The 72089-nt window shown below is 45.4% G+C and overlaps 1 protein-coding gene across 2 annotated transcripts; it reads right to left on the bottom strand.

Moving 5' to 3' along the window:
- Positions 1–18839: 18839 nt before the first annotated feature.
- Positions 18840–53847, bottom strand: TMEM260 (transmembrane protein 260). 2 transcript variants are annotated; one of them, XM_074821052.1, is made up of 16 exons: positions 53644–53847; positions 48130–48161; positions 47241–47392; positions 33871–34048; positions 31411–31524; positions 28899–29078; positions 26386–26426; positions 25930–26013; positions 25458–25575; positions 25106–25278; positions 23783–23954; positions 22648–22796; positions 21576–21752; positions 20961–21014; positions 20444–20534; positions 18840–19364 (listed from the first exon to the last, which is right to left on the bottom strand). In XM_074821052.1, the coding sequence occupies exons 1-16, from the start codon at positions 53795–53797 to the stop codon at positions 19092–19094; spliced, it is 2142 nt and encodes a 713-aa protein (XP_074677153.1). In that variant the 5' UTR covers positions 53798–53847; the 3' UTR covers positions 18840–19091. The 2 variants fall into 2 exon arrangements, 1 of the variants encoding a protein (XP_074677153.1); XR_012622875.1 differs by having other exon boundaries at positions 19317–19364; positions 21576–21729; positions 22659–22796.
- Between the last annotated feature and the right edge of the window lie 18242 nt (positions 53848–72089).

Here is a 72089-nt window from a genome sequence, read left to right on the forward strand (position 1 = left end):
CAAACGGGGCATCAGTTTCCCTCAGGGAAAGGCTTTCCAAGCCCTTTCCTTCCCCTCTGCCCTGCTTGGATGGGAGTGAGCCTTCTGCTGAGCAACCTGGATATCAGCTTCTGTCCCTCCACTCTCCACTCAACTTTCTTTCCCCCTTCCATTACACATATGTGCTCCCTTGCAGCCTGGCAACATGTGCAGGCTCTGTCAGGCCATGAGCAATGACAAGGTGGTCAGGCTGGCTTCCAGAACTCCTCTGTTAGCAGAGCAGTGACAGAAGTGTTCCTTGGAAGGAAAGCACCAGCAGGAGCTCCTCAGATTCTTTTCTGAGAAATGCTTGTGAGTCGTGATGTCTTTCCTGTGCTACAAACCACCCTTTCAAAACAGCAGAGCAGGGAAGAAAAGGAGGGCAGTATCTGCCACAAAGCTGCTGGCTGTGCTGGAGAACAAGTTCCAGTTGCAGGCTGAAGGGAGTGAAAGACTTCCTTTGCTGGAAATGAGGTGGCAAAATGGATCCCCTGCAATGAAATGGGTTTGCTGTCATCACTTAGGGAAGTGAATCACTTGGTGCTGCTGCTGGTTTTCCCTGACGGCTGGCTGCATTTGCCGTCAGTAACACATGGAAGATTGGTCCTAAGGACACTCTTTGCTTTGGGGTGCAGAGGGGTCCCTGGCACAGAGCAAAGCTGATGCTGGATGCAAAGTGGGGCAGAGGCTGTTTCATCCTGCAATAGCTGCCAACAATGCATCCCTTGGCTGAACTGTGTGCTTGGGGTGTGAAGCATCCTTTTTGTTCCCAAGAGCATACTTATTTGTTAATATGCTAGGGAAAAATACCTTTCTACGGGTTCTCAGAGAGGGTTACACCATTTCAGAGATGCTTTCAACCTCAAGTTTTCATTGTACACAGACAGCAGCGCCATTTCAAAGGTCAGTTACACTTTGTTCAAGTCTTCAGTGTGCTGCAACTGCATCTACTTGAGCATCTGCTGGTTTTACAGGTATGCTGAGAACTGCTCAAACCAAACCCATGGGTACAGAGGAGTTCCTCTTGAGTCCTCCTCTTTGACAAAGCTACTAGCAACCAAGCAGCGTCTGGAAACTGAATGCTTACACAGTGCTCACTGGGCCAGGTAGTAGTAGTATAATGTGTGATTTAAGTGCCCAGCATTGATTGATGCATTATTTCTTCTACTGATGGCTGTGTGCACAACGCACTGATTTTACAGATATCTAAAGAATGGGGAAATCAGTTCAGAAAGAAATCTTTCAGACTCAGGGTATGTATGTGTCTGTATATAGTACACTGTACGATATAAGCCTCTGGGAACACCCAGAGTCTTTTGGAAGCAAAAGATCTGCAAGATCCCACAGGTGAGTGGCTTAGGAGGAGCTGAGAAGGTGACAGGCATAGGAAAAAAGAACTAGTATCTTCCCACAAGCCTGCAGCAGAAAATGAGCATCAGGCAGGGGGGCAAACTTTTGAGTTATCAAATCCAAAATCCTGTTTGCAGTCACGTCATACGGTCCCTTACTCAAACCAAATGCCAAGATGCCAGTTTGTATTACAGAAAGTAGAACAGGCAGCCATTGGACTGGCTATTCAAAGACAAAAATTGAAATGCTGGAAGTCCTAAAAATGGCCTTTTACAATGTATGTGATGTTACATTAGAGACCACTGTTCAAGGAAGGGGCTCAAATGAATGGTTGCCAGTTTTGTGTCTGTCAAGGATAAGAAAGCAGTGCAGACCACCAAGAGGTCAAGACAGAACATTTGATTATACTAAAACCACAGCCTTTCATCTCACAAGGAGAGTATGACAACACTTCAGGGCATGCACTTCAACCAGGGCACAGACACTTCATCCGTGTTTGCCAAAATATGCCAAAAGCCTGAAAAATGGTGCAAATTGCCATGGTCATCAAAACATGACAGCAGCTCCAGGACTTTCTTGGAAGCACCAAACAGGAAACTAAAACATCCTAAAACCCATTTGAAGACAAGAAGGGTCCCCTTTAATCACCAAGTCCTTCCTGTCACATTCCCCGGCAACCAAGTCATACAATCCCATTTCACAGGCTGAACAAGCATCAGCTTCAAATGAGCTGGAGCATTTGCCCCAAGGCCATTCCCAAATCTCTGTTGTCTGAGAGTCTCAAACTCTCTTCTGATATCCAGCCTGAATATATTCTTCATCAGTTCATGTCTCTCTGTATTTGCAGCAGCACAGTCCATTAAAGCTCACCCTCTCGCAATCAGTCTACGTACAACCAGCAGCCACATCCCCTTCAGCATGCATCAAGTCAGAATAAATCATCCTGGCTCTGCCCATCTCCTCTCTTCATTCCTGCCCTAAGTTCAAAACAAACCCCTGTTTCTGTTCCCATCTGATGTCCCCAGTCTCAAACCCGGACAGTGCACCAAAGGAGCTCATGCAAAGATCTTTATCAAAAAGCAGAGCGCGCTGCAAAAAGGAGATGAAGTTGGGGTGGACAGATACCCACAAAACCTCCAGATGTTGGGATGGTTATACCAGCCGAATGCAACCTTGAAGATGTTCATCCTTTGCAGAATGTTTCTGCTTCACACAGTGCTGATAATTTTGGGAAACTCTCTTAAGCTGGTCCCAGTGATTGCTGCTCTCATTGCAAATGTTTTGGAAATGAGTTTCACGAGCTCTCTGGATCTGGGTTGCTCATGTGGTAATTGGGGCACATATTTTTTTTCCACTTGGTACAAAGCCCCAAATAAGCCAGCTGTGCAGGCCAGCAGGAATTTGTTTTGGTTTTGGTTTTTTTCTCGTCTTTTGTTGTTGTATTGGAGGCACTGGTTAAAAATAACTATGTAAACCCACTTTGAGAAGTGAATGTCCCTCGCTCAGCACTTCCAGGCAAGCCTCTAGCATGCTCTATCCAAAAGTGCTCCCCAAGGCTGCGTGCACTTTGGGGTCAGACTGCCGGCATCGTTGCACACAGGCTGGCAGAGCAGTGCTGTGCACCCCTCGGTGGCTTAGGAGCGAGGCACCCCTGGCACTACGGGACTCAAGCTGGGAACCTGCCATCAGGACCCATGTCTCTCCCCCCAAACAATCCCATTTCTCACTGTCCTTTGTATAACAGCAGCCTTAGGATAATTAGTCTCCTTAGGTAGATGCTAACTCTGGTGAACACCCTGAGTGCCCCAGATGAGTTCCCAACTTTGGAGAGGAATTTGGGATAGAGTGTAGAAGTCAAGATGGGCTTTCCAAGACCTAGAAGACTACCCTAAGCACCTTCCTCCTCTGTGACAGATGTGCCAATGGTCAATTAGCCAAACCACCCACCAGGAGGGGGCTTGTCCTCAGGGCTTCATCCTTGGGACAATTCACACAGGAGGAAAACAGGACTCCTAGGAATATGGGGCTTCAAATTAAGAGGGTGACCAAGAATCACCAAATTCCTTCCTAGCCACTGACTTTATTCCACTGCTGCTTGAAGTACCTTTTGGTGGAATTTCAAACCCATTTCAGTATTCATGCCAGTTTGATCACACTCATTGCAATCAGTATTTATTTGAATTTGAACAAAGATTGTTGTGAATGATGGTAAGGAAAGATCACGTCTACAGGTTGTCATCTTGCTCACAGAAAAATAAGTTTAAAAAAAACTGCAATCAGGAGTGAGTGGACTGCTTAGGAAATAATTTTTGTTCCAAAGTGCAATCATCTATATTGGATATGACGTTTATTTGTTAAAAAGAAAATAAAAATGGAGTTCTGGAGCTCTCATGTCTATAAAAAGACTACTCTTCCTGGCATTTATAAATATTAATATGGAACACTAGTGAAGAACAATACATAACAATAATGAGAATCACCAAATCCCATCATTTTTGACATTGTCATATCAACAGCTTAAGGATTAGCAGGTGAACTTTAAACATATTGCTTCCAAATAATAATAATAATAACAGTAATGATAATAACATCAGAATGAAAAAAACCCCTTACTGCATTATATATTCTTGATGGCTTTCTTCTTCTAATAGCGTTTACAGGATCATTGCTTTGAGCGTTTGGATGACATGCTTAAAAAATTAACCTGAAGAAGGGGGAGGTCTTCTTATCTCTTTCCATTCTTGCAAAGCTTTGCTTAGCCTCGTCTTTGTTTCCCACTAACCCCTGACATTGACGGAGTCAAAGGCCTATCAACTAATACCCTAACTTCAGGAGGATTTTATATATACATATATCTATGCACGTCTGCAAATGTTTTGTGCACGCGCGTACGTATATGCATAAAATAAAGCAGTGTTTTAAAAGATAAAGTTGCACCAGGTGTCAATTTTCACACCTCTCACTGAATACACATGGTAAAAAACGATGCCACAATTTCATTGAAAATCCAAGCTATTGAGATCTAATCGCTGCTTAAGCTGTGGCTTTATTCAAATCTGGATCACCAATAGGGCTCAGGATGTAAATGAAGTGCAAAAAGAAATAAAGCAAAGGAAAAAAAAAAATCTATGATAGCCCTTTCCTTCAGCCATTTGATTCCCAAGTCCTTATCAGTCAATTAATGCATACTAAAACTTTAATGGCAGCCTCAGTTTAACAGACCTAATAGCTACACCAAGTCCCAAGCATTAGCCAAACAAAACACACTTTCAGCAGCCTTAATATGAGACTGAAAAAAGGTCAAAATAGACAGGCTTTACAGAATAAATCCTGAAGATCCATTCTAATTTCCACTCAAGGATCTTTTAAGCAGTTCTTGGATGCTCTTTATGGTACTTTGATCCAAGCATAGTTTCATTAAAACTTTGTGGCTTGGTATTTTTAAACCTGATAGCTTCACTAAACTAGTTCTCAAAATGTTAGCTAAGCCGCTATGCATAAAACTACTTTACTGTCATGGTGTCTTCTAATATCACCTAAGTACAGGCTGTTGCAATTTTGAAAATGAACCTTTTCTACATTCACTAGATCTCAGCTTGGGAATTTTTGCTTTCGCACTTGAAGGCTGTCTCACAGTATAAAGGGAAGGTGCTGCCTTTCCCCCTTCCTCTCCCCCTCCTTGAAACCTAAAACTAAAATTAGCTGCTGTACCTTATTTGTTCTGGAAGCAAGTTACACAGTACTTTTATCCACTGTGGTTTCCAATTGCAGGATTAACACTGGATGCTAAAAAAACACCCTAGAAAAATAACAAAACATTAAATGGTGGTTTAAAATCCAGTTTAATGATGGCAGGATAAATTCCCTAAAGACCCAGGAAAACAAATGTTACTTCCCACCTTCATAATGTGGCATGTTAATAAATCTGATTTAACTGCCACAGATAAAAAACCCTGTGTCTCCAGAGATTGTCCTTTGCTCCCCTGAAAATGAGGATGGCTGAAAGGTTAGGCGACAATTTTCTTCCTTTCACCTGGTGTTCACAAAAGCCTTGATTTCTTTCAGCTTTTGTGGTGAGTTTGCATTACAGTAGGTAAGAGAATTACAGAAAGATGGCTTCAGAAGAGGCTGGGATGAGTTTTCGAGAGAAAATATAAACAAAGGATTATTTTAAAAAATAATAATAAAACCAAGGAGATGGGATTCTCACGGGCACCCTGTCCAGACCTGCTCCAATCTGAGCCAAGGGCCAAACTCCCGCTAACTTTCATGGGAGCAATTTGGCCAGTGCTGGTAAAAAAACAGCAAAACTTGCAAGAAAGCCCAAAAAACTTCTCTGGGATGTAGGGTAGGAGACTACTTCCATGCATGGTGGATGTTTAAGGCCAAGGTGGACATTTAAGGCCAAAACAGAGTTTACTTGTATAATCATACACGGAAATGCAACACCCGTTTTCTGCATAGACACATGGATACAAAACATCACGCTGAAATGGGCCTGATGCTGGTTTTAACCACAACCCGATGGCTCTCTAGGACTGTCCCACCCTGGGTCTGAGCCCAGAATCCCATCCTCCAACCTCACCTCTGGCCCCAACATCACCAACAAAGGAGGCAGAAGTGAGCATGAAGCCCTTTTGCATCCAAAAACTCATGGGATATTCATGGATTTGGTGAAAAAAATGTCCCATTGACCACTTCTTGGTAAGAGTTGCTTTTGACTGTGTTATGGGAAAGGCCACTAAATATTTGCTCTATAATTCCCTCAGATGCTCTCTTAAAAAAACCTGTGAATTACTGATTTTGCGAGCAGCTGCTGCCTGGTGGGTTGGGATGAGACTGTCCCACTTCTCCCTGAGTCCCAATCACCTGGTAGAAACGGTTTGGTTGTTTTCACTGCTTCACACACCTCCGACGGGTCAGCAGAAAATCCTGTCAACTGAATGTCTGACAAAAGCATCCTGATGTCAGGTATAAAGAATGCCACCTACAGCTTAATGTCTGCAAAAAAACCCTCCGACTTCGGGCAAACAATGAGCGTTTTTGTCTTCTTAATGCCCAGTATGCAATCGAGTGGAAATGCTACTTCCATCCTTAATCTACAAATGAAATTAAAGTTGTTGAAAGACACATGATAAACCAGGATCCTTTGTTTCTTACAGAAGAGGGGAAAAAATTGAAACCACTAAATATTTTAGCAGATTTACTAAATTTCCAATTAAATCTGGAATTATGGCAGAGCCTGTATCTCCCTCTCACTCCATCACACACATTTTCTATTTGAATAAAGTAGGTTAGACGCGACGCTCCCTCCACCCACCCACCAGAGCAGGAATATTAATGAAGCAGATCCGTGGCTGGCGCGCTGGGCCAGCGGGGATGCTCGGGCATCCCTGGGCCCGAGCATGTGGGAAGGGCTGGTTTATAGGGGAACAGCCTCGGCTATCCGGAGGGAGCGGGATATGCTAGGCAAGAGCACCCTCTGCCCGCTGGCAGGAGGGTCTGGCTCTATTAACATGCCCCCCATCCCTCCCCCTTCTTCCATTTGCTGAGGAAAGGTCACGGGAAGCAGCTTACACAAGCCAGATGAGGTGGAGACCAAATCGGGACCAAGATTATATGTCAGGGACTTAAAGCTAGGAGCGGAAGAAGAGTGTGCAGTGATGGTGCATGCTTTCTGCCCATTTCCAGCCCTCCTCTCATCCCGCAGAGCACTGGTGATGTCAAAGTAAGGATAATGAGAATCCCCTCGCTCCAGGGTGTCCAGTGCATGTGGCCAAGTTGGCTTGGACTTGGCCAAAAAGGTTTGAGAGACATGGATGTGCTTACTGCTCTTCCAATCTGGTCCAGTTCCTCTGAAATCAAAGGGAAAAGGGATGCGGCGGTTGGCCCTTGTGGGGGATACAACTTCACTGTCCCCTTATCTGCTGGGAGGAAGGGTGGGGATTTCTCCCCTGCCCCAGGTCAAATGACAAGGGACAGGCAGACCCGCAGGGAATCACTGACCCTGAAGTCTAGACCACAAAAAGGTAACACCAGCTGTAAGAACAGCATCAGGTCTGTACTGAGTCAGGTCTTGGGTCCAGCTAATGTGTTGTCCCACCTCCAACAGCAGCCATACTTTGGAAATGAGGTGAGAGAAGCACAGAGCAATCTTTCCCAGCCACACCCCTCAGTTTCCAGCAACTAGTGCTTTGGAGATGCCTTGAGCCAGGCTTTTGCATTTAAGACCGCCACCTCTATGTTTTCTATGTTTTGGCTCCATGTAATTTCTGATCTCTGTGGGGATGTCAACTGTGGGGATGTCCAAACACCGAACAGGCCAGGGAGACTCTCACCATGAGCCAGCTGAGCTCCAGAGGAGACCAGAGGAGCATTTATGCACCCACTCCTGAGTTTCTCCTCTGTTTCTTGGCCACCAGAATGAGTCAGAACACGCCACTCACTTCTCCCAGGTATTCTGAGCTGGGTTGTGCAGCTGCCTGCTCAGCAAACACCTTCACCATACCCCTGGGCAGCTCTCAGCACACCAAGCCCTCCCCAGAGGGACCAGGAGGGAGTCGTGTGGGACAAGAGAGAATCACAGAAATTGTCTTTGCCTCATGACTGACCACAAATCACCCACTTTTCTCAGGCATTAGCTAAGACTTTCCCTCCCCGGACTCTCTGTGCATCGCTCCCTCCTGCTCAGTCTCTGCCGGGGCTGCTCGTCGCAGAGCTCAGGGCAGGCACCCTCCTCTTTCTTCTAGTCCTGGGCACCATCTTGCACAGGAGAAGGTAGTTTCTTGGTGCCACTAAAACAAAATAACAGAGAGGAAGATTTTTTTTTGCCTTGCAGAACAGCTAAGCCCATGCAAAGTTAGTACAAGGTTTTGCCATGGCACAGAGCAGTGAGGCCGAAGAAATCAGCAATTGCACTTATTTTCTCCTCTTAAAACAGCTCAATTGGTCCATTGCAACTTATTCCTGCTGTCTCTATTCATATCTTTTCTTCTAGGCAGCTGCCAATTGATGCTGCACGTTTGCTTTGAGTGGAATATACCAGCAAGCCTGAGCTCTAAAATGTTGCTTCTGCCATATTTCAATATTTAGCTTATACACGTCTGTTTTATACACATAAAACCTGGTTTTTCACAACCTTGTATGCCAGAGAGCTAAACAGTGTTATTTGCTTGTGGTCAGAAAATGCAAATTGCAGCTGCAGAAGGGTTTGCCACCTTGTGTGGGATTTCCTACACTGCAGATGCCCGCGCCCGAGCTGGCAACCTGGGCTCTCTGCAGCACCGACCGAGAGAAGGGGACCCCTGACCACACGATCCCCCCGATCTCCCCGGGATCGCTGCTCTGGGATGGGATGAATCACCCCGCGCTGTGCCGGCTGGGAGGCAGCCTGGTCCCCTCCAGGAGAGGCTTCCCTGGGCTGTTGGGAAGAAAGAAGGCTGAGCTGCAAAGCGGATCCTGCGAGGGGGCGCTTTGGAGAGGTGCTTTCATGCCCTGTTGCTCTCAATCTGGAGACCCAGCCAGGAGGCAGGTCAGGATATGTCCCATTTTCCACGAGACATCATTAAAGCTGAGCAAACAGAGGCAACTGCAGGAAATTCAAGGGAAACCTGGAGAGATGTGGAGTTATTATTGCAGGGATGTTCCGGCCCTCCAGAGTCACCTTCCAACCCGAGCTGGGCATGACTGGAAATCATGGAAGGGTTTCCATCCTATACCTCAGGGTCAGGGCAGGAGTGGGGGGAGAGCAGTGACATGGGGGGGTTCCCAGCAGACAGGAGCAATAAGGCAGTTTGGGGGAGTGTGGGCCAGCAATGACAGCTCGGGGACAAGCTGCGTTAGCAAAATCCTCATCCTCTCCACTATCTCCCAGCGTGATGTTCGTGACCCTGGAGAAGACCACGAGGCAAAGAAACTAATTTTTATTCTTCCTGCATTTTTGTATTTCTCTGCTCTAGTAATAAAGGACTGGTAAATATATCTACCTGCCCTCACACAGACCTGAAATCTTGTTTGCTGTGGTAGGTAAAGGTACATAAGACATTTTAAATAGCCACTAGCTAAATCAAAAATAGTCCTGAGACACCAAAACCATTGCTGTATTCAGATTGATTCCAGGACATTTCAGTCACAAGAAATGCATTAGAAATGTACCAAAAAAAAAAAAAAAAGAGCAAGCAAACATAATTATTACAATTTTATATTTTCAGAATTTAGGTCTGAAAATGCAGGAGTGGGGTTTTTTTAAACAAAATATACGACTTCTCATTTTGAACATGGGCAGTTTCCATTTTAAACGAGACCTATAAGGAAGAAGGCTGTGAAATCAAAAGGCTCAAATACTTCTCCAAATGAGGCAAACCATTTCACTGCTGGCTGAATGGAGCATCACAAGGAAATGTTTCAACAACAGAAAAAACGACCTAGTCTAATCAAAACTGACTGCCCTCCAAACCCAGTAATTTCCAGAATTCCCAGTGGGAATTCCTCCTTGCCATTGGCATGTGAGTGGTAGAAATGCCCACTACCATCAACCTGACCTGGATACCTCGGTGGGAGAGAGACAGCCCCAGGCACTGGGACGCTCACCTTGGCTAATGCTGGAGGAAGAGCTGCAGACAGAAGGTCTCGGATGAAGGACGTGGACAAGCTAATGAGAGTGCTTTGCCAGAGCAAGGGCCACGGTGCCCTGAGCTTGTAGAGGGCAAACAGCCTCTTCTCACCAAGGGAAGCGGACACAAAAACTCCTTGTAATGGGTTCAGTCAATCTCCACAGCTTTTACTCGCTCTAAGGGTAAAGGAACTACCTGCCAGTGGGCTTACAGGGAAGGCAGTGCTGCAAATTTCCGACATACTGGATGAAACTCCACCAAATGGAAGAGCAAGAGCAGTTTTCCCTCCTGCTCAGACCCTGTACCTCCAATTTTGGGGGTCTTGGGTCGGTCACAACAGAATAGCAGCACCCACTGCTTTCCTGCCTCGTTAGAGCTGTGGGTTTCCACTTCTCACCAGTCTCAAGCTTGGTAGAAGGTGTGGGAGGCATTTGGGGTCTGGGGGACAACCTTGCCAACCTAACAACGATTGCGGAATGGCTTGGGATTGCAAGAGTTCTTGGCTGCTTTCTCCTTGTAGATATCTACAAGTAGATCTCGGACCCTCCCAGCCTGGACTGGGGGACTTGGTGATCTCTGTCCCTAAAAACAGAGTTAACAAAGGTCTGGGACAACTTGCTCCTGCAGGTCTTGTAGGCACTACCATGGGTTATGTGATTAAACAGCAGCACTGAGTTTGCAAAGCTGTCAATCCCATACCTTTCATCAGCACTTAATTCACAAAAAAAAAAAAAAAAAGCACCATACCAGCCCTTAAAAGCTTTGGAGCTGCACTTTGCATGGCTGCAATAATACTTACTTACAATATGGACTCTAGTTGCTTTTATGTAACTGCTGCTCTTAATCAGCTCAGTATTAGCAGCTCTAACCTGCTCTTGCTTGATTTATTTTATTTTATTTCTAAAACAAACATAGATTTACAATCTCTCTGATTTCCCAGCTTTTATGCCACTCCACTGAGGCGCTTTAAACATCTCATTTATCTCCCATACGTTGGGAAATTACAACCCCCTCCTCTCCAAAACAAACAAGCAAAGAAACCTCCAGCTAAAATCTACACAGTTGGAAAGTGTTGATTTAAACAATAACCCTGAAACAAGATAGGGAGAGACTAGAACATGAAAACAGACATTTTTTTTTATTGCATAGATTGAGCTCTGAGGTTGCTTGCATCAAATGTTGACTTGTTCCAAGGCAGCATCTATTTATATGTTGTGAAGCTGGAAGGAAGCAGCGTGAAATATGTTTTTCAGTCGTTTGAGAAAGACTGCGCTGTTGCATTTGTTCTAGCACACGTTTCCCTCTCCTTCCCTTCCTGCCCACTTCAGCTGTACTTGAGCAAAGGGGACTGGAAGCAGTGGGAATAATTTGAAGTATCGGGCTTTCTGAACGAGGTTTGGGTGGGAAGCACATGTTAACATTTTTTTCTGACCTGTATCATTTATGAAAAAAATTCTTCCCTAATCAGACAGATGATTTAAGGGTTATGCTTGTTCCTCAGTGATGTGTTTGCTGAATACAAAGGACTGTACTTAAGAATATCTACCCATTTTGCACTAGCGAAAGCAATGCTGTGCCCCAACGTCCTAGTCCGTTTTGCTAATTGCATAATTCATTGAATGCAAATAATAGCAATTTTTTTAAACTGTTGTTTTAGACTTGTCTTACATCTTTTCCCCCATCTATCTCCTGCCTAACACAATCATAGATTCTTTATGCTATAGTATGTGAAACTAATTGGAAACTTTCTCTTCCCAATTACTATTTTGTTATATACAAACAAGAAACTCACATTTTTCCATAAATAATTCAATAATCCCCTCCTTATAATTACATTCAACCTTTTTTTTTTTTTCACTCTGTAATGACATTTTGATTTACCCACAAAAACTCAGGTAAAAATACTGCTGGAAGAACACAATACCACGAGATGCATTGTCTCCCTGTTAGCAGTCAAGGTTTGAATTTCTAATTCAAGATATCACCCAAACACTGAACCAGTTCACTGTACTTTAACGAGCAAACCCAGCAATTTAACAAAACATAAAGCGGGCAAAACATGAAAGTCTCCTATGTATTGATGGGGGGGAGGAATAGTTATAAATCTAAACCCTCCATTCCAGACCACATCCCCAAATGTAAATAAGCACACAAGCATGTTGCTACATATTTTTACCGAAATAATTACAAACAGCCTTATCAGCGGTGGCGAATTCGACAACGCACACATCATTTATCCTTGTGCCCTCTGCTGGATAGAGCACACAAGGCAAGCAATATTATTTCCAATTAATTTTTGGCATCATCACTTGGCATCTGCTTTAGGAATGCAAAGCGTGAAATTTGTAGTAGCAGGTTTAATATTTGATCCAGCCAAAAATATTTTTGCTACAAGGACTTACCTTTGGTAGTGTTTTCCTCCCCGCTCCCCCCTCCTCCGCTCCGTGTTGTTTCGTTGCCACCGAGCCTTGTTTACGGTCCAAACGAAAAAATCTGCCACCAAACGCCATACGTGGCAGGAATAATTTCATGCTGTGCAAAATTTGTTTCATTTCACATCCTGTAAGAATAATTACTTAGCATAATGCCACTTAAGCTGCATTTCTAGCTGCAAACATTAAGGAAATGGTAAAAAGCTAGATCCCGGTTGGGAGAAAAAAAGGGTATTTAGGGGTCCCCGGGGTTTCTTAAAACTAGTCGCTTTTAACACCAGGGACAACAAGAAGAATTAAAATGTTGTAAATGATGTCACTGAATTTAAAAACACAATAAACCCCAATATTTTCAATGATATTTGAGGTCACTCATGTGCTGGGGATCTCGATACGACACTGCCTTCCAAAAAACAGGACAAAACACCTGACCCATATTGCCCACATTTCTTATGTTTTCTGTAATTAAGTTTATTTGCAGGTGACAGTTACCCAAAGGGTCCTAAATAAAACAGCAACTGAAGAAGCTGGTTCCTCCTCATGTCATGTCATCAACTCCAATTTTTCAATGACGGAAAATAGGACTCAGTAGATTTGGAGGAGAGTTGAGATGGATGAGCAGGGTGTATTGGCCAAATATCAGCATAAGTTGTGCAAAAAATAGCACTTCGGGGCAGTGTGATACACTGTGCCAAAGGAGGCTCTGACCTCCCTCCTAGGCCCCCGCAAGAGAGAAAAATCCTCTTTCATACCTAGTCAGAATTATTCATGGTTCACTCTTACCTTCTAGCAAAACCAAACTGCAGTCTTCAATCAAATGCAAGACTGGCATGGTCTAATTGAATTAGTTCAATTAAGTTTAAGGATCAAAATTATGATTGTGGATTTTTAAAAAAATCCAGTTTTCTCAATGCCAAACCACAGCTTGCAATCAAGTAGCAAATTCTTACTTTTTCTTTCCCAAATGTTGGCAGGAAATAATCACTTACAGAGAACTTCTCTTGAGAAGTACCTCACTCCCCTCGTTTTTTAACCAGCAACGATAACGCTCGCGTACACCAAATACCCAGGCTGACCTTCATATTCCTCGAGGCCGTTGTGTCTCTTCCTCACTCACCAGCAAAACCCACTTTTCCTGTTTGACCAACAAGGATTTACTGATAAAATTCACTGATAACCAGTATGTTTGCACTGGGTTTGTTCAACCCAACAAAAGGCAAAATCTCAGATTTGTTAGAAGCAGGCCGTGAAGGATCGCTGGATGGATGGAGGCTGTCAATCACAGTGCACCATCTCCAACCAGCCATTCACCGGCACAAATTCCCTCAGTTCCACACATCTGAATAAAGTTATTCCAATTTATACTCATTCTTTGTTTTCACTCTGTTTTGAAAAAGCCTTTATTGAAATGTAAAGTTTGAATATAACAGGAGTGTCAAGAGGCAGTAAAGGAGAAATAATAAATTTTAGGAATAAAAATGGGAACAATTTGGGTGCGCAAGTTCTTCTGGCCTGAAACAGGCAGCAGACTGTCCCTGGGGAAGCTTTATGAGCAGCGGAGTTTTTCAGACACCATTTTTTAAAGTGTCTTTACTGCTAAATCAAAGGACATGACAAAAAAGGCCCCCCAAACCATCCAAAACTATGCTCCTCTTACGTGTTTTTTTCGCCAAAGTTCAGCAAGCTGCTGCTGTATCTGACCAGCAGCGATGTGTTACACCTCCAAAATACCCAAGAGCACTCAAACACCCCCATGGAAGGGACAACACGCAGAGGACGCGGTGCCACCAGTGTCCTCCATCCTCACTGCGTGGCCCTTCGTGGCCATGGAGCCAGCAGCATCTCGCAGCCACCTGGCAGGGGCAATTCCACGAGCACTCGCTCCGGCTTCGTCGGGCAGATCCAAACCAAACAGCCTTTTGGAGGGTACTGACAACAATGTCTTCATTCCCTACGGCGACCGGTGCGGGAGCTTTATTCGCCCGTTTGCTCACGTAGCACCGTGCCAAGCTCCCAGTCCTGGAAGTCCCCTGAAAGTCGGAGAGGGCTCTGGCATGGGTGGGCTTCCTGGGGTACACACATGCCTTAATGTGGGCACCTTGTTTCATGAATTCCCCAAATGCAGAGGCTGGGGAACACAACAATAGGATTTCGTGCTCTAAAATCCCCAGCTCGATGTCTTCCAGGCTGAGGAGGCCCATGACATTGTCACTTATCACGTATAAGACGCTTTCAAGACCTGGCAAAAGTTTTGTTCTTTATTTAAAATATGCAATGGGGGACATGGGGAGAGAGGGTTCTAAGTACGTTCAAATTAACGTAGCATTTACAAAATCAACATTAAAAAATAATTCACGTGAGAACATCCAAGTGCCTCCACACTGAAATATTTCCCATCTATCAATTCCATCACCAAGCCCAGGGATGACTCGAAGGCAGCTGGAATTGTCCCTGGGCATACAGAACCTCAGCAAACTGTCAAGAATGATGGTGCCACCTTACAGATCATCTCCCAGGCTGGTTTTGGGAAGCCTGGCCCGTGAGCAGGTTTTGGTAACGCAGGTGTACACATGTAAGACACGTGCTTTTCAACTGTGTTTCAGGATGGATCACCCTGTGCCCCATCTGGCTCCGTGACTCTCTTTTAAAGGGCAAATATAAGTTGCCAACATCCTCACGAAGGACAAGCCCAACAATTTAGCAGTTGCCTTTTTTTTTTTTCCTCCCTAATTTTTTTTAAACACCGCACTGAATCCCAACGGGATTTGGGGGTTTTGTTTTAATGGCGAGGCAAGAATTTGCTGATCCTCCCCATGGTGAAGTTACTTTCAAGTCAGTGAAAGTTCTTGGCCTGCGATGAAAAGTCTTTGCCAATTAGCGCTCAACAACTTCAATTCATCCCTCCCGGTTCAAGATGAGTAGGAACCTAATAAGGCTGCGATAAAAGGGCAAAAGGCACCGAGTACCCAAAGGGGATTAATGGGCTCTTCCATTTATTTGTCTTCCTAACAGCTGAACTGTTACAAGTATTGACGGTCTTCAAACGGCCCGGGCGCCGGGGTCTCCAATGGCCATCTCCAGCTCCCTGGCCCCGAGGGGCGAGGGCTTCCCCCTGGGCGATGCCAAAACCAACAAAGCCCCGGGGATCAGGTAATGAAACTTCAGCTTTTCCCCCCCCTTCTTTAAGATTTATTTACTGGCAGCTGACAAGGGGCAAATTCAGCTGGAATTGTGTAGTCAAGGCCCTGTCAAGCCTTCAGAGGCACCCTTATGTCGAATCACCTTCCTGACTGGCATGTCGCTGAAAAGCCCTCGGCGCTGGTCCTTAACAGCTCCCGACAGCACAAAGGACACTCCAGACAGATGCCTACATGGCATCCTGCAGCATTTTAAAAGAGAATTAGTGGTTTTAATTATGGTCGTCGTATGAAAGGAAACCATGCAAGCTCGGCAGGAGACCTTTGATCAAACCCTTTTGCTAGCACAATGCCGCGGAACTGTGACTATTCCTAGCAAGGGGCCTTTTCTCGCTGAATGACTCACCAGTGATCTTTGAATGCAGACAAGTTCCTCGCCCTCCCTCTTCATTAGCGAGCATTTCTATACAGGCCCTATATAGTGCGCGGAGTCTCGGAGCTATACAATGGGGGGGAAAAAAGAATCCCTACAGATTCTGGCCTCTACTTAGGAAGTGCTGAAGGACTCTGAGTGACTTTATTCATTAAAACAGGTTGCTATTAATTAACTGTCATAATAAAATAAAGAACTATTATTTGCATTTCTTAGTGCGCTCCCTTTAGTAATATGTATAAAAGATGCTTGTAACAAAAATGAATTTATAAGGGAGAAAAAACCCTCAGAAGTCTTTCCCCCCCCCCCCCCCCCTTATTTTTTTTTTTCAGGTCTAGGCAGCAGGAGCCTGCCTAATTATTAGGACCAGTTTTGCAAGAGAACAAATAGAGGTAAAACACAAATATGAAAGTAATTAGGAAAATGCAAAATCCTGTTTACTTGGCAACCGATTCATGCAACTGAGACGAACGAAGAGCAAATCAGCTTTGCTTGTTTGATAAACTTAAGGGTGCCACCTAAGAGGAGCTGATAAAAATTAAACTTCTGCCAGCATCCCTCAGCACCCCCTTTTAGCGAACAGGCTCAGAAACATCCACCCAACTGCTTTGTCTACAAGCACCAGCAAATCTCATCTGAACAGATTCAGGGGGCGGAATTTTTTAACTTCTATCGCTGTTAAATATTTTCCCCTTTGCGATCGGCCAGCGCAAAGAGGGATATCTTCGAGCTGAATGCTCAGCACGGACACCTGTATCACACGTGCACGCGATTCGTACGGACACGGCGCACGTGAACGGCAGGGTTGCAACCAGTTCTGCTTTGCTCCCTAAAAAAGCATCACTTTTCCACTGCTCTTCACACCTGGGAAGGCTTTTGCCGGTGGGAAAGTTCTCCTTGTAGTTGCATCACTGCTTATTACAATACACGACGTTACTCGACGCGGGCTGCAGGCTGGGATACCTTTGTCCAGCCCCTCTTTTCTCCCGAGTAGATAGTGGAATCCACAAAAGCTTCCAATTATTTCAAGACTATGCAGCTAAGGAGGGGCATCTAATCAAGATAAAGAAAACCCTCGGCTCAGTATATTTGCTTGAATGGATTTTCAATAATGCAGGTAACAAAAGCATTCAAAAATTGGATTCCTAATGCTTTTCTGCTAGGCTGAAGGACTGATTTTGAGAAGGGAGAAGAAAGCCAGCCCTGAGAAAGCTGCACAGAGGAATGTATGATATTCCCCTGCTCTGTACAAACACTTCTGCGGGGATTGAGAAAAAGGAAGAGATTTAAGTGAGGCACGGTTGACCTGAAATGTAGTCAATTACAACACAAAGAGTTAAAATGACACCCCTGAACCGCTCCTCTTCCTTCTCTTCACTCTGCTTTGTGGCTTTGCAACCCAGAAGCTGTAGTTTTCTTTCTTTTTATTGCTCATTTCTCATCTGCTGTTTGTACAGGAATCGTTTATAGAAGTAACAGGGGGAATTGCTATGGAAATCATACTATGAAAATAAATAAGAACGAGAGGGAAAAAACTGAAGGATGTTATTTTGCAACTGGAGTTAAGAGATTCTTAGATGTCAGCTTGATTTTTATACAGGCAGCGTTCAAGGAAAGACAATCTGGGAAGATCGGCACTTGGAGAGAACCACAAAAATAGTTTTTTAAAAGGACCTTAGTAGCCACCCGAGCCTAAATCTGCACCTACACGCACCTCAAACTACAGACCAACAGAACATCCATGTGCATCACCCCTCGCTCCTGCACACATCCTGATCTGCTCTGCCAAGCCTCCTGGGAAGCTTCCAGAGGTGCCACTCCATAACATGGCCTTTACAGAAGTACTTCTTTCTTCTCTGAAAAATTTACTAGTCCAAATGAAATCCTGGCCTAGCAGCAATTTGTCTCCTATAAAACACTGGGCTGAGATCTCACAGAACCAAGTTTAAAAATTTAGATGAACACAACTTTCCAGTAACAACAGCAGAGTTTTGGGTCTGTTTTAAGCATTTGAAGTACATCTTAATCGACAACATTTTGAAAAACATGCTATTTTGTGTCCACCTTTTTTTTAAAAAACAAGTAGCTGAGCTCGTTAACCAAGTTGCTTGACTTTTGGGGTAGATTGAAAATGGATTCATACTCTGCTCTTTTGCTTAAAGCCCCTGCCATCTCTAAATCTTCAGTTCTGGCATCCCCAGTACCTGCGAGGACACGGCAGAGTAGACGAGTGTTACAGACTTGCACAGGAAGATGCCACAGCACAGATGCCATGAGGCCAGGGGAGAGCAGTGTCCCACGGGAGCTCTCTCGTGTCTCCGCGCAGGGTCTCAGCACCACGGTCCCTCTGCCCCAGGCAGGAGATGCCACGCTGCTGCCTACAGTCACGGCGCTCTGCAAGGGAAAATACACAAGTTGCTCATTACTGGAAAACTAGAGCAATAAAGTCTATCCCAACATAAAATCCCAGTGTAATGGAAATAACCACCCCTGCAAAGCAAGGGAGGCAGAAAGAGATGGGTTGGTCTCTACCCACCATCCTGTGCTGGGAGAACATCGTGTCTGCAGCACCCCTGGGCACAGAGCACACCCCAAACAGCGAATGATCAGGCTCCCGTGAAGGGCATCGTCCCACATCCTTGTCCTGATGGAAACCTACCCAACCGTGCTGCCCCCTCACCACAAAATCACAGACGCAGCACAGCTAAAGCAAAATGGCTGTAGAAAACCTCTTGGCTCAGTAAGAGAAGAAACTTTTAAAGGCTAAATACATTTTTTGCACCTATAAAGGATGCTGCACTCATTAAAAGATCTTCACAGTAAAACAGATTCACAGGTTTCTTTTAAAAGAAAACTCTCCTTTTCAAAACCCAGTATTTTATTTAGTGATGAGCTTTTTTCCCCCCGCACACAAAACAACACAAACAATTCATTTGGCAACAGCAATCAAAGACCAAACAACAGTACATTCCTGCAGAGGCAATCACACTTGATTTCCTCTCCGCTGCCATTTCTATTGCCTTTTAAAACCATTCTCACGTTGTCAAAGACTAATTCAGATTTTAAGTCCTGACTTCAAACTTTCAGCATGCAGGTTGAGGACCGGGCACTACCCAGCTCGCTGCCTCAGGTCTTCTTTCATTTTCCTCAGCCCCTGCAGCTCTTTCTTCAGGTGCTTCACAGCCTGCAGAATATCCTGCCGCTGGGGATCATCTTCCGCCTTCTCAGTGTACAGAAGGAAATGTTTCACAGTTTCGGAGAGCAACGCTTCGGGATCCACATCCACCCGATGGAGACGCAACATCCTCTCACAGGCGATGGCGTAGTTCTTGTGCCAGTTCACTGGGTGATTTGGATGAGAGTTGACAATTTCTTTGTATGACTGTTAAAGGGACAAAAAAAAAAAAATAATATGGGGACAAATTAATTGAATGACAGGGACCAACAACTCTTAACAGTGCTTCAAAACTGCCTGTAAAGGAACAGATGCTATTTATTTAGATGTCCAAGTCCAGAGTTGGAGCATTTCTGTAACTCACTCCATGTTTGCCATGCGATGTACAACAGCATGAATTAGAAATCCAAGGGGGCCTGAAATGTTCCCCTTCCTACAGCAGCTTTTTGTTTAGAAACATTACAGATTATTGTGAAAACCCCACCACATATTATGCGTTTCCCCGAGAGCGGTGTTACACCAGGCTGGGGAAAAAGAGATTTAACTGCCACGCCTGAAAAGACATTTACTCAATATTTTAGGAGATCAGGACGTCTTCCACAGGACTTAATCAGTCTGTTGACTCGAGTGGGAATATTCATAAGCTCAACTGTAGGCACGTGCCCCAGAACTTTGCAGATCAACAAAAGTCACAGCAAAATGGGCAAGAGTTGAAAGGAAAGTATTTGTTGACTCTTTGCTGGGGTATGAAACACTCCTCTCTGCTGACACACACCGATTGCTTTATGCATTTGTTCACATCTCCGGCAGTCCAGTATTTCCAGAGATACCCACACCAGCTTATGGGTGTTATTCTTTGTTATGAAATGCAGCAGAATTAATTTGCAGCGAGAAGACTGTCGGATTTTACACTTGCTGGCTCAGATGCATGACTGTGTAATGACAGAGAGGACAAGTGCATAGAGGGGACTTCAGGACAAGCAATCTCTTGGCATGGGTTTGGAGCACCAGCACAGACAACATAATTAGAGCAAAAGCAGGGTGTCGACTGGTTAGGTTCTGGCATCCTCCGTGACCGAGGGGGCAAGTAGGAATGGATAAAATCCCTGAACAAATCTCTTTGAATCTGCTATGCTCCCAGTTCGGATGAACAAAGGAGAATGCAGGCTACAGGACTGCCAACCTACATGGGAAGACTATATTTCTGTGGAATCAAGAAATTAAAAAAAAAAAAAACCAAGGATGGAGACTAGAGGGATCATTCATAACCCAAATATATGACTTACAGTGTACGCAAATGTGTAAAGTTGTGATTTCATTTCTGCAGTCACGCTGGCAGTTTCTGCAAGGTCAAATATAAAGAAAGCTGTTTTCATCCTAGAAAAACAAGAAAAAGTTCCATATAATAGCTGCTTAATATAACCAGATCACATCACATGGTTATATACACATCTTCAACATGTCCATGTATGGGACAGTACACCAGCAGCTCCATCTAAGTCATCAGTGACACAAATTTTAATTCATGATTTATTTTCTCACCCTATGTCCCAACTACCCTCTGCTCCTTCAAGACACTTTGAGCAGAACAACCTTTTGGTGAACAAAATGATCGCTTCCCTGAAGGATTTGCTGGAGGCCATGCATGCTTCATCTCATTCTGCCAACCTTTTCCTTCCAAAGCTTGGCACATTTAGATCCAATAAGGCCATGCACCATCAAGCTGCCCGCTTTGGTGTGTATTTCCACACCAGTGAGCTGGCATCACCCACTGGTTGTTGGAAGGGAGCAAAGGAGCATCACCTGGCTTGCCACATCTCCTCATTGGCGACAGCTTCCCAGGAAGAGGGCTTGAAACTAAACAGGAATGAGAATAAAATTCAGCCATCAGATCCATGCCACTGTGTTTCAGTCCCTGCACAATCAACCCTTCTAACCCAGGCAGCTACAGACCTCCCAGGCAGATGAAAACCTGTGCTGAAGCCTATGGCTCTGACAGCAGGGAATTCAGATGATCCTCAGTCATTCATAGAACTTTATTCCTCTCCTTCCATAGAAGGAGCCTCTGGTATATCAGGTGTTTCACAGCATCCTACCTATCCTCAAAGTGAAAGATGCTTTTTACCCCCCACCTCAGTTCGGTCTATGACATTTAAAGCTTTGTATGTCCCAAGTCCTCAATGTTTTTTGGCTCCTGATCAAGTTTTAAGATTAGAATTGGACCTGATATTTGACTAGAAACGTCCTCTCTATTTTTAACACTAATACAAATATCACATGTGGATTTATTATATGTTCCAGAACACAAAACATTACGATTACAGCTCATGTTTAATTTCTCTAACACTGCAGTGGACGTGGTTATGATGCTGGCAGACGAATGATGAGCAGGATGGAGCAGTCACCTCTGCCTCATACCTGCCATAGTCTTCAGTCCAGTTGTAGAGATTTCTTGTAAGATGAATCCACTCTCCTGGGTCAAAAACAACATCGGAAGGAACCAACTTTTCACAGGTACCCCACGGCCAGAGCGAATAGCTCCTTCTCCAGGTCGAGTCACCTTCATGAAGACCTATGCAGACAAACACTTCCTTACTGCCAACAAAAAACAGAGAGAGCAATCTTGAAGCCATGCCAGAGACCATGGGCCACACCACGTGCTTGAGCAAACCACACACACCACACCAGTGCAGCAGACAGGTCTTAACCAGCACAACATTTTCTGCAGCACGGATCCCCATCCATCCAGAGCACTTCACATCAGAAAGGGCACATCTTTGGGTCAGTATGTGAAAGAGCTCACCCGCCACAAGCGAATACCCCATTTGGCATCGCACGTCTTCTGCAGCCAGCACAGGAGAGACATCCTTTCCCCTATGTTGGACCTCACAAACACGCCAAACGCCGTAGGAGAAGCCCATTTCTTCCCGACAGCACCTGGCAAGGCTCTTCTGCCTACCCACACTCGCAAGGCTCACCCTGGCTGGTCTAAATGCAGATGCTATTCTTATTCATGTGAGTATCTAATCCTTTCTCCACTCTTACTAAGCTATTTTTATATGATGATTATTCCTGGAATACATTCATTCTATGCTAATCAGTTGGCCACAATGTTCACGAAGGAGAAGCAGCAGCAATTTGCTCTCCAACCATCATCATTTTGAGTAGACGGGAATGTTCCTTTTTTTCTGATGAATTGTATCAACAACAACAAAAAACATAATCAGCAAATACTCTCTGCCGATCACCTTCTTATTTTTCCTTCCTAAAAACCAAACCAACCCCAAAACAACAAGCAACATTATATCCGGATGGAGTTACTTCTGCATAGATATTTGCTTTAATTGCAAAAATAATCTTGCCACCGGGGAGCAAGTCAGTGGAGAAAATTGGTCTTTTGGATGCAGTACCAAGCTGTTCCATAAACAATTTCAAGAAAAAAAAGGTCGAAGATTTTAGGAAAGCTGTTACATATGAAAGAAATGCTTACTGTTTATTTACTTTGAGGAAACGATGGAGATTAAAAGCAAGTGTCCCATCGGGTAATACTCCTTCCACAGGATTCCACCGGTTCCCAGGAAAATAAACGCCAGGTAAATGCTTTGCCAGCTTGGGTAAATACCATTCGTAAGTCATCATCTATCACCAAAAATATTATCATAATTAAAACAAGAAGCAAAGTTTTCATCCATTTTACATCCAGAAGACATGGTTTCTGCAGGAGTAATGACTCTATTTGTTCAGTAAAGTCACCTCCCATTTCAGCAATGACCCGGGACCCCACCACCAGACCAGATCACCAGTGGTTTCTGATCAGAGGCACGTGGTTCTCACTGCTGAGCAGGAAAACCTCTAAGGAAACACAAAACAGCTACTGGTAAGAGACACAACAGGGCTTTGGTTTGGTTAAATGTGAGGGGTGGGTTTTGGGCTTTCCAACAAGTCACAAATTCTTGTTGCAAAGGCAAGTGCAAGGACTGATGTGGCAGTGGAAGTGTAGGTGTCCCTTTCTGTAGGGGCTTTTTTCCTTCTATTTCTCAGGAAAAAATGGAAAGAATTCAAACACCACCCAGGGACACACAGCACCTCTGTTTTAATGTAAAAAATAGATGCAGAAGTCCGCAAAACCAACTTTGGGGGAACCAAGATAACAGAGGGGATGCAAGGAATAAGCCTCAGCATGGTAAAGCCCTTAAGAGAAACCCCAAAGCCACATTGTCCATGGGGCAACTGCTGACCTGCTGCCCTCCAGGCTGCTCCCAGAAGTCTTCTGCTGCCCCAACATCGGTATTTCAGGGCAACTGCAGAAAAGAACAGGGACGAAGCTTCCTCAGCAAGGCAAACATCAGCCCTGGGCCACATCTGGATATGTGCCATGATGAAGGACTTCTGCTTCCCCTTCTCTCTATCTGCTATTGCCTCCCTGTTGGCTTTTTGGGCTTGAATGGGACTTACAAACCATGCTGCATCCCAGACCTACCCACAAATCAATTTTATTTATTTCTGCATCATGAGTTTTATTCGAACAAAAAGTCCCCATTGAGGAGAGAAAGGAACAATTGAACTTTTGCCTCCTGTTCTTAAATCTGCCTGTTGCCTCTTTTAATATTAATTTCTGAACCTACCTCCTGGTCCACTAAGGTGATATCTGGCCTCATCCCTTCGCAATAATGAACGTAACGAAGAGCATTCCCGGGTAAGTCTCCTCTTAGCAAGATCACTGCACCCGTCGGCATAGAGGACAGCAAATTCCTTGCGAACTTATCAACAACATAGTTGTTGCTCTGATCACAAATGCTTAAGAGAACAGATAAAAATCAGTATCTTAAAAACAGGTATTAGCATGGCTTTGCATATCTTCAGAACAAATTTATGCAATAGGCATCCACAGGGGAAGTCCACCCTGGTCAGATCTTGCTGGAAAACATCATCTCCATTTGCAGGGAAACAGAGATGCAGAAACGAAGCCTTTAGACTACAGTCCCCCAGAAACCAGCACCAGAGACATGAGCCACTACAGTTTTGCCAAAATTCACACTTATTGCATGCCTTCACCTTAATTCTGATTTTTTCTTGGGCTAAACCTCAAGACTTACTAGTTGGTTCTGGAAGAGCCAGTATAATGATGGTTCTGTAAAGCATCTGAAACCCTCCTCATCTTTTTAATGCTTTTAATTAAGCATTAAAAAGCCAAGTTTTTTAGCATCAGGCAGAAATAGATTTACATGACCTGAGATTAGACCCTTTTCGTTAGACAGTTGTGTGTGCACTCACTCCAGGTATGAACTCAAGAAGAGGACACTCCATGACTGGCTCAGGACATAAGCTATGACTGGCTCACCTGTGGACCAGCCTTTGGAAAAAGCTGTGTGCAAAGGCAGGATTCCTGAGTATAAAGTCTATGCTTCGTTGGTCAACCTCTACCTGAGCATCCCTACTACTACACTGATTCCTACCCAAGCCACTGAAGAGCCTTCAGCACAGTTATGGGATAAGGAAGCCCTACACTACAGATTTCACCCTTCAAAAAGGAAAAAACTAAGAAAAACCTCAGGGCACAAGGTTTCATGAAGCAAAGCAAGGGAAGGAGGTGACTATTCAGGTTAAATGAATTCTGTAGACTTTCTCAGGAAATAAAACACAGATTTAAGAGTTTCTTTCATAAGAAGTTTATGTATCTACACAGTGTTCCTCTTTCAACCTACATAATACCCCCATTTACAGCCTGGCACTGGTGCTTGGTGATTCTGAGGGAAATCAAACAAGGGAATCCCGCAGGCTGTGACCACACAAGCTTAGGTGGGATGTGAAAAGTGCCTTTCCCACTCCAAGTCAAGGACAGAAACCCCAGCAGCAGGGGGGGTGGGATTTACAGCAGCACCCCAACTGCATGCCACCCCGCAGCCCTGCAAGGCTGTGCCACGACATGTGCCTGGGGGATTTGTTACCTGTAATTTGCCCATATTTGAGAAGCAACAAGAGCAAGAGCAGAAAGCCACTCCAGCCATGGCAGCGCCCGGCTGCCCTCCAGCACGGCGCTTCCGACCGAGGCGAGCGCGGCCAGCCCCAGCCCCGCCAGCACAGCCACCACGGCACTGCTCTGCAGCCAGAATCGCTCCACCTAGGAAACAAAATCCCACAGACCCTATTTCCATTTCCCCAGCTATAAGGAAACAGAATAAGTCGCTGTATTTTTGCACGTTACGTAGCTTCAAAACAACCACCTCCTCCTGATTAGGTGGTTTTAAGGCTTCTTCCTAAAATTTACCATGCCAGAGCAATTTTTGGAGTGCAACTTACCACGCCCAGAAACAGAGGTTTTGTAATATCCAAATTTGCTCTCCAAGCAAAGAAAAGGGAATAAAGACAGAGCATTCCAGTGAAGAGCCAGATCACGGGTGATTTCTGTTGCTTTGTCCTATAAAAAAAATAACGTAGCACTCTAGTGACATGACAAAAAAGGGGACGAAAGTTATATGTGCTTGAGAACCACCATCTCTCTGCATACCTAAACGCATTTAATACAAGGAGCTGATGAGCCTTTACCTTTGCAATTTATGAAACTTCTGTTTTCAAAGCACAAAACCATCAGGATTTCAAGATTCTTAAGCTTGCCACAGGGTTACCAGGAATAGGGATATTTTGCTCTTAATTAATAGATGGCCCCAGCCAGTTGCTGAAATTTTCTCCCCAGCAAGCAGAAGGCAAAGACAGCTGCCCATGCAGCCAGTAAGAAAGTGCACATCAGAGCAAATATTCTCTTCCAACTTACGGCAGTGCTGTGCTCACACAGGCCATGAGCGCCAGGACGAGGACGGGAAGGGAGAGCTCTGACTTCATCTGCGCCAGCTGAAAACTGCAAAGAAATTAGTGCATGGATGCGTCATCCCCAGATTGCCCCTTGCACTCAATTAAACTGTCAAGAGAAGCAGGGAATAAGCACAACATAACGCATTCCCGCTCTGCTGTGATTAAGTCAACCAGAAATGGGAACAAGCTCGGTTTACACGTCAGGATTTTGAATGAAAAATCACTGGGGAAGGGGATCCAGTATTTTTCCTTCAATGAGGAAGACAGACAGACATGTGTGCTGTCCCTGCACTGGACACACACCACCCCAGCTCTGGACCAAGCCAAGGAAAGGCAGGACAGGAGCTACTTTGGCCCAAATGACAGCAGCAGCAAGAGGTTTCTCTCCACTAAAAGGCACAGTCAAGATTTTACTTACACGAGCATTTCTCTCATACTGGATCCTGTCTCGGACTTGGCCTAGATTTAAAAGAAAGAAAATCTGTGAGAAACCCACACACTGATTGCTGTATCACTGGCGTAAGGAAAAGACTTTCTGTTTTCTGTTTGCAGAGCCCTGAGCACACAGGGCTCCTCAAAACCCCTTCAGGTGGTACCCCAAGGTGGGCACCGGGAACAGGAATTGCTTAAACAACAAAAAGACAGCAAAATTCTACTCAAACCTTCATTTCAAGATTTTCTCCCATGTTCTTGCTCTACATTATGCCACTGTGCAGGGTTTACCACCTGGATAAGCATTTTTTTAAGATGCTACCAACCCATTACTGTGTGACTCGAGCACATCATATGGCTTAGCTGTGATGTCCGCTATATCACACAATCACAGAATCATTTAGGTTGGAAAAAACCTTTAAGATCGAGTCCAAGAGTTAACCTAACACTGCCAAGGTCACCACTAAACCACATCCCTCAGTGCCACGTCTAGACATCCTTTAAATACCTCCAGGGATGGTGACTCCACCAGTTTCCTGGGCAGCCTGTTCCAGTGCTTGACAACCCCTTCAGTGAAGAAATTTTTCCCAATATCCAATCTAAACCTTCCCTGGCACAACTTGAGGCCTTTTCCTCTCATCCTATATCTGCACGATGCAATTATTTTCTAGGACATCTCCCCACAGCCTAAGACAACCTGCTTGCTTACCAGACTTGCCCCTGTCCCCTCTGCCCTGACAAAGGAGGAGCTGTGTGAGATTTATATGAGATTCACAAGAATTTGTACTGCAGATATTTGCAATCCATGGCACAAGTCTGGGAAAGAAGACAGGCTCGGTGGAGGTGAGGAGTTACCTTCTTAGGTGCTTGTTGGAAAAGTGGGGGCTACCAGATAAAAGATAAGGTAAATGGATCCAGGAGGTCTGGAAGGGATATTTAATCGCAATGAAAATGGAAGAGTTATTTGCATTCAAGTTTTAATAAAAAAATAAAAGTGTTAGAGGATGGAGAGCCAGCCCACAGCTCCTGAAGCACCACTGCTACCTCTCTGTTTCTTGCAAAGCCCCACCTTGCTGGCAGCTGATGGTTTCTGGCCTCAGACACATCCCTCGCAGGAGATGACATCTCTGATCCTAGGTTTACACGTGAAACCCTCTCCTGAGTCTTTTCTCTGTTTTTATTTGACCCTGCCTGCCCTTAAAATGGAGCTGTGGGACACAAGGCTTGTCTGTCCATCCAGGCAGGGCTCTGGCATTAGCCCAACTGACGGCAGGACCAAATGCTTGGATTTTGCTGCATATATTGTTCCTTCTTCAGACAAAGTCATCGCAAATGTGATTTGTGGTGTAGGATTACACGCAGTCCATCCCTAAGCCTCCTGAACATCAACTTGAATTCATCACATTTGATGGAGAAAGGAGTTAAGGGATTTGCATGCCTTGGTATTGCTCTGCCCAATGGAGTCTCATTCTCAGGAGATGGCTGGGAATAGGACAACAGGGGAAATCTCAGAAGTCCTTCAGAGGGTGGATCTTATCTCTGTAGGAGTTTTGGAAAGATTAAGAGGCAGCAGTAGGAATTATCAAGTCTTTTGCCTCACAGCCTACAGCCACCCGGCTCTCTGAGAAGGCTGTAATGGAACGGCAACGGTGCTCACTGCGTCACATTGGCTGGATGCAGGGGCTTAATTTCTGAGGATGTGGGGCTTTAGGACCCCAAGGAGCAACAAAATATGTAAACCATACCTTCTTCTCTTTTTTCCCCCCAGTGGTCCGATTTCCCAGCCCTCTGCACTGAAACCTCAGAAGCAGGAAGGACAGAAGGGGTTCTGGGTGCTTGCTTTCCTTGGGTGGCCAGAGCCAAACATCTAAGTCAGGGCTGGAGGAGGCAGATGCAAACCCTACGCTCATCAAGCAACTGCGAAATACCTCCCTCCCTTGGGCAAGAGCACAGACCTGTCAACAACTCCAGGCAGAGGTTTCTGCGATCCCTCAAACCTCCCATTCATTTAAATTCAATATTAGTAAGAAGTAAGTTAAGAGGAATCTTTTTTAAAGGTACAGCAATGAAAACGGCTTGCAACCTCTTCAAATAGCTGAATTTAAAATAAAAAATAAGTCAACTTTTTGTTGTCAAATAAAATAATAAGTCAAAAAAAATAATAAGTCAACTATCTGTCTTAAAGCAAGGAAAACACAAAACTGATGTCACCATCTCCCTCCAGGTTGCTCTTTGGGCTCTTACAAATACAAGACACCTGTGCAGCTCCCAGTAAATAATACGGCTCACCCCATAAAGGCAAAGAAATATTTCTTTGCTTTCCCAGTGATGTAATCTATTCCCAGAAAACCTGACAGATCAGAAGGTCAAAATCAGAAATACTTTTTAAAAAAAGAAAACATTATTTCTTCCCCTGCAAGACATTAATGAGCACAAACAGAAAAGTTCTGCTATTTCATAAGTTAAAAGAAAGTAATTTAGAAAATGACCCTTATTTACCAGATTGAATGTCCCATATTCTTCCCTGAGAAAATGGGTCAAAAATCCTTGCAAAGTCGTCTGGTCTCCCCATGTCCAACGGGCTCGATTGAGGTAGGATGACACCGGCAGATAGAGATAAGGCAGCAAACCAGCCAAGAAGCATAAACCCAACTTCAGCAAATGGCCTAGGGACAATTCCTGCACCAAAATATGTCATATTGCATAACAATGTTTATTTTAGTTTAATCACGCTGGAACTTCAAGAACAGATAAAGAAAAAACATCAAATATATTTACACAGAGCTGATCTCTCAATTTATAGTAAGTCCCTACAAAATGCTATGTTAAACCTTACGATTTTGTGGATTACTAGGAAACTGCATCAAACTGATCTCCTTTGCATGGCAGGGTGAAATTTAAGTGAAGCAAATAATATTAGCTAGGACTCATGAGTATCATACTCATTGCATCTTTCACATTTAAATCATGGCATGACATGCATAGATGGCTGAAGCACTGCAAGGCTGAGATAACCCACTTTGCAGCGATTAAGAGTTGGCTGGTATTCCATCTGGCAAAAAAAAAATAAAAATATGCTGCTCTAGTACAACTACACACATCATCACCATCATCAGGAGTCAGTTTTGCCATTTACTTTATCGTGATTACACTGGCTAAATTGGATAGGCCAACTTTTGGGGTGGGATTTTCAAGACTGCCTAAGGGGTCAGGAAGACAAGACTTTCAAAGGGACTTCTGTGCCTAACTCCTTTAAGTGCTTTGGAAAATCCCACCCTAGAATACTGCACGCTTGCTTTATCGTTAGCCACTGCCCTGTCAATCAAAGCACTTCTTCAGCAGTTGGGGTTATGGGGAAGAGGCACCACTCAGAGTAAGGATCTACAGAGCAGAAAAAGTAGCTTGATAATGGTGGTGGCCAGAGTTCCTTCAGAAGAATGCTGGCTCTTTTTTACTTAAAAAGGCACTGATTTCCATCAAATATGCTTCTTATTAGGTGGTTTTCTGCAGCAGGCACAGCTGGGTTGTCTAAAGTATTTCCCAGGAATATTATATTGGAACAAGATTGTCCTTGCTGGAAATCACAGAGGTCTCTCTGGACCTCCCCAGTTAAAAAAAATCCAACACGTCTGTTTAAAGAACACAAATATATTGTAGAAGTGAGTCTGCATTGTGTTAAAAGGAAATACATAGTCAGAAAGAGGTTTGCTGGAGATGCTGAACAGATTTTGGATCAAGCTTGTCTGAGTTACATCTTATCTCTTGCAGCTCACATGCCTCGCTCCAGACTTAGTTCTACCCTGTGCCATAACTCAGAACCACACCTGATTTATGAGGCTGAGCGTGAAAAAACACAGGCAGGACCAGCCCAGCAGAAACCTGCCCACTGTCAGCTTCAGGGGGGCAAGAGAGAGAAAGGGGGCGAGTAGGTGGAGGCTTCTCAAGGCCACTCGCAAAGCGATCAGAGCACCTGCATTATTGTGATGTGCAGCTGTTTTCAGGGCAAAGGAGAATTTCTACAACGCGACTACATCCAGCCTGATGCACTGACTCACAGAAGATCACCTACAGGAGACAAGAGCATTTCAGGGCCCCTGAACGTCACCCGGGAGCCTTGTCCAGACGGATGCACATCACCTTCATAAGCCAGGCATGCTAAAAGGTGTTTTCACCTTCCTCCACAACTAGCAAGCTTAACAGAAGAGGGACATCTTGAGAATGGGATCTCTGGCAGGAGATGAAAGGCACATATTTGACCAGATCAGGGCCTTGCTGTTTCCCTGAAGGTCAGCCTTCCTTTGGTCTTTTCCACCTGAGAGCTGATCTCTTGTAGGACTCACAAGTCCTTGCTGCGTCAGACCTGGAGGCACGTCTCAAGGAGATGCTGAAGAGGACTTTCCCCTAGAGACAAGCAGCTGCACCCTTATTTCTGTGCTGCTTATTGTTGCTGTGCCTTCAGCTATCAGTCAGAAGTTGCAAGATGCTCTGCAATGAGCAGACACAGCTTTTGTTTGCTACCACCAGGGAATCAACACACAGAAACTCATCTCCAGATTTGCTGACAGCATGAGAAAGCCAGTGCCACCAGCCAGGAGAACCAGTGCACAAAGACTGCTTATGCCTGTGACTTTTCACCAACAGATATTCATCTGCTTTCCTGCTTGGTAGGTCTTGAACATGTTCTTATTTCCTACACACCGAGCAGTTTTTAGCTCTCAGTATCGGTCTCGTGGCTGCTCACAGGGTATTTGCAAGCAGCTGGGGCAGAGCGCTCCTGTGCCAGGAGACAGGGGCAGGTCACAGATTGCTGATGTGAGTAAAGCCCCTAAATTGTGATCAGTGGTTCTGGGGTCAGACTGATGGACTGTGACTTCAGTGGGTTATGACTGACTAGTTCAGACAAACCACTGACTGTCCCTGTTTGTACATCAACATGAAAATGTCACAAGTGCTTGAAAAGAATTACTCACTGCCTTACAAAAACAGAGGCACAGGTCAGGAAAATACGTACCGTCTTTCTGAAAAGCCGACAGAGAACCCAAGGCACAATACATGCGATATAAAGCACTATGGTGTGCTGATTGCACAAACTGAGGCCACAGCAAAAGGCACCAAGTTTAGAGATCTGAAAGGGGAAAAAATCCAAACATATTCACAATTACTCTTTACAGTTTGCAAATCAGCCAGAGACCAAAAGAGCTTCAGTGTAGCCCACAGCACGCTTACAGGAGAAAGGCAAATACATCGGTGAGCACCGGTCAAATGTAACATGGATAACACAGGCTATTTTTGATTATTTACAGGGAGATTTCATTTGTTTAATGGAAAACATTATTTAAGGAGCGTCCAGCACAAGAGCTATGTCTCCATGTATACAAATACCATCTGTAGCATCATCATGTCATAACGATGCAGCGGGGTCCAATTCTTGAACCCCTGCTGCACAGGGGAGACTGCCTGGCAGTTAACTCCAAATGATGCAAAGTTTTCAGAAGCCATACCCTAAAATAATGCCATTATGTACAGAGATCTCATTTTATATAACAGCAATGATTTTTTCCTCTTCTTCAGGCACAGAGGGCTAAAGTCACGGCTACACAAACTTCCTAAGCAAAGAGAATTAAATGTGGTATCCCTCATTAGTCTAAAAGTTCATCTTCAAGCATCTTTAAAAGAGTTTTCTGATAAAACAGGTAACGTATGCAGCACGGTGCAGCGTATTTCTGGTACTCGCTGAGGTTTATTCACGGGTTCATTATTGGCGCCATGGCCATCCCCGGCTGATGCTAAGGAAAGCCTCTCTTTGCCTCACGCTGCCATATGCTCTGCTCTGCCCCAACACCATCAGACCAGTGCTGAGTTCAATTCGTTCAGTGGGGGAGGACAAGGCTACAAGAGCAACTCCACACAGAAACCCTGTGTCAGTGCCACGTGCACCACTGGCCACTGCTCCTCCTCTGAATTTGCCTCCTCCTTCACCATCACTGCCCACATGGTCCATGTTACAACCTGAAGCCATGCCCCAGGGCAGCTCCTCGGTGGGCAAAAAGCACCAGAATCCCACAGACATTGTTGGACAGGAGCTGACAACCCATCCTCACCTGCCCAGCACTTCCATTTCTCATCAGAGCTTCGCCCTCCTTATTTCAGTCACCGGTGAGGATGGTGTGTGAGATGCAAACACTTGCCTTGGCGTGGTGATGGCATCACCCGGTAATTTTTAATTCGCTGCCCAGCGTTCACTGTTGAATGCTGCCTTGCCATGGAAACACCTGCCATAACTTCTGAAAAACATCTGTGGGCTTCAGAGCTGCCCTGCAGGACTCAGACCAACCTCAGTAATTTTTCAAGTATATTGATGAACTCCAAGGACACCCTGAAGATGTTTGCACGACTGATTTATGAAAAGGACTGTGAGCTTGCTATTGGCAGCCTGGCTTCTTCAAGGCATGGGATGCCAGACACCCAAAAAACATTGAAAGAAGCTCCTTAGCTGCTTCTGAAAACCTCATCTGAAAATCGCATTGGAAATTGGGCACGTGAAATGTGGAAGCAGGTTGGAAAATGCCCAACCCCATCTTTGTGGAGTTCAGGCTGTAGGGATCTTGGGACAGTACTCATCAGAAAAGAAAAAAAAAAAAATCCAATGGTGAAAAAAGGTCTCTATAACCACTGATAAAACATGTTATTTGAGAACTCACGAAGCTGAGTAAACTACCACTGCAGACTCCTGAAATTCTAGCCTAGCCCGACAAAAATCCTTTTATTCACACAATTTACAGGAGTCACAGCAGGCAAGTCTGTGAGAGGAGAAGAGATCAGATGTTCAGGCAAACAGAAGTAGAAGACTGCTGAGTAAAAATATCATTTGGCTGCTTAGTCTGTTTATAAAGTAGAGAATATAGCATGAAATTTAAAGTCTCTGCATTTCGCAATGCCATTATTTTAGGGGTACATTTAATTTCAAAAGAAGAACTGATTGAAAATTTGGTTGTTTCTGGTTTTCAGTAGAAACCTGGGTTTCTGACTAGATGAAGTTTTCTGTAAAATATATTTATTTGCCCCAAAGAAAAATATCAGTTCTGAAAACAAGAACTTGAACACCCACAGCCTAGTTTAAGTCTTTGATGCAGGAAACCAAACTTTGCACTAAAACATTTAGATGAAAATGATTTTGCTTTTCCTGTTTCCGCCCTGTGTGTATTAAACAAACCAACCCCAAACCCATCCAACAGGTCCCAACTCAACCCTTAAGCAAAGTGGACAGGTTTTTCAATGTTTGGCACTTTTCAACATCCAGGTAGGTCAGGGATGGACACCACCCAGCACACATGCTGAAGACGTCCCAAAATTTGGCCTTCTTTATTTAAACAAAACTAAATCAGCACTAAATGAATAGGAAATTAAACAGACGCGTGATAACTAATTGAAAAAAATTAAAGAACTATTCACTTTCCTTGAGATGTTTTACCTTTGATCTCTCTTTTGCAGTGGATGCCTCCTCAAAATGCGCGGTGAGAGCCATCAGCAGCCCCACAAACAGATTGTTTAAGCTAAAAACCTCCGCCGTGATGGACCACTGCCATGTTAGACGAGAAAATGAAAACACCCCCGCAGCAAGGATTCCTCCAGCATATGAGCCAGAAAGCCTGCAAACACAGATAACATGAAATCTTCTTTTCCAACAAAAAAGCCTACTTTATTGTCCTTATTTTTTTTTTTATAAACATACTGTAGCAGCAGAAATGATGACTGCCACCCAGCACCCTGCCAAAACATTATATGGTTAATATCTTCCTAATAATTTCTTTGCTAAGAATTGCAATTAGGAAGAGCAGGCGTTAGCCAGCCCATCTATCTGCAAGCCACCCAACACCAAAGAGTCCGCTTCTTCTTGCAAGCACCATGAAAACTTCCAGTATGGAATTTGGTTCAGAAACCCCGCTGAGTGATGGGCCAGCGGGTCGTGGTACACCGAGCCAGGGAGTCATGCCTCTACTGGGATGCTCTCCAGTGCAGCCTTAAATTCATCAAGGCGCTCAATAAAGAGCAGATTAGAGCTATTCATGATGGACAGCATTAGCAGAGCTTTCCTGGGAGGGTGAGGATTGTGGTCCCAGCAGGGAGAGGTGCCCACCGGGATCAGGAGTGGGGAAGATGGGTGTCAGCTCCAGCCAGCAACGGGAGGGAGCGGAGGATGCACCCACCGTTGGGATGGCTGCGAGCCCAAAAGCTGGGCAGGTCTGCGACTCCCGGATGGGATTATGGCACAAGCTCCCCACAGAGCCACTTGCCCAAACTCGGCTGAATGCTGCAGCCAGCATGGGGAGCCCATGAGGTGGGATTTAGCCCAGGAAACCTATTCTACCCATTCTGCAATAGCAGCTCTTCCCACTCAGTCACGTCAGGGGCAGCTCTGGCTCTGCCTGTCTGGAAGGTCTCCCCTTTGGGAAGTCGCCCTGAAAAGATGCCACATAGGGCACCACAACCAACTCAATTAAGCCTTATCCGAAGACAGAAATAGCTGCAGCCATGATCAAAGCTCCTCTCCAGAAATTCACCATCCCACTGTGAGACTAAGCCAGGCTCTACCACAAATTGGGTATTTTTCTAGTTCCACCCCAGGTACGCACACTTCCATTTAGTCCCAATGTTTCCAGAAGGTTTAAAGCAAAACAATGATAACCTAGCCAACTTCTTCATTAATCTACTTGCGTAATTTGCTCCTAAATACTGGCCATATGCTCTAGCACAGCCAAAATCCCCAGGTGGCTTGTTCGGCCCATCAGGGATTGGAGAGTGGATGTCCATGTAGAACTTGCTTATGGGGTTCCTCACGTAACTCTGAGATAAATGGAGACCAAGGAATCAAAACCTACAGCCCCTATGAACAGAGACGAGGGAGCTGCTGGCAGAATACTCTCTAGCAAGGGCTCCTCTCCTTGGTTATCCTTTCTTTCCACTTTCCTGAAATGACCTCAGTACAGCCAATCTATTTCTGTAAATGTCAAAGAAGGACTTGTGCAGTCAGAATTTGTAATCCATTAAAAATAAGAAGCAGAGTTCCTGGGGAGGAGAAGACTGGGATGAGGGCTCGGGAAGACCAGGTCTCTATTTCTCCTCCTGCCACTGACATTGGACATCCTGGGTGGCCTGGGACAAGCCACTCTGCTCCTGTTGCCCCAGGTATCTGCAAAATAGGACTAATGATTTTTATCTCCTTTGTAAAGCATTTTGAGATCTGCAGCTGCAGGAGGTAGCCGGAGGGCAAGAAGGCAGTTCAGTTAACACTGGGGACAAAGAAACCAACTCTCAGGTGTCTGAGGCCGGAGCAAGACAAGCTCAGGATGACACAGAGCTTCAGCATCAAGATTGTAGGAAAGGGTCTTGAAAAATCAATGGAAGTCTGAAAATTCCCAACTGACAGCAGGTGGGACTGTTTGACCAAATCTTTACCTGCAAAGTACCCTATAAGCTTTTGAAGAAAGGTGACATGGAACCTCTTCTGTAGGAAATCAGGCAAACTACTAGTATCTACTGTTGTGTTCACTAATGCATGCCACCATGGCGGACTTTTCCAACGTCTGAACTTCACTGTGGTTCAACACAGGGCCAGGTTATTGGCATAAAATTCTCCAAGGCAATACCTGTCACTCACTGCATTAATATAATGTTTCAAAATCACACAATTGCACATAGAAAAGGTGTTCACAGGCATGGATGCTGCCCCGTCGGTTTTGCTACCAAGCCGGCCCAGTAGCCCTGAGCCTATCTCCTCCAAGGGAGAGGTGGGACACACACAATCTGTCTGGCAAGGTTCTCAGCCTCAAGGGCTCTGGCTGTGCTCTCCTCCTCCCTGTGACTAGAAAGATGTGGCACCTGAATAGAAAAAGAAGAGATGTGATGAAGCTTGAAGGAATCAAGTTAGGAGTGGTTTCTGCTCCTGAAGAAAAATACCAGGAAAAGGCAGCAGGGCCATGTGTAGTAAAAAAATGAGAGATCCCCTGATACACAAATGCCACTACACAACATCCCTAAGTTTTGACTAAACCCTTTAAATAGCACAAACTTCTAGTTACAACAAAATAACTTTGTAAATCCCTTCGAAATTCTTGCAGGAAAATAAAGTAAAAAAAGGTAAAACAACCTTCCCAAAAACCTTTGGATGAAAAGCAGCATTTTAGGCAAACGTCCCAATCATTTACCAGTTCTCCTTGTCCTTCCCAGAAAAGACTCGAGTGTATCATTAGAGTTCGAGTGAGATGAAAGAAATCCCGTTCTCTTGATAAAAAGTCTCAAACCTGCAATTCAAGTTTTATGAAATAAGGCTTAAGCAAAAGCTACTCAACCCAAAGCTTGAAGACTTATCCCAGCTATGTGGGGCAGAGGACACCTCTGCTCACCGAGCAGTGAAGGGTCAGGATCCAGCACTAAGCACAGTCCACAGATCTGTTTGTCAACAGAGCAAACATTGCCTTTAGTTTCCTGTGAAACTCATGAGAAAGCCAGGCTGCTAAATTTACTTTGTGAAAGCATGTTGTATGCATGGAGCAATAAGTTCCTACAAGCATACTAGACTCTAAAAAAACAAACAGAAACACGTCGCATTCTCGAAGAACATCAAGACAGCAGCTTTGGGAAACGCAAGCTGGAGACCAAGAGGTTTTTTTGCAGATTCTGTTACCAGCAATGGAAATGATGGATTTACAAGTTTGCTGATTCAGAAAGAAACACTCTTGGAAGTGGAAGTGACCAGAGCAGGTATTTCCACATGAGGATGAAGACCATCTGGCAGAAGAAAAACCATAACCCAGCAGGTCCACCCAATGCAACAGGTCACAGTGCAAATTAGCACCAGTACGACAAGCAGCAATGAATCCCATGCAACTATGTCAGCATGACGTCGGGGCCAAATTATATCAACCCTGCCTTGCAGCTGGGCTAGCATGGTTATACTGCTCATTTTGATCGACGTCAGGATCTCCATGCACCCCTGCATTCTGCCCTCTGGCAGCCTCTTGGACTTCTCCAGCACAGAGCGACACTGTGCCGTGTCTCTCTTGCCTTAGCACCAAGAGGGCCCCCCCAAACCCACACACTGTCCGAGGAGGTGACAAAGAAACTCAGACACGGGCAGCACAGGTCAGGCACTTACAACACTTTAGACCAAAGAACAATTTCAAGGTGGGAAAGACACGGGTGGGTGTTTAATCAGGTAAAACACAAAGAGATGAAAGAATGGAAAAGGCACAAAGATGACAGTAAAACAGACAGGAAGAACTGAAAGAGCACAGGGATGGAGCAGAGCTCTGGACCTGAGGTCAAGAAGCCTGAAGCCAAGAGAGGATGAAAAGATTTGCAAAGGAGGACAGTGCAATCTACAACTGAAGATGCTGCTGATGACACATTGCATAATGAAGTAGGGCATTAGGAAGCCAAAAGATAATGGCTCTTTTAATTACAGGCATAGACAGCATTTTTGTGGTTAAGACAGAGTATGCTGTGGAAGAAAGTTAACACAAGAGGTAAAGGAAGGAGACTTCCCCTAACTGCAGCAAAAGCTCAACAATCCAGTTGCCAGTGTCGAGACAAAGAGGGAACAAGGCCAAGAAGCCATTTGTTCCATGGAAGGTAAGAAGGGGTTTTCTTATCGTATGTAGACACATGCCTCACCAAAATCAAACATCTGGTCTGACAGACATTGCAAATAATTCATGCAGTAAAGACTTGCTGGACAAGAAGCAAGCACACAGCCTTCTGTCTCTGCCACCCAGCCTGGAGTCCACTTCCATCTGCATTGGCTGGAGGCTTGCAGGTAGGCCGTGGTCAGGAGAAGGAAACAGTTGGGTTTTTTTCTGAAAACACCTTTTAGTTGCTTAACACTGTCCCTCCTTTTGACAGCACATCAGGGCTCCAGAGCAGAGAGCCGCGAGATTTATCCGCACTTGACTTCTACTCATGCTTCTGTCTTTGAATACGTTTTTGAAATATAGTTGAGATGCTACAAAAACCATGACAAAGACCCATGACAGCTGAATTCTCAACTGGCCTCATGTAAAAGCAACATCTAGGTGGGCTTTATTCCATTACTTCTGGGGAGCAGGAAGGGCAGCTTCCGGCTCCCCCAAAGCCAGCATGTTTCCCCCAGCCTTTGAAACCGGTATGAGAAAGAACAGATGACTGGAACAACTGGATCAAGAGGTTGTCAACAATGAAGGCATGGCAATGGTAATAACCATCCGGTGTTCATCTGTCAACGCAGTGTAGGCATAAAGTTACCTTGCAGTGACTCCCTCAAGAAGAGAGGCTTTACAAAGAGCAAAAGGTGGGCATAACCCTGCTATAAGGCTCTGTCTAGTGGAGGAGGGATTCTAGGCTTGGGCTGGGTAGGGACTATCTCTTGGAGAAGGCAGCTGGGTCACCTAGAAGAAAGCATTCAGAGTAGTCACACCCTGCTGTTGGAACAGCCTCAGCACACAGAAATCAGCTCATGAAAGAAGAAAAGATTTGCAGCCAACGCAACAGTGGGAAAGTCTTCATAACCTCTCCTAGGGGTATTACAGCTATCACCGCCAGGCCCACTTCGAGAAGGATTGAAGCACCGAGCTTGAACAAAAGCTGCCTTCCAGGCTTCTTTATCTTACATGGAGGAAAAGTCAAGGGAACAGCTTGCATTTTTGGTTTTGCAGAATAACTAGTTTGGGACAAGACCTGCTCAAACCAAATGGAGCCCTTTATCAAGACAAAACAAGTGGGAAGAAGGCCCTTTCCTATCAGTCAACCAACTACAATCTTCTGAACATGGGCAGAAATTCTCATCATCTGAAAATGCACTCAGAAGGGACAGAAACAGTCAGCAAAGGAGAGGTCACACAGTCCTTTGTGAGAAATATTTTCCCATGGCATCCCTAAATGCAAAAGGAGAAGACTAAAACAAAAAATTATTATTTTGTTTCCTTTTTCAGGCACCCAAGTGAAAGAATGTGTGGCTGGGCCTCAGTTCCAAGGACATGGGCAGTAGAAACTTGCTTTAATCAGGAATTTTTTAGCTGCAGGTTTTTATTAAGAGTTTGCAGGAACAATTGGGAAAACTGAAATTAGGCATTTTAATCTGCTTTTGCAATCATAGCTTTTAGCTTCTCATTTCTGGCAATCACTAAAACATGTTAGTTTGTGATTTAAAATTTAGCCTCTCCTCTAAGTTTGGTAATACTTTCAGTCAGTCAAGACCACAGGTTACATCTATATGCATTTAACAAAGAACTCGATCAGCATTTTTACTTTTTATTTAGAAAATAATGGCAGACATTTATATTTAATAATTTGCAAGAACTTATTAAATGATTGGTATAAAGCTATATATGGATAGGAATTCGTATTTAATTAAAATGTTTTTGTTAAATGCAATCTTCAGTGCACTGGATTCATAAAGAAGTAAGATAATCGGAACATTTTATATTTGAAGCTGATGTATTAAACAGTGGAAACACCTATCTGTACATAGTGAAATAAGCTGATTATTTCTGCCTTCTGTTCCCTCCAAAACTTTACAGGTAGCAGATCTGAGCCGTGCATCTTTTACTTTTTAGTCAGTAGAATGAGAAAAAACTCTCCCGCTTTTTAAAATCTCCACTAATAAACTACTTAACAGATTTTTTTTTAATTTCAGTCTCTGCAGATGATGACCCTGATGTCGGTGGTTCCCTGTACGCTTGCACAGGCTCCAGGTACATCACCAGCAACTTCTGCCTCTGCAATGCTGTGACTTCACTTTGCTGTAGCAAAGATATATCCCTTCATGTATTTTTATTTCATGGTATAACAGACTAGTGCATTAAAGATTTAACATTTTAAATTTAACTTAAGAGGTTTTGATTGTTTGATTTATAGAAAAAGCAAATTTTTTTGATGTAGGCTAAAAAAAATGGGACTTAGACAACACAACAACCAAGCTTTCCACAGATAAATTTTAAGTGTGTTTGTGCATTGATGCTGAAAAACTATTTAAAAATAAAACACAAATAAAAATCCAAACATGAGTTTAGGACCTAAGTCATAATAATTATCCCCAAAACCCCCAATCCCTCTGGGTTTGTCTGCCTCTTAGTCACAAACACTCAATGGACAAAAGGCGGTTTCTCTTGCTCTCAATGCTGAAGAGCCAGCGCAGGTACTACAGGGAATAGCAAACCAGATTTTATTCTTCCTCAAGGACCTGGAGCTGAATAGCCACTTAAGCCTTGCCCGCAGCCTCCGCTCCCGGCACTGGAGGAGGAGGTAGGAGAGCACAGCTTAGCTCGCCTGTCCTGGTTGAGTCTTCATGGCCAGACGGAGAGAATAGAACCCAAGCAAATGGGCAGGACCACCATAAAAAAACCCAACAAAAGGGGCACTTTGGTTATAACTGACTGCTGTCCTTTGTATCAAATGGCTTTCAGCATCACACGACCTCAGCGTTCCCGCGGACCCATGATGTCTTGGGGTGGGGGTGAGCAGGCAGCATCCTCACCACCCACCACATGCATTGAACTTCTGCTCGATGCACCCTCACAGCCAGCTAGGGACTGCCACCACTTGACCCTTTTTTAAACTCCTTTTTTTGAAACACCACAAGTTGAAAAGGGGATGCCCCAGCTTGGACACTGAACTAGTGAGGATTTTGGCTAAGGGGAGCTGGTCCTTGCACCCTGTTGCATACATCCTCCTGGGCTGGATGTGTCCAGTAAGGACATCACATCTATAGAATAATATTAAGTCTCTGCCTGACCCATGGTAGATATGGGCCAGTGAATGTTACCAGCACATGCACGAGGTGTCTTGCATGCCACCCCTTGTGTCCTGGGGCCATGCCACTTTGGCTCCTCTTTCTGGGAGGATCAAGCTGTCCCTGCGGCGAGGTGCCCCGGGACGGTGGCGGGGACCTTGGTGGGTCTGGACACTGGGGATGGGAAGAGCCCCCCACAAGGGCTCGGCATGGGAGTGAGGAATGGGACTTCCCGACCTCAAACCTTGCACGCTCCTGGATGCCCTCCACCATGCTGGAGCAGAACCTGCCTGCAGCAGCCCTTTCCCAAGAAAGTTTGGTAATTAAATTCAATGCCTCCATGCCAAGCTATTCCAGGGCAGTTCAACGAGTGGAACAACTCACAACAGATTGATAAAATGCATATACAGCAGCGCTGCTTTAATAATATCACCCCACACTCACACCTTTCTCAGGAGTGAGTTGTAAGAACTGTGCTTCCAGCCATTAAAAAAAAAAGAAAACTTCTCTCACAGTGTCTTTGCAAGCAGAAAGGGTATATTAGTTAGACCTATTATTTGATTCACAATCCTTATAAAATAGGTACGCCTTTATCCTGAGCTCCTGTAATAACTGGTGCCTACTTCCAGCAGCCAAAAAACCCCAACCCTTGGTAGGAACCGACTTTAGCTATTTAAATGTTTTATAAGTTTTTTTTTTTTTTTTTTGTAATTGCAGAAACTTTTCCTAATCTGACATTTGTTAAAACCCCTTATTAGAAATTATGCAGCCGCAGAAAAAAAAAAAAAAAGGGGGGGAAAAAAAAAAGAGAATAAAATATAAAATAAAATAAAAATGAGCTGGCTTCACAATTACCAAGTCAGCCCATGCAGCCCTTCGCTATTGTACGGAGTGGCATAAACCCCCCGGCGGCCTATCAGCTCCCTGGCAGGCAGGGGGCTGCGCTATTCAAAGCGAGAGATACAAGCTGCAGGGCAAAAACCTGGCAGCTCCCATCTGACCCCCCAATCCCCGGCTGGTGACAGCTCCAAGCTCCATGGCAAATTAGCCCTTCTCACATTACAATTGCAGGAGACAGATTCCATTAGCGGTATCTGAAATTGAGTGGAGAGCTGCTCCGTTATCAGACTTGACTCATAAGCGCCGCTATTAATCAGAGCTATGATAGCATTTATATATTTCAAGCTATCTGCCGCCGCTGTGATATTCTGCTACAAAGGGTTGATGGGACTTAGGGAAGGGAACAATGGAGCTTTCTGGGAAAAGCAGAGTAAATCAAGAAAGTCTGTGACTTCCGCACATTCTGAAGGGATTGCGGTTTACATAAATTTTCTCCCAATTGGAGATTGAGCTCTTCCTCATCTTACACATGGGATTTAGTTGTCACTCAATGGTAACAGCTGTGAAAAGGTGAAGCGGCCCACCGCTCAGAATATTGCCTCCGCTTTTAAAGCAATTAACCCATGAACAGGAGGATACCTGGTGATATCAAAGGGATTAAGCCAGGCAGTGCATTATTAACATTTCCTTGAACTAATTCTAACTCTGACTAGCTGTCAGAAAAGACTCTTCAGTCTTTTAGAAAAAAAAAAAAAAGAAGAGAGTTTTTTGCCCTGCTTTTTTTCCCCCCTCTTCAAAACGAAGCAGAGCTATTGCAGCCTAATGTGCCTACTTTAGAGCAAAATGCAAATGAACAGATTTGGTAATGTCTTCAAACAGACTGAACTCAGTGCTGGTTTATTATGGGGACAAGTGGGAAAAAAAAATATATATATATGATCAATTAGCCAGAGGTCACGGTAGATATTCTTCTAAAAGCAAATTAATGCTTGAGTACCTTCCTTTCTTCTCTCCCTCCTAAACTTCGTAGCTACTTGTTACTAAGCATAGCTGCTTTTGAAACAGCCAAGATCTTGGTGCTGTGCTACAGTGATAATCTACGATAATCTGTAATCTGGAAAAATCCAAATACGGCCTGTAAGGAGATTCCACCTTCCCTGAAGCCCAGTATTTTGATTTCCCATGATGGTTGAGGAGGCACCAGCACGCCAGGCGGAAGTGCTCCTCTCTCATCCCTCCATCTTCCCCAAACCATGCACCCAAAAAAAGGAGTCAAACTGTATGGAGATGACTCCTGCTTCAACAGACCCACCTACCTGAGGGGCACAGAGTATTTCCCCACTCATCGCAGGCAGCAGACAACTTTTCCCAGCACCAGTTAGTTTTAAGAGAGCATCAGCCATGAGGTCCCTCTGGTGAGGACCACGAAGGTGACCCATCCTCCTGGTGCTCCAACACGCCTGGTCCATCTCACAGACCTTCCCACAAGAGCTCCAGGACACCTATCACTGGAGCAGGAAACCTCCAAGCCATCAGGATCATCAAGTGCCATTTCCAAAACATTTTTATGATTTCAGAATGATCAAATAATTTTGATGATTCCATAATAAAACATGCCTAACACTCCTTTTTGTTGACAGTTGGAGGTTGTGTTGCTTGGAAGGTCTGAGGGGCAAGGAATATATATATAAAAAAATACATATATATTAGTCCAGAACTTAACATTATACCCAGAACAGCAAACCGAAGAGACACGAACTGCTTAATTTAATACCACATTTTCCCCCTTTTCAAAAACTCGTGTGCAACTCAGCCAGAATAAAGCTGGCAAAAACTTACTAGAAGTACTTGGGCAATGACACCTTCTACTCTGCTACTGCAATAAATTAGCTTTTTACAATTAGATACAGCAAAACAGCCAAACTATGAAAGGTATATACTGCAAAAAAAAATGCACTTAAAGCAGGGGAAAGCATCCCATTTCTCTTCGCAACAGAGAATGCAAAGAATGCATCATCTGTGCAGAAAATGACACTTTGGCAATCATATTATAAGAAGATAATTGGTTTACTTTGTAAACTTGCTATGCTTTGCCTCCCACAGTAAAACAAATAAATAGTTGTTTAAAGGAACAATCCTATAGCCGCACTTGCTGCGTCCTAAAAACATAAAGCAGCTCCCCCTTCTCTCAAAGCAAAGATGAATTATTTGCCTCAGTTACAAGCAGTCTGAGAAAACTCTCTGTAAATGCCATTTTACGATAATTACAAGCAATTTATTAAGATTGTGCAGAGGGGGAAAAAAAAACGTATTTGAGAACTAATTCAAAGGAGTAAACCACTCGTTCAGTGATAGTCTGGATTACTGACAAAAGGGCTATTTGCATCAATGCGGTTCGACATAACTTTGTTTTAAGAAGCAGAATCCAGGCTTAAAAAAAAATAATAATAGAATGAAATGAATGATATAATATAATGCAATCTATAAACAAACAAGATGTCGGGGTTGCTTCCTATCGACCCTGGCAGTATCTGCGCAGAGCATCCCACCAGCCATCACCTGGCAGAGGAGAAATCTGTTTAAGGAATAAATTCCATCCTAATCCCGCACGCGCCGGAACATCCCAAACACCAGCCAGCTACGGAGGGAACCGCGACTCTTTCCTTAAGCAGTAAAAGAAATTGTCCTGACCTGCCAAGGAATAAACTCAGGAAACGCCTCTTAAACAAAAAAGAGTCAATGGGAAAAAAAGGGAGAGATTTACTGTACGGGGATGTTGGGAGGCACAGAAAAACCCCGCGAGGGTAAACAGCAGCCCTGCCTGGCTGGTGGGGAGAAAAGAAAGGTTTTAGAGGTTAAGTTCAGGTCAGACGACAAATGAAATTGTAACAACCCAACTGACATTGTGTAATGTCTTCTTCCACTCGATCAATAGGGCAGCATCAGCCCCATTACCATAGAGATGGCTTCCTCCCCGCTGAAGGGTGGCTATTGTTTGAGGAGAGAGATTTGCCACTTGAACCGTGTTGCTCCCGAAGGATGTGTACTTCATCAATTATTTGTATTCCTAACATCTACATATTTTCATATTAACATCCACATTTCATGCGGCAAGAGGAGCAGGTGCTTATTTTTCCTCTGGTACCTCGCGGGGGTCACCCCATCAGCTAAATTGTAATTAAAACACAAAAATGCGAGCGGATTTGATAGACCCGTTTAGATCCTTTGTGAGTATGGACAAGCCCGGTTAAAACCAAAACACGTCCCCTTCAGATAGTTATGGCTTTCACTCAGACGGTGACAGTAAACACTTTCTTTTTCTTTTTTTTTAAAAGTAGATGGCAATAGAAACAAAAACTTTTTTCCCCTAAATGAATGCCGTAAAAAATAAATCAATTTTAAGGTGCTTAAAAGGAAAGATATAACATTGTAATTTGGAAATAAAACTGACCCACAATACGTTACAATTAATTTTAAAAAAAAAGAAAAACAGATTGCTGCTAGGCTGAATAATTGATCCTGTCAGTGCCTTGTACCTACGAAATAATTTTCTGTAAATCCTAATAGTTTCTATCACCTCTCAGTTCCAGGTTTTTTGTTCTTTTGCGCAAGTTTTGAATTTGACAGAAGCAACATCTTCCAAATCCAATTAAACAACGACAACAATAAAAATTAAACCTCTAGAAGTGTAAAAATAATTCCTAAATTTAGCTTGTAATTTCTCTCTTTTATTCTTATTTCTCTAAAGCGACAATCATATCATTTCATATGCAGAAAATGGGCACATAAGGCACTGTCACGTTGGAAAAAACCTAACAAGCAGGGCAGATCTTCACAGTAACTATAATAACAGGAATAACCATAATTAAAAAAAAATCAGAACCCAATATTCAAAACCTTTAGCAACTCCTTGCAGGAGTTTTTAATATAATCAAAATGAGTTGTGCTCTGACACTGCGCCTGGCACTGCGCATGGGAGGGCAGTGCCACTTCCAGCTCCCCAAATACGCTGTAAAATACGGGATATTAAATTAAATAACGCTGACTTAATTACATGTATTACCCAACAGTAAAAGCGATCACTTCAAATACTTATAGAAACATTTAGGAATTACTTTAGCAATTCCAGTATGTGTGCTTTGGAGCTGATGCACTGCTACGTGAAAGGGGGTGAGCAAAAAGCAGCTCCTCTTTAGCAGAGGAAGATGCACCCGGACAGACGGACCCCGTGGACCGAAGTTTAAGTGAGCTCGGGGCTCTCAGGCTGTGCAGGATCTGCTCCCCACCCCCCCACCCCCCCATTTATTCCTGCTTTTATTTCTCGTTGCTCTCGCTCTCTGGGAAGGTTTCCCAGAGGGGCAAGGCGACTCTGGAAACTGGTGGGAGAAAAGAGCTTTTGTCAAAATAATCTCGGTAAGGAAGCGCCCCGTCTCATCCCAAAGCGCCCCAATATCATTTCAGATTTCACTGTTTGCAGCCTCAAAACGTGCCCTATTTTCCCTGCAAAAGAACATCAGAAATTGTTTGTACGGGTTGCGATAATCCTCTCAAATATGGGTCAGGCTGAGGTTAAGAGCAGCCAGAACTTGCACATCAAAGACGAGCGGGGTTAACAAACCCCCCAACCACGTGCTCATCCCGATTGTTCCCTTTTCTCCCAAGGTTAGAGGTCTGGAGAAAACGGACAGGCTCTGGCGGGTCCCCCCTGCCGCAGACGGCAGCACCTATGTCTGCGGAAGGCACCGATGCTCGCCCTGGTCCTTGGGTACCACCGGCAGGCAACTGCCCATCCGCCTCCGCCGGGAGCTGCAATTAAACCAAGTTCACGGTTTCCCAATAGGTGAAGCTCATCCTGTTAATTTAAACAGACCATCTGCATCTTTCGAGAACGACAAACTTCATTAGTTCTGGTTAGTTAAACCGAGCGGTGATTTGTGATAATGAGCCTGAACAACCTGTCACGTCTGTGTAAGGGAAAGGGCGCACTTTTTATTATTACTATTATTATTATTTAACAGAAAGAAAAAAAAAAAAAAAGAGGGACCTTTTGTGCAGGAAAGAAGGTCAAATTCAGATTAAACTGCTGTTAGGTTAATCAGAACTAATTACAGCTGGAAAGGGAGGGGGGGAAACGCTAGTCCGAAGGCCAGAGGGGAACAGAGGGAGCCTCTGGAAACATCCCGAGCCGACGGGGAAGCACCCTGCCAGCATCACGCCAATGAGAAAAATGACTTTACCTGAAAACTGTGTAAAAAAGCAAAGAGGCGGCAGCTGCTCCCAACAAGCCACAGAGGAGATTGACTCGGTAGGCGGGGGAGCCGACGGGCAGCAGCCCCGTCGCCAGTTTGGCCAGCAGCGTGAACAGGGGGTAGCCAGGAGGGTGGGCGACCTACGGACAGATCGATACGGGGTTGAAAAAGGGTGAAATTCTATGAAATCAAAAGGAGAACGGCACGCCGGGGTCCGGCAGCAGGAGCCGGGGGATCTCCAAGTGGTGCCTCTCCCCGACCCATCCTTTCATACCAATTTTAACTCCGCAAATATTTTTCCGTAGTGGATTTGGCTCCACGCCTCGCCCATAATAATGAGGCGGCGAGAAAAGGAGGTGCCACGTTTCATTAGCGTGCCTTAAAGGGCTCCTTGTTTGGGTTCACAGTATATTAGGGTCATTCAAAAGGCTGTTGTTTTTTTTTTTTTTTTTTTTTTAAAAAAGCAGCTTCTCAACTATTTTATTGGTTAGCAAGTTGAAAGACCACACTGCTATCGGATTACCACCGCGCTGACAGTCCTAAGGTCTTGCCTAAAGGGATCATGCACCATAATAAACTTTATTAAATAATAAAACTTATTAAAATTGTTAACCCGATTTATTTTATTCTCCCCAGCTTATACAAAATTTGGGTTGATAATAAGCCAGCTACTGTATATACAGTAAAGCCTTTGCTTTATAATTTAGTTTAATTGGATTTAAAACTTGAAGTAAATTGTCGCGTGCTGTACTTATAAGTTAGTAAAAACTGTGGTTTGAAAATAAATTAATCTACTTTACTCCATGCTTAATTAAACTTCCTTAATTCCTAAAACTGTTAATGAGAGCATTGATTAAACAATAAAACTAATACTTACTCCAAGCTCATATGCGGCTGTGATCAGCTCCCCTGTGAAAAAATAATGTAAAACCAATAATTACTATTAGGAAATGACACTCCTCCAAAGTTTTCAAAATCCAAATGCTTGCATTGGGGTTTTGCATTAATTTGACTGGATAAAACTGTAAATCTGTAGAGATTTAACAGCATGAAATTTTCTAAGAATATTTTCTCCCTCTGATGTCATTGCACAAAATATCTTTTGTATGTTTTCGTGAGACTTTTATGAACAGATAAGTGAAAGTATAGGTAGGCTCGGGTAAAGAATGGTCCAAGATATTCAAGATGCAGACATTTGTGCGGGTGTATTTTTAATTTAAAACCAATTGACTCAATAACTTTCAAGCACTAGTTTGCAACACTTAAGCTGCATTGTCTCTTAAACAACCTGGCTGTTTCTCATTAAAAAACTCCCACAGCTTTATAGTTTTAAAGCGGGAAAATATAATCACTGATCGTGGAAATCTGCATCCATGTATTTGGGAATGCTGCTCTCTCCCTTGATGCAATTCTTGCAGCATCTGCTTCACAAGTAACTCTTTTACCTGTCAGCGGATGCTGCATCCAGCAGCCATTCCCATTAGAAACACCACTTAGATTTTGCATTTCATTTGTATTTTACGCCAGGACAAATAGCTGCCACAAAAAAAATCCACGTTAGCATAATAGTTAAAAATACTTGGCATTTTTAGAGCACTTGACACTGAAGCATTCTGCAACGCTCCTGAACGGCATATATTAAATATATTCATTAGGCACATTCAGGGACGAACCAAGGGGTGACAAAATTAAAAATTACGGCTGGTTTTCCTTCTTTCCCTCAAATTTTGTGATCTGATTTTGCAGAGCTTGGTCTTACTGATCCTGCTAGTTTTTTGCAAGTGCCAAGGTGGTGGCAGCTTTGTCCCGTCATTAGATGGTAAAGACACAAAATGAACAGTGCTGTTGGCTTTAAATGCTAAATTAACAATATTTTAAATTTCTGCACATTATTACGTCCTTACCCTCCAACGCAAAGTAGGAGGATTGTACAAATAGCACCTTTGAATCTTGACATTACAGTAAACAATATATTTTAAAAGGAAGATTCAAGTCAACTCACTATAGCTGTTGGCAACTGTCATAAAATTACAGCTATCACCCTGCGCGATGCCCAGGGGACAGCCCTGCAGCTTTCTGCACAAAAGCCTCTCAGATGTGGATTTTACTACGCTTGCAAATGCCGGCTATTTTTATTGCTACTCTATTTTAGGAAAGTTTCAACCTATTGCGAGACGGCCCCGAAAAAGCGGATGCTATGGGAAAACCGTCCATCCCAAGCTGAGCCCTTTAGTGTTCAGCAGCTCTGATGTTTCCAGGGTATGGTGAGGCCGGGAAGCAATTGATCCCCCTGCGCAGAGCAAAAGATGATGCTAATAAAGAAAACCCTAAATTCAGCATCACAGGGGTACCCCAGCGTGCTGGCATGTGCTGCTCTGCTCAGCGGCTAACGGTGGATGCCCATCGCATCGCAGGGATGATGCTCCTGAGCCAAGCATGGCTTCACCTTCATTAAAGTCCTTCTGGGATACACCAATATGTGCATCTAAAATGGCTAAAGGTTAATCTTAAGTTCATGCATGTTGCTGTGATATTGTAGGCAAGAATAACCCCAAAGCAATACAGACACAAACCAACCAGAAACCTGCAAAAAAGAATAAAAATAAAAATACTGGTGGATGTCGTTGCCAAGCTTTGAAAGCCAACAGCACAACTTTGCCTCATAAGAATTAAGGGGAAAAAAAAGAAAAACTGCAAAAATAAGCTCCCAGGCTGCAGGCCTGTTGAATTCCACTGGGAAAACCAAAAGGCATGCGTAACACCTAACACTTCAGGTAAGGTTAATTCTCCATCTCTGACCCATGTACCTGGGCATCACTTACAGCCTCTACGGGCTATATAAGTGAAGATATGGGCTATGTAAGTGCAGAGCACTATTATTAAATAGCAAAACGCACAGAGGAAGACTACAGCATCCACAAACTCGATTTAAATATATTTCTCGTGACAGAAAAAGACCTGCAGCATCTTCAGATGCTGGCTCAAATTGAAGAGTTTATTCCTGCATAATCTTGGTGTAAGTATGTTTCTGACCATCTGCTTGATTCCCCAATAAAGGTGTTCAGGCAATGGGCCCAACGCTGCCTGAAAATTGATTTATCCCCAGCAAGGTTGGGAGCTGATGTCTGAAACATCAGAGAAAAGGTTTGGGATTTTTTTTTCTTAGCTTGAGTTTATTTGATCCCTTTTTAAGCTATTTTAACATCTGTGGATGTTTCCGAATTAGAATTCATTCTCTCATTTCTTTATTATAACACTAAGTAACATGAGAAAGCTGCCAATGAAAATATCTATTGCCTTTTACATTTTTGGATTACTGAAAACTTCAGGAACAATTAAAAATATACAGATAGCTTAACAAAAATAAAATAAAATAATAGGCTCCCTGCCTGAAAGCAGATACAGCAAATCCTTAAGCAGCTCTTTACTCACACAAGTAGCCTCAGTGCTTTTCATGGCACAAGTTTGAGCTCCGTGCTCAGGCACGGGCAAGTTAATCACCTTGAGCGGGGCCGTGCAGAGACCTTCCTGGGGACTCGGGCCAGGCAGCACCACTGAAGCATCCCACGGGCCGCTCAGGCCATGAGAAACCAGGGGAATAACCCAAAAAGCCTTAACACAACATGCTGGGGTGGCTGCTGGCTGGGACAGGCACGAGAGGACAGCAGGAACGAGCCCATCTCTGCTCAGCTCCAGTAAACTCATGCAACTCGGGCAGCAGATTTAGAAGAAAATGCAAAAAAAAAAAAAAAAAAAAAATAAGGGGACACGGGGAGCGAGGTCATGGGCTAGCTGAGGGACACCATGCCAAGAGGCTTCCTCTAATATTATTCCCTCTAACGTAGGTTGCTGGAAGCCTGTTAAAGCATCCAGCCCCAAGTCTGGCCACTCCTGGGGCATCTCTCTGCTGCAGCCCTGTTTGCAGCACACACCTAGTTAGTGTCCTTGGTACCTCTGACAAAAGTTATTAGCAGAGGAGTGATGCACACTACACATATATACGTGCATTTCTACACACACAGCAGCTGTGCTAGGAAGAACCAGCATGCCTTCAGAAATTAGGGAAAGAGCAATCCCCCTCCTGCCTCCAAAATGGGATAAAATAACAATAACCCACAAAAAGTGAGGCGAACCCATGCCTGTGCTGCTTGGCCACTCGCTGGATTTATTGGGATAATTCACACCAAGAAAGGAACAAATCCCAGCATCACCTCTTCAGGAGAACCCCGCTTCCCACTTTGTAAAGGGTGCTAATGGTTATCTGCATCCTGGGGGCAAAACCCAAGCTCAAGTACAGTTAAAAACCAGGTTCTCAAGGCTTTGCACAGCACGAACAGCTCAGAGCACAGGCACCCTGTGTGTTCACGGACCCGCATTTCCTATCAGGGAGTATTTTAAGAGACAAAATGGTGATAACTAAATATATCGATCATCCCATATTAACTGATAGAGCCAGAAGGAGCAAATCCAACCCTTTTACAAACTTGGGAGCAGAAGCAAAAGCCATCAGGGCGCACACTGGCCAGCCTAGCAAGGATGCACTTGCAGGCCTGTCCAGAGTGCGGGATGTGAGCTCTATGGAGAAGGGATTTAAAATCAAATTCTTTTAATACAGCTCTGACAACAGGGTCCCTCTGATCCAACCACAGAAACAGGGAAAATGGGACAACACAAGGTTGCACCTCTGAGAGCCAACTAACCAGGAGGAGCTTGGTGTAATGAAAACACAGCTCTGTCCTGTTATCTTTAAATCAAATAACCCTCACTTGAATCACTGCTCAACTTTACATTTGTGTGTGAAGAGCTACGCTGGCCACATGCTGCCTTAAACCCAGCTAGACAAAACCATCCCACTTTTACTGAATAGCACTGTTTTGCATGTAACTCCAAACAAAAACTAACAGCAAATTTTAAAGAGTTGTAGTTAAGACATGTATCTCTCTCTCTCCACACAATACTGAAGCTGTAAAATATATGCATCTGTTAAAAGCCCATTTATTTATAAGGAATTTTATGCACAGCTTGGATCCGAAACCAGCAATGGCCAAGAGGCACACAGTTAAACAGACACACTCAACGCTCTTCTGGGATACAAAAGAAAGTATGTTGGGTACCTACTCCATCAAAAAGAAATCAAAGCATCCCCTAGAAAATACAAGCCCTCCTATCCCCAAATCACAGCTGCACACATGCTACAGAAGGAAGGCGGGTTTTTAAACAAGACCAGATTAAACCTGCAAAACCGCAGAAGGACCAAACAGGAGAATTTTGTCCCATCTGGTGGGATCAGCAGCACAAAAAACCAAAACATCAGATCGTTTGTCACTGTTGGCAAGTTGCACTTTCAGACAGGTAGATGCAGAGAGATTTCACTGCTGCACTGGCTGCGGCCGCACAGGCCAGAGGAAGCGACAGCCCAATCACAGAATCATTTAGGTTGGAAAAGACCTTTATGATGATCCCACATCTGGCAGGACAGCACATCTGCCTTCTGACGCCACCGGCCATCCCCAGGGCCTCTGACTAAATCCTTTCCCGAAAGGCTCAGATAGAGGAAAACTATTTGCTGCAAAGCAAAAAGGGGCGGGGTGGGGCGGGGCGGGGCGGGGGGGAGGATCAGGTCAAGTAGGGTGACCAGAGGGCTCCATCCCAAGGGGTGACCCTGCTGTGCTGACCCCACGGGGATGAGACCCCCGAGGCACGACCATGAGACACCAGGCTCAGTGGGGTGAGCACCCCATGGGGGGATGGTGCTGTCCCGACCCTGAGGGGCGTGAACTCCACTATAGGGAGTCTGTGATGGACCAGCCTGGAGGGGAAATGCCCCTATGGGGAGGTTCAAATGCACCAGCCCCAATGGGGTGAGAACCCCAGAGTGACTGCAATGCACTGGTGCCTGTGTGGGGGGTGCAAACTTATGGGGTGAGCAACCCTATAGGTGACAGCAATGTACCAGCCCCTATGGAGTCAGCAACCCTAGGGGGTGACAAGGACACACTAGATCCTACAGGGGAGAAACCCTATGGGGTGACAGCAACCCTATGGGGTGACAGGGACACACTAGATCCTATGGGGGAGAAACCTTATGGGGTGAGAGCAACCCTATGGGGTGACAGCAAGGCACCAGCCCCTATGGGGAAGAAACCCTATGGGGTGACAGTGATGCACCGGCCCCTATAGGATGAGCATCCCCATGGGGTGACTGCGATGTACCAGCCCCTAAGGGCTCAGCCCCGCCCCGCGAAGGGTGACCGCGATGCACCAGCCCCTACGGGCCGAGGGTCCCTGTGGTGCCACCTCCCCGGTGGGCTGACCCCACGCCCCGGCCCCACGGTGTGTCCCGCCGCCCTTCCCCCGCTGACGGGCGGGCTGGCGGCGCTGGGTACGTTACCCGCATCCCCGCCGGGCAGGGCTGGCGGCAGCGTGGCCGTGTAGAGAGCCGCCACGGCAGCGCCCAGCGCCCCGGCCCCGGTGCCAGCCCCGGCCCCGGCCCCCGTGCCCATGTGGGCCGCCGCGCCCGCGCCTTCCGGGTTCGGCCGGGCCATGCCACTCCACCGGCCCGCGGGGGGAGCGGCCCCGCCCCGCCCGCCTCCCCCCTCCCCCCCACGCCGGGGCCGCTTCCCGGGAGCGCTCGTTAGCAACGGCACTCGGATAAGGAAGCCATAGGGCCGCTGGCCCGGTGGGGCGATTCAGCGCGGCCTCCCGCCCTCTTCCACACTCCTCATTTCCTCCACCCCCCCTCCCCCCCGCGGTGAGAGGAGTTGGTACAGCCGGAGAGGGCGGGGCGGAGGAGCGCGCCCCTGCGGGAGCCAGGGCGGGACCACCGCGCGGGGCGGGGGGCGCGGCGGAACCACCGCGGCGCGGCCGGGCGGGGGGGGACCGGGCCCGGGCCGCGGCCTGCCCCGGGGGCGTCCCCTCAGCGGGCCCAGCCCCCGCGGCCTCCCGGGGCGCGGGGTGTCCCGTGGCCGAGAGGGACCGCGGCTCTGTCCCGGGCCGGCCGCGCTGAGGAGGGGCCACGGCGGAGTTTGCCGTGAGGCAGGTGAGGGTGCCCCGGTGCCCACGGGCCGCGGGCTGGGCCTGGGCCGGGCCCGAGGCCTCCTGAAACACCAACTTTCAAATGTATTTTAAACACCCCGCTCCCAGCCTGGCTCAGCACCTCCTGCCCGCCCTCGGCCACCACAGGCCCAGGCGAGCGGCTCCTCTTCTGCTGCTGGAGCTGGTGCCTGCGTGGGGTGTGAGGCCCACGGTACAAGCGTGGCAGGACACAGAAATAAAGATTGATGCCCTGAACAGGGTTACGCGAGAGGCTGGTGAAGAGAAAGATTGAAGGTGTCAGCGTATAGAATATTAAATGCAGCGATTCCCGCTGCGGGAGTAGTTAAGGAAGGCAAATAGCATCCTGAGACCTATCGATAGAAGACTAAAACACATCCATGGAAATCATTATGGGATTGCACAGAAGAACGGCGAGGCCATACCTGGAGAATTGAGACAGATTAAAGAGAGGCTTTTGAATACAAATGAAAAAGGTATAGAAGAGGGTAACTAGGATAATAAACAGCCTTATGGATTAGATCTAAGTGGAGATGTTAGAAAATTAGGTTTGCATTTATTAAAAAAAAAAAAAAAGACCAGGATTAAGTGTTGAGACGACTGAAAAACCACACGTCATGTTCTGGGGACTGGAGAAGCTGGTGCCGAAGGACCCTTTCGAAACAGCCGGCACAAAAACCCCGAAAGAGCACAAGCCAAAACTAAGAAGGGAATTTAGGGAAGGTCTTTTTACACACTTGAGCCGGTATGTACAAAAACGGCAAAAGAAGCTGAAGTTGCGACCCGCTCAGAAGTTAATTGGGTTGCTTGAAGGAACTGGTATTTGAGGGTATAAACGCCGGCTGAATAACGGCTGGGCCCACGTGGCTGCCTTCCATCCAGAGGCAACCGCTTGGCTCTGTGGTGACCAAGTGAGCTTCAATATACTCAACTTGTTGGCAGGTTTCTGCCGTTATTGGCTGAGGTTCATTGGGGAGAGGAAAAAGATATGTTGCAATCCTCCGCCAGCCATTGTCACTATGGTAATGAGAGGGGTCATTGTTCCTGCACCCATTGGGGCTGCTAAAATGTAATTTTAGCAGCAAAGTGCGCAGTCTGTGTGTGAAAGCAGGCTGGTGGCGAGGCTCTTTATCCAAAGCGTGGCTTTTTTCTTTGCGGTATTTTTCTTTCTTTGTATTTAACTTGGAAAAGGCATCCAAAGACAAATGTTAACCATGACTGATTACAATTATATTGATGGGGGAGGTAGCAATTTAAAGGCGAATATCAAAATGTGAAAGAATGGCTGGTAATAATATGGTAAGGACAAACTATTCTTTAATTGTCCTGCAAGTTGTTTTATATCTTTGTCATGCAGAAACTGGAACTTTTAGGGTGCCAGTGACAAAGTACTTTGCTGTAATATGGTAGGGCAGGCTCACAACAGCCTTTATCTTATTGAATAACTACCCCCGTTTCAAAGGCCAGGATTACAGACACACTTTATGTCGGCACAAACGCTCTGGAGAGTGCATTTACATTTTTCTTCTGTAAGCAGAAATCTATTAATTCAGGAGATCTGACTCCCCCTTCTTCTCCAGGCATGACCCAGGGGTCTGACCAAGACAAGAAGGACATGCAGACCTTGGTTTTTTGGTTTTGACAGAGCCAGGCAGATATTTTTTGACTGTTTTCATTCATGCTCTGGAAGTTGAGAGTTTGGACAACTGTCCAAACCCAAGTTAGATTCACCTCACTGCAGAGCAACGCACAGTGACCCTCCGGGCTTTCTCAAAGCCTTGAGGATGAGCTCAACAGCAATAAAAAAAAAAGTATTGCTTAGAAGAAAACCCACACTAGGGCAAGTGGAAAGCATTTGAAAGATGGCCTTGTGCCACACATATTGATTTATTTAAAAAAAAAAAATCTCTGGAACTTGTAGCACGAGAGCATACTCTAGTGGCAACTGAGCAAAGAAAGTGCTCATGGTTTGTGCAGTGTCTTGATGGTGAGATGCCTCCCACCTTTCAACAGGAAGCTTATTCTCTCCTATCTCCTCCAGCTCCATGCTCTGCGCTCAGCCCGACAGGAAATACCCAAGGCAGGCAAAGAAAATAAACAGGAACTTCTAAAGTAATTTTAAAAACACAACTTGAGAACATATCTCCCCAAAACGACTGTGTACTTAGAGAGTTGTCTTTCTACCAGGCTCTATTGCAGATTTTCTCCTGGGAGACACAGTTTAGAGAAGGCAGGAGATAGGAAAAGGGAGAATAATACTTAAAGCAAATTCTGTTCACCCATGGCAGTGTCATTACAAACTTGAATGAGCACAGTTATTGCAAATAAATAAAAACAATAGACCAGAACCAGTTTTACATAAGAAAATACTGAAATACCGTTCAATTAGTCCTAAGCTTTAGTTAAACCTTTTCTTTTGCCCATCAGGTGATAAGGTTAATACAGAAAGCACTCAACTGCTGTACTTGTGTAACAACAGTCAGCATCCATTTAATGAACTTATGTGTATACACATTTAGCAAAGCTTCAATATTGTCATCACTGGGCTGGTGCAGAATTTTAATGGTAAAGTAGCCAGCCCGGTCTTCATCGTAAACAATATCCCTGTGTAAGGAAAGCAGGTCCTCATGGGGACCATTAACAATACAAATAAGCAAGGCTTCTATATTTAAACAAGAAGTTTGGCAGTGTTACCACTGATGAGATATGCCTGCCTGCAAAGCACGAAAAGGAAGATTATGCTACTTTTATTTATTCTTAAGTGGCTTGAATGTGCTGCGTTTTATGACTCCTTGGCTTTTTTTGTGGGGGGGAAAGCCAGGCTCGTATCTCACATTTACAGCAACATGACTGCAGTAGCTAAACATGGTGCAGAGGGAACTTCCAAGTGGAATAAAGTGGAATAAAAGCACACTTGGTCCAGTGAGCACCCTCTCACTGCCCCATCCTGCAAGTGTATGTGTTCACTGTGGCCTCTGGCTGCACCCAGCCGGGCTGTGGGCTTGGCCTGGGATGGGATGGGCCACCAAGGACAGGTTTGGATGTGGCTGGTCACCTGAAGCAGGATGCGCCACAGAGGTGGCTTCTTGTACTCGCCCTGGCCACCTCAGGGACCGAGCTTCATGCAATGGCACTGTACCTCAGCTGTGATACCCTCAGTGCCTTGTGAACCCATCAAAATTCAGAAAAAAGGTAAAGGTCTCCCAGATGAGACCTTTATTTATTATTGTTATTATGGTCACGGCCATTTCATGCAAAGCTGGGCAGAGGTGACAAACCCAAACTGGTGTGTGGGGTGGAAGGAAGGAGGAACGTGGCTGTAACTGGGGCTGCTGGCCAGGCAATCCACTGTCGTCTGCGGTGGGGAAGGGGACCCAGGGCTGGTTGTGGTTGGAGGGCTGGGAGATTGTGGGGGCTCAGATCCATGGGAAAACAGACTTGGTTCCACCACTCACAGGACAGCTCGTTGCTTACTTCAAAAGTCAGTTTCATTTTCTTCCCCAAATAAAAAGACTGAACTAATTTCCCTGTGCAGATCTTGTTTCTCACGGTTTTTCAACTTTGTAAGACAGGCTTTATTGTCTTGCAGAACACCAGTGCTTGCCTCCACTGGTCTTAGTGGCCTTCCAGCTGATTTTCTGATGCACTGAGTGGTCACAGATCCCATTTGTCTCAGCTGGTTTTCTCAGAACTCTGACAATAAGCTCTATGTTTTCACACCTGATTTCCTTAAACTAATATTATTTATTTATCCGCATGCCTTGCTGGCAGACTCAGGTCTGGTGTCTGATCTGCACAGTGACTCCACAAGCACGTTAGGGACCATCTTCTCATGAGTGTGGCTGATGCACCACATGAGGGCCCCATTCCCTTCATCCCCGACTGCTGAATTACTCTGTGATTACTATTTGCAAGAAGGGAACACCTTTTAGCACCTCAAAACACAATTAAATGCTTTTCATCCTTCTTTTATTTACAGGTGTAGGACGTCAATTGCCATCTTGGGCCTTGGTGGCCAGACTCACAGCCTGGCCCAAGAAATGCCCAAACACAGCATGTAGCTGAAGACCTGCAACAGCAGACGGTGCTTCAGGGGTCTTCAGTGGTTCAAACTCTCCTTTCTTCATCTGTGTTCGGAGTTTCAGTAAAAATCATCGGTTAACTCATTTAGGTAAGAATTTTTCATGTTCATTCCTATTTATTAAGCTGTGATCACGTTGTATCAGCTGAGGGTCGTGCTCAGGGAATTTGAGCAAAGTCAGATGAGTGTCAAGGAGGACAAGAATTGCACCCTCCATAATCACTCTCCTTACCTGGGTTTACTGGTGTCGTCCTACCTGGCTTTACCATATCTTCGTTGTGTTCTTGTGTTGAACAAAAATCCCCAGTGCTGCTACTGGTGGTTAAGCTACCACAGGTTGGCTTTTAATCTAGTTGGAAACTGACGGAGCTCCAGAGTCAATTCAAAAATCTGTGTTCTCCCAAAAAGTCATTGTATTAGTCTCGTTATGGTGAGGTTATAGTAGGAACCTTTTCTCCTCCAAGCTATTCTGCAGAGATGAGATTACTGTCCAGGACTGTGATGTGTTGATATACGGCCAAAATTAACCTGTGAAGATGCTAAACAACAGCAGGTGGTGTAGAACAGCAGGAGAGAAGGTGATGTAAGATGCACTTCAGCCAAGGACTCCCTTCTTTTCATCAATAAACTGCTCCACAAAGAAGAGGCTTGTGTCCCATCACCAGGAATGTGCCTTCTAGGAGGAAGGCAGTGAGAACCCTTATATATAAGCAGAGCTAGGACTGAGTTTATAACCAGTCTCTGGAGGCACATAGCCCTGCCTGCTCCTGCAGTTGCAAGTTAGAGCTGCTGCAACATTGAACCCTGGGGAAACAATGCTGCTAAACTCAGGAGAAGAGACTTGCAAGGGACTCGCAAGGGACTCCCATTTTCCCCATATACAATCAGCCCTGCTGATCCGAGGTCTGTTAGAGGTGTGTCAGGATGCAGAACATGCCATTTCTGGGATAGTTTGTGTTACCTGGAGAGCTCTAATGTAATAAATCCGAATTTTGGAGGAGAGAGGGCTGGAGGGTTAGCCCATGGGCAGGATTTTGAGTTTGTTAAGATGAGTGGACTGATTTGCTTTTCCTAGGCCAACTAGGGGCAGATCTCTGGCTCAGCCTTCTTAGTCCTTGCTCCAGTGTGTGGCAGTCCTAGAGATGGTATTTTTATTACACAGGACCAAAACACAATAATTTTTCTCTTACATTTTCAGTAATCGCTGAACCATTTCAGCATGTCTGCCATAAAATTCAGGCTGAGACAATGAGATTCTCCATACCTTCAAAAATCAAGCCTTTGCCAAACCTCACCCAAGTTTCCTTCAGCATGCTGGTGGCTGAGAGGAGTATGTCTGAGCTCAGCAGATACATATTTGTGGGTGGCAGCAGCATCCCCAGAGCTCAGATGGACCTCTACCCTCTGCACGTGGTCTTCCAAGCAAAGCTCCTGAACATGCTCCATCCACTTGTTTCAAGGTCTGTACAGGTCCTGCAGCTCTTCTCCTTAGAGGTCAGGAAGCATGAAAACAGAATCAACGTATTTTGGCTCCATCTCCATTTCCTGTAGAAGGCCAAACTAGGAAACAGATTAAATGGATTACATTAAATCCAGATTAAATCCTGGCATATACCCAGACCTGACTTGCCCATTCACATCGCCAGTTGCTCAGTGCCCATGAGGCCAGAGCATTGCATGAGCAGCTCATGTTCAAGCTAGCTGCCTCATGGAAGATGTTGTAGGAAGGACCCCAAATTCAATTTCTCTGCTGGACTGCAGCTGTGGGATGTCACCACAAGGAGACAGGGCCAGCAGCAAAAGACCAGGTGAGGGAAGCACACTCTGCCCAAGATGTCTACATCACAAGCAAGGGTCCAACTGAGCATATGTTAAAACACAGCCCAAACCCGGGTCTCTCCTGGCGTGCCCCAAAGTTTGCTTCATGCTTGCATCTGAACATCAACTGGTAACCTTAGATGGCCTTAAGGTGATCTGGGGGTATAGGCCCAGGTTCAAATACAAGCTAGATCACAGGTGATGTCAGAGCTTTTCCTGCTGAGGCTGAAGCAGAGGGACGCACCAGTTTCTGTACGTCAAACTCCTGAGAGCACAAAACTTCAGTATGCCTTTCTAGGGCATGAGTGTTACAGCTGCCTTTACCCAAATGCCTATGGCTGGATTTTGGTTGGGTGTTTTTTTTTTTTCCACAGGTCATGCCTCACTTGATGCCTAGGGTGGACGGTGATTTGGAAATAAATCAGGGAACGTTTTCGTAATCAAAAAGAGCTCATGAAGATGCTGGAGGCTCTAAGATAGCTGAGACAAGGCACTGCAGACTGTACAAATGAAAGGGAGGCCAGAGAGTCCCAGTAAATTGTCATGTGAATAAGGCTTTCCAGGGAGGGAAGTGGGAGAGTTGGACTGGTCCCATTAAGACAGAAAACTTCCAACCTGGCACTGCTTAATCTTGAGTTTGAGGTAGAGTGATCTTGCCCTGACCATCTTTTTAACACCAAATAGGTGTTGACAATCACACAAAGACATCATTTAATATAAAGCAAGAGGCCAAGGTCTTTGCAGTGTAATGATGTTACCTAGAATTGTTATTTCAAGGGTGGATAAAACGAAACAATATGTACGTAGGGCAGTTCTTGACACCTTCAAAACCTTCATGTTACATTAACTGAAGGCAAGCAGCTTCTACAGCCTCCTCCTCCTCCCCTTTCTTACATCTAAGAGCCCAGGACAGGTGGCTACAGCATTACGTGGTCAGTAGTCTCTACAAAGTCTGCTTTTATGTTAATGCACCTGATGTTGCCACTGCTTATAATTTAGAAGCCTCAGACTTCTCCTCCTCTGCTTTCTGTGGCCTGGTATTTTCAGGCTCCTCACAAGTCAGAATGAGAAAAATGCATCTCATTTTTCAAAGGCCAGAACTGCTGGTGCAGAAAATAGCTAAGTGCTAGGGACTGAGCTGTGCTTCTGCCTTCATTGGGATAAATTCAGCATCCCTCACTGCCTTCAGCTGATTTACTCCCCATTTGGTGTAACCGAAAGCAGAATTTGCCTCTTGCTGTTTTTCGATGGCATTAAGGCCTTTAAAGAAAATCCTACAAAAAGATTTGGGCGCAAACAAAATCTCTTGCTTTCCACAAATCTGTCTGAACTTACACTGCGAAAGGAAACACAGAGGAACTGAAGCCTCTTGCAGGGAACGGGGGACTCTCTAGCAGGGTCAGCTGTGCATATATTTACACATGATATTAGCAGGAAAAAAGACAAAATGGGTGCATTGTGACCCAAGGTGGTCCAAATGTTGTGCGCTATCATTACTGCTGGGGTCAAAGGCATTGCTGGTTGGTGACTTGATAAGCATGATGAGCTAATGAGCGACAGCTTAATCAGCACAGATAATTCTTCTGCAATATATGAGATAATTACACCCTTTTTTCTGATTTTTAGGAACCTTGTGGATTTTTTCACTCATAAATATGAGATAATGCCGTACAACTTGACCTTCCCAAGCAAAGCTTTTGCAGAAAGCAGTGTAATATCCACTGGTTGTTCATGAATATAACTATCGGCTTATCTAGGCTGGGTTTTTTTGTCCCCTGCAGCGGACTGACTGGAAAGAACACCAGGAAAACTGCAAGAAAAACCTTTAAAATTAATTTAATTTTTGTATACATGGATTAAAACCCATCAGGTTCAGGGAGTTGCTCCTGTTATTTTCTGGAAGACACCAAGGGCAGGATGGAGGCATCCGTGGGGTCTCATCTTTCATCTTCCCAGAAAGAACTCAGCTCTGCAGCAGTTCTGGGGAAGGAAGCTGTCTGCTAAACGCCGTAAGCCTTGCATAACCCATCCCATCACCTGGCACTTCCTTCCCCTGCCCTGGCCAAAATCACACCTCTGAGAGGCTGCCAGTAGGGCCCCCTGAAACAGCCATTCTGCCTAGAGGCTGGAGACAAAGAGGCACTGTTCAGACAGCCCCTCGGTGTTAAAAAGGCTGTAGCAGAGCAGGAGGAAGGCAGGACAGTCTGCGGACTCCAGGGTGGCCACCTTGAACTGCTGCTTTAGTCCTGCACTCCAGACAAGATGTGTCAGAAGTCCAGACTGGAGGGTGGGGGATATCCTGTCTCCCACCTCCTTTGGCTTGCTTGAATTTCTCCTGTCATGGGCCGGCTGGAATTAAAATAAAGAGTCAGGACTGCGCTGCCAAATTCCCTCAGTTGTGGTCAAATAGGAACGGCTGCCCATCTCCGCCCCTCGCTCATTTGTTTGTGCCTGTAATAACTGGATTTCCCAGCTGGTCTCCCAGCCCAGGACCTACTTAACTCCAGTGAGCAAACACGAGTAGGGGAATTTGGTCCAAGCAGGCAGGTGCAGTGGCTGGATAGCTTGTGGTTTTCCCTTCTGCCTCGAAACAACAGTTACTGCACATATGTTGCAAAGATAAGCATTGTTTGCCATCGGTAGAGGAAAAGCCAGAGGCTTGCAGCAATTTGGGAATCTTGCTGTCAAAGAGATGTGAACGTGAAAGGTGCATGTGAAAATAAGGGGGGATGCTCTCTCAGCAGCTGAGGAATAAAAGACATTGTGTCTTCAGGTTCTTGCAAACAGGGAGTGCATCTGCCCTGGAGATAGCAGGTGCAGAGCTACATCTGTGTCCAGCACCGACGGGAGGATTTCTGGAGTGTTAGGCTCAGGTTAGGCTTCCCAAGGAGACTTGTTAAAACATAGGTCTAAAAATGGCTGTAAGCATCAGTAGGGGTGCAAAAACCCCCTTCACAGTTCCATTTAGCAATCTACATCTTAGCGGAGAGGAGGGTAGGCGGTAACTTGACCGTGGTCTATAAGTACCCCATGAGGAGAAGATTTCTGACACTGGAAGGCTGATTAATTGAGCAGACAAAGATGAAGTGAGCCTGAAGTGCTAAAAGCTGCAGTTAGATAAACTACACCTAGAAGTAAGGTGAGTGGTCCTGAGTGAAGGGAATTAAACGCTGGAGATATTTGCCTGGGATGGCAGATCCTAATTCACTCCTCTGTGTGGTGATGGCCACACACTTTCTCCTCTTGATGTTTCTTTTCTAGCTCCCTTTTGTCTTTTCCAGGGGATGCAGGGGACATTAGGGCTTGAGGTGACTTAAATGTCCCTCAAACCACGTGTGGAGACAGAGACAATAACAAAGAGCCCAACAGAAGGTCCAGGCCAGTGGGGTTCAGAGTCTACCCATCAGGATACCCCAATTCCCAGACCATCTGGGAAGACTTGGCTTTCCACTAAAGCATTTGCTTCAGGGATGGAGACTCCAGATTTCTTCCCCTGTCCCATGCAATGTTTCCAAGGGACTAAGACAGGGAGAGCGGTCCAGCCCTGTATATAACAGGTGATCCATCCATATGACCAGTGCCACCAGCAACACTGGTTGGGTGGGAGTATTGATCGGCTCGAGGGTAGGGAGGCTCTGCAGAGGGATCTGGACAGGCTGGAGTGATGGGCTAAGGCCAACTGGATGAGCTTCAATAAGGCCAAATGCCGGGTGCTGCACTTGGGCCACAACAACCCCCAGCAGCGCTACAGGCTTGGGGAGGAGTGGCTGGAGAGCTGCCAGTCAGAGAGGGACCTGGGGGTGTTGATTGACAGCCGGCTGAACATGAGCCAGCAGTGTGCCCAGGTGGCCAAGAAGGCCAATGGCATCCTGGCTTGTATCAGCAATAGCATGGCCAGCAGGGACAGGGAAGGGATCTTACCCCTGTACTTGGCACTGGTGAGGCCCCACCTCAATTACTGGGTTCAGTTTTGGGCCCCTCACTCCAAAAAGGACATTGAATGACTCGAGCGTGTCCAGAGAAGGGCAACAGAGCTGGTGCAAGGTCTGGAGCACAGGTGTGATGGGGAGCGGCTGAGGGAACTGGGGGGGTTTAGTCTGGAGAAGAGGAGGCTGAGGGGAGACCTCATCGCCCTCTACAACTACCTGAAAGAGGGTGCAGAGAGGGGGGATGAGTCTCTTTAACCAAGTAATAAGTGATAGAACAAGAGGTAATGGCCTCGAGTTGCGCCAGGGAAGGTTTAGACTAGATATTAGGAAGGATTTCTTTACAGAACGGGTTGTTGGGCGTTGGAATGGGCTGCCCAGGGAGGTGGTGGAGTCCCCATCCCTGGAGGTGTTTAAGAGTAGGGTCGACTTAGCGCTGAGGAATCTGGTGTATTTGGGAACTGTTAATGTTGGGTTGATGGTTGGACTGGATGATCTTCAAAGTCTTTTCCAACCTAGACAATTCTGTGAACACTGGCCTTATTCCACCCCATAAAGCAGCATCCACTCCTGAAGTCCATGGAGCTTCAGGAGGCCAAGGCTGGGAGGAGAATAAGACCTCCTGTTTTTAACAGCCGCTAATCCCTGCCCTCCATAATCACTTTTAAAATGGCCATCAAATCTTCCCTCTGCCTCCAATCGAAAAAGTGATGTCAGCAGTAATCTGCTGCCCCAATTTATCCCCATATATTTGGGCAGTTTGGACTAATGCATTGTTTCATAAACATATGTTTTAACGCAGCCGTGTGCGCACACATACAAAGAGAAAGCTCTGAACGCGCTGCGCTAGTTACGGAGACTAATGCCTTAAATATTACTTTTAATACTAATGTCAGATTATTAAAAACATAATCCATTCTCCTGATTGGACCTAATGTAAGCAGGAGGATAAGAGGGCTTCTATCCATGCATTAACACATTTCATGGAGTGTAAAGCCACTTTTTTCCTCTTAAAACATAAGGTCAGGAACTAATAGAATCTGTACTTCAAGTGGGTTTTTAAAACATATTACATAGAAAGTTTAGTGAAAGTTAATCTGTCGATAAGTGTCGGCTGGAGCTGTGTGGGTAAACAAGAAATAAATGTAATTCACATGCAATTTTTTTCCTGTTAAAAACCTATCTGTGCACTTTAAAACATTTATGTTTAAATAGAACAGAGACGAGCGCTAAGAAGCACTCAGCCCAAAGCAGCTTTATGTAAATGTGCCGTAAGGGACTAAAATAAAGTAAGCTACCCAAATCTCTCAAAGATAAAGGGAGAAAGGGCTCTGACCCTGTGTGAATTCTCCCCTCATCCCGACCACTGGACTTCATTCCCGTTCCCCCTTCTTGTGTACCTCTCCGTGGTGGCATTCCCCAGGCTCCCACACACACCTGCTTCATGCCCGGCCAGTGCCGGGGCTCGGGGACAGTTTGGCAGTGGTGGGGCAACATTCTTGGCACCCTGGTCCCAACCAGCAGGTCTGTCACCTCTCCATCATGCTCAGCCTCTGCCAGCCTCCTCCTTGCCAAGTGCAGGACCTCCTCAGCCACACATTCCCACTGTGGCAGGCTGGGTTGTTTCCCAAACTAGCCCCCTTTGCCCATTTCATTTGCCCAACCTCTGGAGAGCAATTTAGAAAGTCCAAACTGGGCGCTGAAGAAAAGACAATATCCAAAAAGGGCTGATTTTTGCACAGGACCCACAGATTTGGTGAAACCATGATTTTTAAGCAGCCTCAGATCTCCGATGTTGGTGGAGGCCAGGCAGCTGACCCTGCTGCAGCTCATTTAATGGCTTATCTGGGAGGTTTTTTGGGGCTGGCAGGCGATTCAGAAAGCAGACTTTGGAGCACAAAGCCAGGGTGATGGTCCTCCCCGGTGGAAGGCACGTAGCCAGCTGCCCAGCTCTGCCTCCTTCTTGCTCCAACAGCACATCTGGGTGGCTCCAGCACCACCCTATTTAAAACAGGAACTATTTGGTTCCCCTAAAATGGAACTAAGAGTCGCTGCAGTGGGTGCCAGCCGCCAGGGGAGGGAGACAAGAGGGCAGTGGGAGAAGCAGGAGGTGGAAGCTTGTGCTGGCAGGCACCGGGACTTGGCCCCTGTGCTCCCAGCCACATGCCAGAGATTTAAGCTTCATAAACAGGCTCCAGCCACCAGAAAGAGATTCATGACATATGGATTTCATACATTCAGCACATGAAAGAAAAGCTCTCTACGGCTGCATGGGATTAGCAGAATTTATGTGCTGTTCCTTATAGCAAGGGTCCTGGAGGAGGGTTGCATCGCTGAGACGCGTGCATTCAAATCTTTGCACCATCACTACAAATCACTTAAGGTCATACTTATCCTGATGGCATTGGAGAGGGCTGATGCCCTCCGAGAGCCAGGCAGGAGGCGTAGGGAGGGCATTGCATGTCTGGGGCCAGCCCCAGGAAAGCAATAGGGATGGGGACCTGAAGGGAATTCAGGTCCAAGTGGGTCCAGATCCTCCCTATAATGGAGACAAGCACTTGCCTTCCTTCTCTGTCTTTCCAGCGACACATCTTGTGACCAGTCTTTCAGGCAGGTGCCCAAAGGTAGCTGGTACCTGGTCCAGGTCCCTGACTGCAGCACAGGGATACTGGCAGCATGGGGGCTATGTGGTGCTGCATGCATGGCCATGTGTCCCCTTCTCCATTGCCAAAATAAAGGTGTTGCCTTGTGAGGAAAAGCAGAGTGGTTGCTCGCATGGCTGCAAGCTGTGCTGGTACTCAGGGGATTCAGGGTGTCTCCCTGGCTTGCTTGCTCTTAGGATCCCACTGTCCCATCATGCAAAAGCACGGGGAGGTGGCTTTCCATGCACGTGGATGGGGCCACAAGGTGCATAGTTGGAGCAAAGGAGATGAAGGTCCACCCAGTCTGGCACAGCCTGCTTCATTCAGGGCTTAAATATGCTCCGTAAAGCCTAGAGAAGAAATAGCAGAGTATTGGAGGGAGAGACAGATAGATAAGAATATTTGTCAAAAGTTTGGGTTTTGTTCAGTTCCAAGGAAATGTGGAACAAAGTGATTTGGCATTTCCCACCCTGTCATACAATTTAGGCAACACTTGCCAGTATGGAAATAAGTTGCTGATGATGCTTTCAACCCAGAAACCTTGGGCTGCTACAAGTCCTTTGGCCAACTAGTCTGGTACCACCAAAATCAAACAGCAGGACCTTTGACTCAAGGGGTTCAGTTTCCAGAAAAAACCCTTTTACCTTCAGATATCCTCAGGACATGACTGTTAACCCTGTCAAACATCATGCACCAGTTCATGAGCAAAGTCACTAAAGAAGGAAGAAAAAAAAGTAAAAGAAAAAGCTGGGATGCTGGATAGTGAGCCCCAGCCATCGTGTGGCCATGTCATTTGGTAAAACAGTAAGACAGCACTTTGAAGCAAATGAAAATTGGTTTGTGAGTCTGGTGGTGGCACAGAGCAGGAGGAAGCTGCTATCTAAAGCCCTTATGTGGCTTGTGTCCTTAGCAGAAGCTGAGCACACTTCGGGGCATCAAAATCCCTACAAATGGGAATTCCTTGGCCGTTATAAGGCTATGATTTTGTCATGGCAGCCACAGGAGCCATGAATTTGAATTAACTCCATGAAATCTTACAAATGGATGGAGAAATACCTCTAATTCAGCAGACTCTTTCTTTCGTTTCCAAAAGATGGTGTCGTGCCATGAGCTGATGGCAATTCAAATCAGAGGAGATATCACTCAGCAAGGAATTAGCTCTTGTAGCTGTGCCTGTGTCCAAGACATGCAGCCGAGTGGGGATGTGGAAGGAATGGGGGAACGTGACCAAGGTCAGAATGAGATGTGGAAAATTTGAGCAAGAGCTTGCCTCGGGTAGAGCAACATTTCGGCAATAGATCAGTGACGGTGCTGGCTCTTAGCACCAATTAAAGAGAAAACAGAAATCAGAGCCCACGAAGGAGCAGTGGCCGGTCTGACACTGCCAGCTGGGCAGTGTCACTGGTCACACCAGTGTGTGCTTTTCTGTATTTGAAAATTTGTCACATTTGGCCAAATTCAGAGACTTCATGGGTGCAATTTCCAGTTAAATACTTGAAACCCTCTTGTACCTTGGTGCCACTGAAGCGATGGCATTCCCGCTGTGGCTGCTGCCCTCCGTGACGTCGGTTGGTGTCAGCAGTGCTCTGGTGAGATGGTGGTGGGTAAGAACTCACAGATGGCAGCTCCAGCTCAGGGTCACACCTCCACCTGCTCCTCTGTGGAGTAAATTAGCACCTCCTCACGCTGTTAGTGAAAGATGTAGCTCTGCCTGTGTATGTGGGTCAGGCAGGTGTTCATGACAGATATTTTACCACTTAAAAGCACCTTTAAGTGCTCATTTGGTATCATTCCAGGGACCTTCCCCTGCCCTCTTATCTCCTCCATGACATAGGCTAAAATTTACTGCTCTGAACCTGTAGTTGCATCATCTGCTGGAAACTCCCTTCTTCTTTACATTTAAGTGTCTCTTAAGCAGCATCACCAGTGTGGCAAGCAACTGTGGGTTTCATTTTCACCTTGCCTCTCTTTTGGGATTCCCGTCAACAGAGACAACGTCACAACCTCTGTCCCCCTGATCCTTTGGCAAGGTTTCCCCTATTCCCACACAGCCCAAATGGAGTGAGGATTTCCCTTAGGAGAGCAGGATAAGGGCAGACAACGGCTTTATGTCTCATATTTATTTCAGCAAGGGCTTCACAGCAAAGGCATGAAGTGGGGCCATGGTGGGACTTGTCATCCTCACCATAGAGCATCCTATCCCTAGGCAGGCAGAGCGGGGCTAGGCTGGTGGTGAGATGCCCTGTGGGAACATATTGCCCATTTGAAGGGAAAGTAAGGGGTTAAATAATGATGGCTAAAACCATGCCTGGCTCCTGGGCAGCCAAGGGCACAGGAGTGGGTGTGCAGAAGTGAAAACTCAGCACTTGGCCCTCCTGGGAAGACCAGCAAAAGCTTGGCCATGTTTGACCCCTTTAATCCTCACCATTTTAATTTACAGGCCATAGAGAGGAACTGATTAAAATATGTTTTCATTGCACTGTAGGTAAGTGCATTGAAATATTGCACTCTTATTCAAGGACCAGCTCTTGAATTCCTCATTTAGTTTGTGTTTAGCCTTTTTTTGCTTACCCCTGGTTCGGTTTGGCTTCCTGGCTGTTGCATTGATTAATGTGTATAATCCTGTAAAAATTTGGCAGAAGTATTTATCAGAGTAGCCTGATGGAAACCGTGACTGATGGATGGCCTACAGGAGGCCAAGGTAGTGGCACAGGACAAACTGCCCCACAAATGGCCGAAAGGGATGGGGAGGAAGGGAGATCCCTCTGTAGAGGGCAGGGTGAGCCCATGCCCTGTGCAAGGAGGTGGGTGGAAGATAATTCATCTTTGTTGTGACCTCCATATAAAAGGAGAGTCAGGAACTGTGCAAGCCTTCTACTGACCCAGCAGGGTCTGCGTGTCCTTGTGCAGGAGCAGACATGTTAACACCCTGTCCTGTGGATCAGTAGTGTGTCAGGACCAGGTCCTGTAAGCAGGGAGGCTGGCTATATTGCCATCCCGCTAAGCTTGAGTCTGGTATTTAGGAGGCAAGACTTGCATTGGGCTCTCTGGACAGTACATTCACCAGCCTGGAGGTCTCTGAGGTGGCACCACTAGGACCTACCCCAGAGGCAGCCCTGTGTCTCCACTGTACCTCCCAGGAGTGTGGCAGTGGCCGCAGCCTCTGCATTGTCCCCAGGGCCAATTCACCCTTTGCTTGTGGTCCTTCAGAAGTGTCCTCACCATGTCTCTCCCCTTCCATGACCATGGCCTCCTCCAGCAGACAACTAGATCCTACCAGCTTTCATGACCCAACTCCCTAACATCTTTCCTGCTTGGAAGGTCTTCCCCATCTGCCCCTACCATGGTAGGAGTGCAAAGAAGAGAAGCAAAGACACTACCCATGAGAGGAGGCAATTTTGGAAGGCTGTCAGGTGGGGCAGAAAGTGGACATTGCATTAAGGAGTGGTCTTTGTGACCATTACACATCTAAATTATGGCAACTCATTTGCACATGGCCTAGGGAAGGAGGCAGCTCATTTATCAAGCATGGGAGAAGGATGCTGGACAATATGAGGAGAAGAGGCTAAAAATCACCTGAAAACACAGGCATCTGAAGTTTAAAACATTAACAAATTTGGCAGTGTCTCCTGTTTAGGAGATCAGTGAGTATTGAAACAAAATGGGGCCAGAAGCTAATTACATGGAAATATTTCTATTTGCTCATTTCACTGGAAGGCAAAGCGGAGAGTATAACTAATATATCTCCACAACTGACAGGAATATTAAGTTCTCTGTCATTTTGCTACCACAGCTACCTTTCTCAGCATGCATTCTGTCCTAGTTCCTATTAAGGTGAGAGCAGAATCAAACTCATTAATTGTCTGCATTTTAGATATGATAAGAATTTAGTGGTTGGTGTTAATTAAACTACAAAACAACTCCTCTTGCTGCGGTGTGCATTCCAAGTTGGAGCAATTAATTCACTCACTTAAACTGATCAAGATTTAATTACCATCACTCTGTGCAATTACTCTATAATTAAAGTAATTTGGTTCATTCCACTTGCTGACAGTGTCATTGAACAGCCATTCATAGTACCAAAAGAAGTGATAATTAACTTAAAGAACAGCTCAAGGCAGTTTTACACAGACTTTTAGTTATTCCTAAATATACCTATATGGGAGAAAGAAGTCTATCACATAATACAGGTGCAAGTAAAGCATTTCAGATATTTTGTGTTCTTTTTTTTTTTTTTTTCAGCCAGCACACTGTACCAAACCCAATTTTGGGTAAGGCTCTGTAGTTGTCACCAGACAACATGTCATTTCATACAGGCAAGCACAATAAAACCTGGATCTCTCCAGCAGTACAGTTGTTCCCTACCTCTTCCTGAAGATTCCTCACTAGGAAAGAAATAAAATCCTCAATGAAAAGCTCCTTCCACCCAGATAACGCTGCCAGCTCTTAGTTCTTATCAAGTATCTCATGACAGAGCAAGTCCCTGGTCATGGGACAAGGGAAGGCAGAGGAGTCTCAGGGTTTTTAATGATCAGTGGTTTTAGTCGTCAAGATTGTTGGCAATAGCTTGAAAGCTTGATGGAAGCATACTCCAAAAACTGAGACAAGTGAAGAGAAGTTAAAAAAACCACCAGGTGACTCTGAAGCTGATCTTGTGTTTGGAGAGTGGTGGAATCTGACTCAAGAATTTATTTTAACTTGGAGGGTTGGAGACACTACAAATAAAACATGATGGCCTTAGAGCTCACCAAGAGCATCTCCATGAAACCTGACCTACTGCTGTTACCATCTCTCAGCCCACCTGCTTCCTGCTTCGCTCTGTGCAGCATCTTCACCTCCCATGGGGTGTCAGTACTTACAGCACCTACAAGCACAGGCTATTGGGGTGCTTCACCGGCTGCCCTGGGTCCTGTTGCAGGAACATTGCTGGTGGCCGCAAGAGCTAAATCAGTTACTCAACATATTTTCAGTGGGAGCTACAGCAGACTCCTGCTTTACCTTGTGTAAGACACTGAAATTAGAAGAAATGCAAGGCTAGAGCACTCAGGAGTATTTTTGTAAATACCAGTGTCATGTTTAAAATAATGTTAAATATCTGGTCTTGGTGTTCAGGGCACACCTATTCAGAACTCAATTTTGTGCTTATTTTATTCTAGAAGGCGATTTTGCTGGTAGAATTATTCCTCAAGAATTAGAAGTGAATATTGCTGCTTGTTTTCAGAAAAGGGTGTTTGTACTCACAAGTACAGAGCTGGTACCAGAAACCTCTGTGCTGAGCCACCTTCTAAGAGGTCAGACTTACTAGACCAGTCTAATC

This window comes from Strix aluco, chromosome 4, assembly GCF_031877795.1.
Source record: "Strix aluco isolate bStrAlu1 chromosome 4, bStrAlu1.hap1, whole genome shotgun sequence".
In the NCBI taxonomy this organism is placed as follows: domain Eukaryota; kingdom Metazoa; phylum Chordata; class Aves; order Strigiformes; family Strigidae; genus Strix; species Strix aluco.

What these genes read in the sequence shown, in the direction of transcription:
- TMEM260 (XM_074821052.1), bottom strand. Translation starts at nt 53,797, where the DNA reads ATGGCCCGGCCGAACCCGGAAGGCGCGGGCGCGGCGGCCCACATGGGC. An exon ending in CTGCAAAAGAGAGATCAAAG is followed by an intron (nt 31,525 to 33,870) that starts GTAAAACATCTC and finishes TTCCCCTTTCAG; the next exon opens with ATCTCTAAACTTGGTGCCTT. An exon ending in TTCCTCAAAGTAAATAAACA is followed by an intron (nt 21,753 to 22,647) that starts GTAAGCATTTCT and finishes TTTTGTTGGCAG; the next exon opens with TAAGGAAGTGTTTGTCTGCA.